Consider the following 65,019-nt stretch of genomic DNA (forward strand, 5'->3'; position numbering starts at 1 on the left):
CAGGATACGGACTGGCGAGTCCCGTTCCTTGATTACCTCATCCATGGAGAGCTCCCTATAGACAGGACCAAAGCCCAACGGCTTGCACGGTGAGCCAAGACTTACGTCCTCTGCAACGGCGAGTTGTATAGGCGTAGTCCATCTGGTATTCTCCAACGAGGCATCACCACCGAGGCTGGCCAATCCCTACTTTGGGACTTGCACGTCGGAGTCTGCGGGCACCACGCGGCGCCTCGGGCGCTCGTGGGTAACGCCTTCCGCCAAGGTTTCTATTGGCCAACAGCGGTGGCCGACGCCACGAAGCTAGTACGCTCCTGCGAGGGATGCTAGTACTACGCTCGACAGACGCACCTCCCGGCCCAAGCCCTCCAAACCATCCCCATCACATGGCCATTCGCTGTGTGGGGGCTGGACATGGTTGGGCCTCTGTAGAAGGCACCCGGGGGCTATACCCATCGGCTGGTAGCCATCAACAAATTCTCCAAATGGATCGAGGCTCGTTAGATCACTCAGATCAAATCTGAGCAAGCGGTGCTGTTCTTTACGGATATCATCCACAGGTTCGGAATCCCAAATACCATCATCACCGACAATGGGACGCAATTCACCGGCCACAAGTTCCTGACATTCTGCGACGACCGCCACATCCGTGTGGCCTGGTCGGCCGTAGGACATCCCAGGACAAACGGCCAAGTAGAACGTGCAAACGGCATGATCCTACAAGGTCTCAAACCTAGGATACACAACCGGTTGAAGAAATTCGGCAAGAAATGGCTTGTCGAACTCCCATCGGTCATTTGGAGCCTAAGGAATACGCCGAGCTGAGCCACGGGATTTACACCGTTCTTCCTGGTCTATGGGGCCGAGGCCGTCCTCCCCACTGACCTAGAGTACGGTTCCCTGAGACTACAGGCCTACAACGAGCAAAGCAACCGCACTGCCCGCGAAGATGCCCTCGACCAACTGGAGGAAGCCCGAGACGTCGCGCTACTACACTCGGCAAAATACCAACAAGCCCTACGACGCTACCAAGCCTGGCACATTCGGAGCCGAGACCTGAAGGTGGGCGACCTGGTGTTGAGGCTGAGGTAGAGCAGTAAGGGCCGTCACAAGCTAACCCCGCCATGGGAAGGGCCGTACATCGTTGCCCAAGTACTGAAGCCCGAAACCTACAAGCTGGCCAACGAGAAGGGCGAAATCTTCACCAACGCTTGGAACATAGAACAGCTACGTCGCTTCTACCCTTAAATTTCCAAACGTTGTTTACATTGTTTCTCGAAATACAATAAAAAAGCGTTCTTAGTTGTTATAATCTTTCGAGGAGCCCCCTTATAGACAAGTCGATTGTATAGAACCTAAGGACCGTACGATCGTCTCAAAGGCAAAAAGGCCGGCCAAGCCGTGAGAGCGGCCTATGCCTCCGGGCTACGGCAGCTCCCTCACCACCTTTTTACCCAAAGGACAGCTTAGGCTCCAAGGAAGTTCTATGCAGAGAGCTTGTCTATCAATAGGGGCTCGACGTCACAATAGCGCTGTAAGGGAGACTCGGCTCTGCCTCTGCAAAGCCGAGCCTCCCTCGGGGGCTAAAAAGGGGGAACCCCCTAAGCCCCGATCACCGTTTGTTAATGGTCTTTCAAAAAATTTCTACGCCAAACTCTCTCACGCTCCGATGGGACCTTCACAAGAAACCCAAAGACCAAAAGCTTGTCTCGAGGCCAAAGGGCCGGTCGAGTCGTGAGAACGGCCTACGCCTCTGGGCTACGGTAGCTCCCTCACCACCCTTCGCCAAAGGACGGCTTAGGTTCCGAGGAATTTCTTTGCGGGTTCCCAAGATCGAGACAGAGGGCACAGGCTCGGAAGTAGAATAGAAAACGGTTAAAAGACGCGCATACGCAAAAACTTTAAAGGCCTCGGCGGCCACGAAAACGTCACGGTATGGCAACTAACTCAATCCGGTTACATGGCCCCTTTTGGTCCAGGTCAAAGCTCAAGGATCGGCGGCCGGCGCGGGAGGGACTACCTCTTCCTCAAATAGACCGGCCAGCGCTGTGCCAGGTGCCTCGGCCGCCTCCAACAGCTTCACGACCTCTGCATCAGCCTCCTCGTCATCTTCTGGCAACACGTAGCCGTCGCTGACAGCCTCGAGGTTGATGGCGTAGTGCGAGGAGACGACGGCCAGGGCGCGCTTGACACCCGTGTGCAACGCCCCCCGGAGCCTCTCGTGGACGCGGCCGCTCAACGCAATCAGGCGGCTCCCAAGGGAACTAGCTGATTGGACCCCCTCGACGTCCAGGGCCTCGCAGGCGGTACGGACAGCGCTGCACAGCGCCTCATGCTCCCGGACCTCAACATCCAGCGCCGCTTGCGCTGCGGCGGAGGCCTCAGCCACCTGGGAGGCCTCTTTCTCCAGATCTACGTCGCGACGAGGGGTCAGGAGTCAAACGCGAACCAGAACAAATGGAACAAGGAGCACGGTTCGGCGGAACTTACCCTCGGCCTTGCTCTTCGAGGCTAAGGCGTCGACCCGAGAGGCCTCGGCCGCCTTGGTAGCCTCTGCCAAGGCAACTTTCATCAGCCGATGCTCGCTCTGCTCCGCACCCAGCTGCCTGGCTATGGCCTTGGCAGAGGCCGTCGCTTCTTGGGCCCGAAACCTGAAGGAGTCTCGCTCCTCCTCCAGTTCCTTGATCTTCGCCACCAGAGGGGCAGACTGTTCCTTGGCCGTGGCCAACTCGGCCTGAAGGTCCGCACAACGAAGGCGGAGGTCCTCCACTTCCGCACTCCGCGCCGACAAAAGCCCCTAGGCATCGGCAAGCAGGCCCTTCTGCCACCGGAGCTAGTCCCAGATATCCCTCTCCCTTCGTAGGAATACTGATTTCCCGAGGGACCGGGTCTCGAGCTCCTAAAGAGGCAAGAAACGCACGTCAAACACTGCAAGGGGGCTCAGAGAGAAAACAACATGGCACGAGAGAGGAAAGTACTTACCTGAGTGACACCAGGCAAGTCCCCATCCATAATAGTCATCGATGTCTGCAGCGACTGCACTGCTAGTTGGCGGTACTGCTCGAGGGTATCCCATTGCCCCCCTCTATGATATCTTCGAGGGCGAACACGGGCTCCCCCTCAGGGTCAGCCCGGTTCCGCCAGAAAACACGCGGGAAGTTCCACCCACGGGGCTCGGGCCGTAGCCGGACAAGGGCCGAACTCCCCTCGATGGGATCTGGGACTGGCTGCTCCACAGTGCTGGCCGCCTCGATGTCCGCCGCCTCCTTCTCATGGGAGGAATCATCAGACGAGATTGTCTGAACTAGGGGCGGCGCCAAAACTTGCTCCGTCTCCATCTCCATCGCCTCGGCCTCGACGGACCCGGGGCTCTGGCCTCCGCCATCTCTACCTCGGTGGCCCCGGCGTCCACCACCCTGACTTCGAAGGTCTTGGGGGCTCTGGCCTCACCCTCAATGGCCTCGGCAATGGTGGACGCCCCAGCCTCATTCGCCCCAAGACCCACGACATCACGGGGCGTGGGCTCCTCCTCCTCCACTCACTCCACAGCCGCCTCGGCCCCCTTTTCCTGGGCAGCCTCCTCCTCCGAAACGGCCCCGCCCGATGCCGCGCCACGCTGCACGCCAGCCTGCGCCTCCGCTGCCTGATGGGCGGAGGAGCTAACGTTCACCTTAAGCGCCTTACGGGGCGCCAAGACAGGATCTTTCACCAGATGCTTCTGGCTGGAAGCAAAGACACTCCCAAGGTCAGCATGTGACCAAGGGGCAAACAAGAAGTACTACGGACTCCACCAAAAAAGACGCTTACCGCGAACGGGGATGCAGCCGCTTCAGCACCGCCAGCCTCCTCTGCAACGGCGGCGGTGGCGGTAGCAGCACGGCCTCTGTGTCCACCGGTGCCAGCTGGCCTCCCCCGGACCCCGGCACCTCCTCGACCCTTCGCGGAGACAATGGGGTCGCCCCCACCGTCGCTCGCTCCACCTCCACCGTCGAGCCCATCGGGCTAACGGCACGCTCCTCCGACATCCGCGCCTCGGGCGTGTCGGCCTCGGCCCCGGGATAGGCCGCCACCGGCCCCGGGATACCTCCTCCTCCTAGCGGCGTCAGGCTCCTTGCCGGCGCCCCGGGCACCATCTCCCTAGTGTCGGGAAGGTGTTCCAGGCAGGCCGTCCCCACCTCGCGCCCGCCGCCGCCATCGCCCGAAGAATCCGACACCGACGACGAGGGAGACGGCTCCAACGGGAGACCGTCGAGCTTCTGACGCCGGCGACGGGCGTCCAGCTTTTCGCGTGTGAGGAGCTTCTTCGTGCGCTTCGCCTCCTTAGCATCTTTCTTCTTCTGCTGCTCCTCGGTGTGCGCCCTATTCACGCCTCGCCGCCGGGCGTCCTCAGGAACGGGCGGCGGGGAGTCTCGCACATCTCTTATCCCCTGTGGAAACGACGAAGTAAGACAACGGACAAAAAAGGCGAAAAACAAGAAAGCCGCGAAAGCCTCGGCGACATCCAACGTACCAGTGAAATGTACCCCCACGATGGGCGCATCGGGAACGGTATCAAATCGCCAATCCTCGGCTTCCCGTCTACCGCCTCTCTCACCCGACGCAGGGTCTCGTTGTCGGTAAGGGTGAAGGCGGACATCTTGATACCGGCGATCGGATCGCTCGGGGTCATCTCGAACAGCCGCCGCTGCCGAGCCATCAGTGGCAGCACCCTCCGATGGTGAAAAGCCGCCACGACCATGGCCGCCGAAAGGCCGCGGTCACGCAGCTTCCCCAAGGCCCTCAAGAGTGGTTCCAGCCTAGGCTGATCGACCTTGATGACGCCGTATCCCCATTTCTCTGGCTGACTCTCTACAACCCGCCCGGTATAAGGGGGAAGTCCTCCGTCGTCATTGCGGAGGTTGAACCAGCTGTCATACCAACGACGGTTGGACGATGACAGCTGGGCCGGGACGTAGAGGGACTGTCGGTCTTGGCGCACGTGAAGAGTGCAGCCGCCGGCCCTCAGTAGCTTCCGAGCCCCCTTCGTTCCCCCCGGCTTAGTGGTGAACGTCGCTCGGAACAAGTGGAGCCACAGCTCCCAGTGGGGAGCGATCCCTAAGTACCCCTCACAGACGGCGATGAAGATGGCCGCCTGCGCGATGGAGTTGGGGCTGAAGTTGTGAAGCTCCATGCCATAGTAGTGTGGGAGCGCCCGCATGAACTGATCCACCGGCGACCCGAGGCCTCGCTTGTGGAAGACGACGAAGCTCACCACGTAGCCGTCACACGGCCTCGGCTCCGACTCGTTCCCCGGAGCGATCCACTCCGGCTCGTCGGGGTCAGTGATCGGGCGAAGGAGACCGGCCTCCACGAGCGACTGCAGCTTCTCCTCGGTGACGTCAGACCGCTCCCAGGGATCCGCCGGGAGGATGACAGGACCACCAGCCATTGCGCGGTGGAGGACGCTGCTACGGCGGTAATCTCTCTCTCTCTTTCTTTCAGTCTCTCTCTCTCGCCCTTCTCCTCCCCGGCGCTTTATGCTCTCAGCAATGGCACGGAGGCAGCGAAAGCGAATGCGGAAAAGGTGAGGGGGAGGGCGAGGCTCTTTGCGTATTTATGCAGGGACGAGGCGAAACCACCGGGCGACGAAATCGGGGAAGTTTCCCTCAGATCCGGTGCATATAATCCAGATCCGATTTCTCCGCCCACGCGCCCATCCCTCCTCATTAATTGTGCGTCCCGTCGGCTGACACCACATCACGTCCAACCACAGCAGCAGCAGGCACCGTTTCGCCTCCCCGAAAAAGCCGCCTCAAAAGACGCGCCTACCGTTGTTAGCCGTAGGGAGAAAAATAATCCCCACCCGATTCCTTTCAGGCAAAGAAACTGGGCACCGAGCCCACTACGGTCCAGGGGTTCGAAGGCTGGGCCCTTAGGGGTTTCGATAGCCGTCCCAGGGCAACAGAGTCAGGGGCGACTACGGGCGAGCCTGTACGAGGCCGAGGCCCAAGCAAGCGAAACGCTTGGGAAGCCCTGTGTCGTGTCCAAGACCGGCAGGGAGGTCTCCGAATGGGATCCCACCGTAGGGAGGCACCGAGCCACCGAGGCCTAGCGAACAGCCTCGGCACCCACTAGAGAAACCCTCCGGTACTCTTGGAGCATGTCTCCAGACCGCTAGCCGACCCCCAGCGAACGGGGTATGGGCCTCCACTCGGACTTACCCGATAACAGCTCACCGGAAATGCCATCGCTCGCGCCCACCGAGGGTAGCGTGGCACATTCCACCCCTCCTTCCGAGCGAAAAGGAAGCGCGAGGGTCGAACAAAAAGTCAGGAGAGCCCATGACGGTCCTCTTGCTCCGTGCAGAGGCTAAGGGACTCTTCCTGCAAAACATTGCCGAGGCCCAGTGACTTAAGTTCGCACACGAGGGGGCTCGGCAAAACAAACCCTCCTTCCGAGCGAAAAGGAAGCGTGAGGGTCGTTCAAAAAGCCAGAAGAACTCCTGATGGCCCTCTTGCTCCGTGCAGAGGCTAGGGACCTCCTTCTGCAAAGACGTCGAGACCCCGCGACCTAGGCTCGCACCTGAGGGGGGCTCGGCAGACAGACCCTCACGTGCGGGGGGCGAACCAAAAGCCAGGGGACCTCTGACCGCTCTCTCGCTCCGTGCGAGAGACTCGGGGGCTCCTCCTGCAACTTTGCCGAGACCCAGCGGCTTAGGCTCGCACACGAGTGGGCTCGGCAAACAACCCCCCGTCCAAGCGAAAAGGACGTGCGGGGGACGGACAAAAAAGTCAGGAGGACCCCTGACCGCCCTCTCGCTCCGTGCGGAGGCTCGGGGGCTCTTCCTGCACCCAAGATAAAGACAAGCGACCCAAGCCCGTTACGGTCCAGGGGTTCGAAGGCTGGGCCCTTAGGGGTTTCGACAGCCGCCTCAGGGCAACAGAGTCAGGGGCAACTACGGGCGAGCCTGTACGAGGCCAAGGCCCAAGCAAGCGAAACGCTTGGGACGCCCTGTGTCGTGTCCGAGACCGACAGGGAGGTCTCCGAATGGGATCCCACCGTAGGGAGGCACCGAGCCACCGAGGCCCAGCGAACGGCCTCGGCACCCACTAGAGAAACCCTCCGGTACTCTTGGAGCGCGTCCCCGAACCGCTAGCCGACCCCCAGCGAACAGGGTGCGGGTCTCCACTCAGACTTACCCAATAACAGCTCACAGGAAATGCCATCGCTCGCGCCCACCGAGGGTAGCATGGCATCTTTCACCCCTCCTTCCGAGCGAAAAGGAAGCGCGAGGGTCGTACAAAAAGCCGGGGGAACCCTCCACGGGCTCAGCAAACACAATGAAAACCCCTCACTCGAAAGAGAAAAAAGCCCCTGAAGAAGTGAAATCCCTCCTCTAGGGCCTCGGGGGCTACACCCGGCGGGTGCGCTCGCGCGCACCCACCGAAACCTTGAGTATGGAACACCATCCCGATAGGAACTATCAAGAGCCAATTCTCGTCAGAACCTCAGAGGGAGTGCCTCCACTCCCCCAAGGCTCGGGGGCTACTGTCGGATACCGTGAGAAGGGGTACCCTAAGCAAAAACCAAAAAACGACTGCTTAGACTTCGTAAAGACCAAAACCAGCTAACAACCGCTGGCCTCGGCCAATTCTCTGTATCGCTCGAGGCCCCCTCACCGCTGGCCTCGGGCGATCCCCCACCGAAGGCTTCGGCCGACCCCCTCTCGTCGCAGGCCTCGGCCGGGTCGTCGACCCTCCGCCTCATGCGAGGCAGGCTCGGCAACACTCCGCTGCCTCTTCCTTCACCTGTCCCTCTGACAAAACGTCGCGTCGCATTAACTCAGCCAACTGCTGCCACTGACATGGACCGCATGCTTGGCATAGTACAGCGGAATGACCGACGGGACAGGAGGCAGGACTGGGCAGGGGTTACCCGCCACTGTGCCCACCGCTGTGCACATGGTTGGCGCCCATGCCTCACTGTGCTGCCAACTCCTGCTCCGAGAACAACGCGGCGTGGGGAGCCACGTCCGGGATACTGTAGCCTCGGAATCAGTACCTAGGACCAATAATTCCCTCCAAAGCCTCGGCAGTTTGCTTCAAGGGCTCGGCAGCCTGAGGCTCCATGTCCGCCGAGCCCCCCACGATGGCTCGGCCTCGGCATCTGCAGAGCCTCGGCTCCCTACGACGTCATCGCACGATGACCGGCACGTCACCCGCCATGTCCTGCCTCAAGCTGTACTGGAGCCCCACGACGCACAAGATCAAGTATGATCGGCGCGTCACTTCTGCACGACAGGGACGGAGCCACTCCATCGACCATACCGCAACAGTGGCTGGCTGCAGGGCTCGGATACGCCGTCCCCATTCATAGAACGCTATGTAGCAACATATGTACGTTCCTGGCTCTCCCTTGGAGTATAAAAGGGAGGGACCGGGCCATTTCTAGGGGGAGAAGAACAAACAGAAAGAGGAACTCACCCATAGAACCACACACTTCCGCGCTGCTTGAGAACAACGCCTCAAGCAGCCCGCACCGCCCCCGCCGAGACCTGGGGCTAGCTCCCTCTCTCGCCTAGCTTGTAACCTCCTACTACGAGCACTTCGGTGCAAGGAATACAAGATCGATCTCTCAGACTGGACGTAGGGCGTCGATTGCCTGAACCAGTATAAACCTTGTGTCTCTTTGTATCACCATCGAGAATTAGGGGCACGCAGCACAAATTCACTCGTCGGTTGAGGGACCCCCGGTTCCAAAACACCGACAGTATGAAAGATACAAGTGCAATGTCTGATGATGTCAGAGTTGAGCACTTGGCATTTATGAGATGTGTGAGGGAGAGTATATTTAGCAAAACTGAATCAGGTAAACTGATAAATTGAATCAGAGTTGAGCACTTGGCATTTATTAATTCTGTAAACTGATATTTTGTAACATAATTTTGTTGTACTTTGCTGATGTCATGTTTTTCCTTTTACAGATGCAAATGGTGGCTCTTAAAAAGAATCAGGTATGAATTCTGTGGAGTTATTAGTATCACTATTGCAATTAGTACTCCTGGTAATCGTGGAGTTATTACTGTTGATAATCATGCAGTCAACAGTAGTAAATCAGCTTCCTATTTCAATGCATACAAATTAGTACTGCTGATAATCACGCAGTCAACGGTGGTAAATCAACTTCCTATTCCAATGCATACAAATTAGTACTGCTGATAATCATGCAGTCAACGTTAATAAACCACGTAACTCTCTTCTATGCTCCATCTTTATATATTGCTCTTTTCTCTCCTCTCCTCTCAAACTCTTTTTCTTTCTATCTCAAACAACTCTCCCAACTACGTCTGACTCATCTTCTTCTTGTTCTTATGGTTGCTGAAAGGTCAAGCACCTCAAGTTCAGTTTTCTGTTAATGGGAGGCAATATAACACAGGCTACTACCTTGCTGATGGAATATACCCAGAATGGGCAGTCTTTGTGAAGTCGATAAAAGCACCTCAGATGGAGAAACACAAGCTGTATGCATTGAACCAAGAAGGGTGCAGGAAAGATATTGAGCGTGCTTTTGGAGTTTTGCAGTCACGTTTTAATATCGTGCATCGTCCATCACGTCTGTGGAAAAGGAGGAGTATTGGGAGAATAATGAAAGCTTGTGTCATACTCCACAATATGATAGTCGAAGATGAGAAAGAGATGGTGAAATTTCCTATTGACTTGAATGAGCAAGGTGGATCATCAATTGCTCTACCTCCAGAAGTACAAAAGGGTGGAGGCCCAATTTTCTCTGAAATTTTACGTAGAAGAGCAAATATCCATCATCAACCAACACATAAACAATTGAAACCCGACTTAATTGAGCATATTTGGCAAAAGTTTGCCAATAGGAGAAATAATTAGTTGTGCATGCAGTATCCTCTTTCTTTTATATGTAAGATATAACAGTTCACTAGGTTTATTATTGTTTGTCGTACAGTCCATTAATATACTTGTCAATTTTTTATAGGTTCATGTTGGGGGTTCTTCCTGAAGGCCTGAGTATCATCGACGACTGCTGGTCATCAAGAGATATGGCTAAATAAATTGATAAACAGTGGATGCTAGATTTATTTTCAGGTCATTAGTGTAATAGCTGCTCATGGTAGTAGCCTTCTTTTGTTGATCAAGTTTCAGTTGCACTGCAGACCATGTTTTGTTCCTTAAACTTTTAAGTTTGTGTCGTCCTTGGTCTGATGCCGCGAATTTGGTTGTAAGAGCCATTATATTTTCCAGTGAACAATATTATTGCTTACTCAACCTGTTTGATTTACTTGTGAATATGTCCATGCAACACAAGTGGCTACATAGATGTGTTTAATGTTGATCCCCTGGTCCAGATGAACTGCAGTGACTTAAATATATAGTATAGCCAAACTAATAGCTAAGCTGTTGTATCACTTGTCTCTTGTGTTGTCTCAAGATAATATGGACTTGGCTTATAGCCAAGCTTATTGGCCTTGCTCTAACCGTAGCACAATCTGCAATTGTTTGGAGATTCTTTTCAGGGTTTTCGGCATCCCCAACCCGCGTCCATGTGTCTACGACTGGAGCTACACGGTCCTTGAGGGAGGCCCTGCCGCGATTTCGATTATAAAAATAAAAAACAGCAAAGCCTGCGACCGCGCTGCTAAACTGGTCTGCTCCCCAGAGGCAGAAGAAAGCAAGGTCCTCAAAAACTAGGGCTCAAGTGACAGGGCCAGCAGGAATAAACAAAGTGGTGGCACCGGCGTCCGCGCGAGCAGCAATAAGTTAAGCGCACGGATGATCATCACGATGCCCGGCTCCGGGCAGATGCTAATCCAAAGCTCCAAGCCCGGCTCGAGACGGCGCTTTATTGATCAGTCAGCTAGCACTTTAATTAATTATTAATCAGTCAGCTGAGCGTGATTAAAGAACGCGTCCTAAATCCGGATCGGCGGCAGGAGCGGCGGTGCGGGGCTCACGAGACGGGGAGGAGGGACTGGGAGCGGCCCGGAGAGAAGAGGGCGCGCACCGGCACCGCATCCGCATCGCATGCACGTGGGCAGCGTGCTTGCCCGCGTGGCCCGGGGTCTGACCGGTCAATGTCGTCCACGGGGGTGCCCCAGCGCCAGCGCCATGCCAATGTGCCGGTGACGGGCCGGGGGGGGGGGGGGGGGGGGGGGGGGGGGGGTTGGGGGCAAGCGGCCAAGCCAGTAGCCAGTAGCCAGTAGCGAGAGGCAGGCAAGGCAGGGACCGAGGAGGAGGGGAGGAGGGCATTTCTTGATGCTGCCAACCACCTTTGCAGCCTGCCGCTTGCGCGGGGCGGCTCGCTTTGACCGTGACCTCACCAGCCGGCGGGCCGGCCGAATTTTTTACTTTTTAGCTTTTTTTAAAAAAAAGTTTTTCACAGATAGACTCGCGGCGGAAAGATTTTAAAATCTGGACCCTTAGCTCAGCACTATCGATGCTGACGCTGAGCTAACACGTCTCGGCACCAGCGTCCCTGGCGCCGAGATCTTAGACTCGACATTGACGTGGCGCTGATTTGGCAGGTAGTTTGGCGCCATAGACGCTGGCGCCGAGCTCGGCACCGTAGATGCTGGCACCGAGCTTGACGCCGTAGACGCCGGCGGCGAGCTCTGGTCACTTGCTCATCACGCGCACTGCACGTTGTCTTTGGCAGCTCCCATGTTGCCGCACCAGAAAACTGACTGCCCAGTAGTGGCGTGTACTAAAACCCGACGGTGACTACAGCGACGTGGGAGCGCAGCACAGCGCAGACAGCGACGTGAAGTGACAGTACAACGTTTGCCTACGCTCTGGATGTGCCTGCAACTCTACGCCAGTGCGTTGCTTTTAGCATCGCGTCTCAAACTCTGAGCTACACAACGGAACGGGGCACCAAAGTATGATTGCTCAGCTTGTTCGTTTCGTCGTAAACGATCGTGGATTATTTACTGCTGGCTGGTTTGGTGTGAGAGAAAAATATTGTTCCAGCTTATAATCCACGATCGTATACGAGCAAGCGAACATGTTATTTATCCGTCCAGGAGAAGAAAAGCTGAAAACGTAAACGTGTCACGAGTACAACGTTTGAACGTGAACTCTGGTCCTGACAGCAATGCTAATGAGCCGGGGTTCTCCCTGAAACTCTTAAACAAACAAGAAGAAAGGGCAAACATACTCTGAAACAAAGAAGAAGAAGAAAGGGCAAACGTACACGAAAGAATGAAATCTGGCTTGTCTAGAAGTAACAATTTTAAGTTTAATTAAACATTTTTAAAAAGTAATAATAATATTTGTATGAGTAGAGTAATTGCGACCGCAGATTCCCAGATGCACATGCCAATCCGATCGAGAGCTAAGAGCAAAGAGAAAGCACTGCGAAACATTTGCTTGCCGAAGCCGCAAACTGCAACAATGGCCATGGACTGGCCAGGCTTCTGGCATTGGCCGCTGGGCACACGCTGCGAGAACAGATTGTGCTGTGGGTGCGACTGTGAGGAGGGTGTCGGCGACACGGCGTGGGTGTGATCCCTGCTCCTACCGATGCAGACCGCCGGCACTGTTGGCCCATGGCAACGAGGTATTAGTTCGTTGCTGATGAACAATATAATGCCAGCTATACTAATACTGGTATCAGTATATCTAAATTATAATGCCAGCAATGAGGGAGAGAAAAAAAGCCCAAAAATATAATGCCAGCTATACTAATATTGGTATCAGTATATACTAGTATCAGTATACTAATCGCTAGTGTTACTCGCTCTTGCACTGTATATACTGGTATCAGTATACTAAAAGCCCAAAATATAATGCACCTGCACTGTTTTTTTTCTCTCTCGAATACTTGGCGCTAGTGTTACACACGTAGGAGTACGTTTTGGCGTATAGTAGCGGAGTAAGAATACAACAGTCCGACATGACACAAGGACACAGTGTGTACAAACGCCACGGCTGCTCGGTGAATCACTGTTGCCACTTGCTCCTGCATTCTTGCGGCCCCTGCATGATGCGTCTCTTCGATGGAACACTCTCAGGGCCCCTGGCTTCATTTCGTTCGTACGACACCTTCTGGTGATGCATCATGGCTCACGCCGGTAATCGACATGATCAGCGGGAGCACACTCAATTGCTACTTGTATAACTGAGTATGTTTGCCTTTTCTTCTTGTTTGTTTCAGAGTTTCAGGGAGAACCCCGGCTCATTAGCATTGCTGTCAGGACCAGAGTTCACGTTCAAACGTTGTACTCGCGACACGTTTGTGTTTTCAGCTTTTCTTCTCATGGACGGATAAAGCAATCATACTTTGGTGCCCCGTTCCGTTGTGCAGCTCAGAGTTTGAGACGCGATGCTAAAAGCAACGCACTAGCGCAGAGTTGCAGGCACATACAGAGCGCAGGCAAACTTTGTAATGTCACTTCACGTCGCTGTCTGCGCTGCGCTGCGCTCCCACGTCGCTGTAGTCACCGTCAGGGTTTAGTACACGCCACTACTGGTCAGTCAATTTTCTGGTGCGGCAGCGTGGGAGCTGCCAAAGGCAACGTGCGGTGCGCGTGATGAGCCAGTGACCAGAGCTCGACGCCGGCGTCTATGGCGTCAAGCTCGGCACCAGCGTCTATGGCGCCGAACTGCCTACGAAATCAGCGCCACGTCAATGTCGAGTCCAAGATCTCGGCGCCAGGGACGCTGGCGTCGAGACGTGTTAGCTCGGCGCCAGCATCGATGGCGCCGAGCTAAGGATCTAGATTCTCTATTTATGAAAAACTTAAAAAAAAAGCTAAAAAGTAAAAAATTCGGCCCGCCGGCACTCGGTCGCTTCGGTTTCTGGGACGGCCTGTCCGGTTCCTCGGTCTGCCTCTGCCCTCTGGCGTTGCCGCCTGCAACTGTATCTATCCCGCCCGTCTCTTCTCACCTTTTCCTTTTTCTTCAATGGCGTGAGGTGAATCATGAGATGAGACGGGAGGACGGAGGCGCTGGCCGCTGGGCGAGATAATAGTGACACCACGAGAGGTGGGTGAAGAAGGGATGAAGGGGATCGGCAGCCTGATTGGTTCCTTTGCCGTGCCGGTAGGAGACTCGTTGGGCTGGGATGGATCCCACGGTCCTGGGGCTACGCTACACGAAATCCCCAGCTCGGCTGGGGTGTGGACCACGGAAAAAGACTACAGACACGTCTACACCGCACGGTGGCGCGCATCAGCATCGGCATCGGCATCGGCATCGGACCCAAGACTGATTGGCGTATTTAGCGAAACACCATACTACTCCGGCGTGATTAAAGACCCTCCTAGCCAACCGCCTCCGAAACGAGTACGAGACGGTGCGTAATCCTGACTTCCTCCAACTAATAAAGGGCTATAAATAGTCTGGGACATGAAATTCAAATTTTGGGAATCAATTTAGAACAAAAATATGGTGATAGAAATTACCAGTAATAACCCTAAACAATCAACTTAATTTAATGAGAATTTGATGTGTGTTCTAAATTGAGATGATTTGTTACTGAAACCAGAACTTCATTTTTTATGAGAATTCCTTCGTCAGAAAGATCCGGTTGGCTGCAAGTGCTGGAAGTGGAGGCAAACCAAACCCGAATACTTGGAGCCACACATGTAGCAGGGCCCATTTTGTCGCTCATCGGTTGGACCTGACGGCCTAGTGTAGTGCCATCAACTTCAATGTGTACTGAGACAGCACAATGGGCCCGGAATATGCCAATCCGAATGGCCCCACATGATGACAGCCTGAGCGAGAATGATGGCGCGTCGCTTTGCTGCCCCTGCCCTGCTCTAGGCATGTCGTCGTTGTGAACTCCCTCGGCTGTGGAAGCAGATACGTATGCGCCAGCCCTCAGAAAATAAGAAATTAAGAAGTACTCTAAAATAAGTGGAGGCATGAGAAAAGAGTTAATATTTTTTCGTTCTAGAAAATAGTTATTTAAATAACAGATGGAGTTGTTTCGAGTGCATTCAGAACGGCCATGTTCTTACCCTTGAACAATGTGTGTGCCCCAAACAAACTTCTCATGCCCATGTGCACTAACAATGGCCCGAGCATGCCTAGCCCAAAAGACCCTGTTCAGCAGCCCATTTCTAGAAGTGTGCACATAAATTATGGCTGAACCTCGGCTCTGGCATAAATTATGGCTGAACCTCGGATGGCTGAACCTCGGCTCTGGCATAAATTATGGCTGAACCTCGGCTCTGGCTCTGATTGTGGGGGTCTGACCCCAGGTACCCACGGCGAAGGATATGGGCTGGACCGAAGATATGGGCCACACCGTTAGGGACGGTCCAGTCTACGATCGACATCAAGACTTGCGACACACGGTACTGCTCAACGTACACCGCAAGGTATGATTTATTATGACTCTCATAGATATTGTAATCCTACCATATAACCGACTAGGATACTTTTATTATAACTCTACCCCTCTAGAGTATATAAAGAGGGGCAGGAGTCCCCTAGTCGACATGCGGATACAGATCTTAGGCTTCGCATAAGGTTCTCTCATCAATACAAACCAACAGAGCACATGACGTAGGGTTTTACGTCATCTTGACAGCTTCAACCTGTATAAATCTTGTTTCTTGTTTCTCTATTACTATTTAGTTCCTGATCACAGCGACGAAGCCAGGGGGGGGGGGGGCTACCCGTGCTCCAGCCCCCCCTATGGCCATGATTTACATGGAGCCCGGGCTTAGCCTGGGCTACCGCCATGAGGAGGAAGAAGAAGGCAAGGAGGGGCTGGAGGAAGAAGAAGAGGAAGTCAGCCCTGGCTTCGTCGATTCCTGGCTTCGTCGCTGCCTGATCACACGCACCTCTATCAATCAATCTACCATCGTGGGCATACCTCTCGGTGGACTGTCGAACATCTTTTATCTACAGTTGGCGCGTCAGGTAGAGGTGCGTGCTGATCCTATGAAGAACCAGATGGACCTCAAGATCATCAGCATTGTTCTTGGTAACTCGGATTATCAGAGCAATGACAGCCTGCGAGAGGACTTCTCGTCTCAAGCATCTGGCTACGACTCAAAGCCGGCGAATTCAGCCGCAGCAGATTTATCGGATCCAATCTTAAACCTCACGTCGACTCGCCCGCACCGTGCCGTCGCCGGACGCTCGCACTGCGTCATCACGGCTCGCCGCACCACCCTCGGCTCTGCGCTCTGCCCTCGGCCAGTTACGGCGTTGCGCCTCGGGTCTCTAGCGATTCTCGCACCGCCGCCACCGCAACAGAGTTCGACTCCGACTCCAACACGCATGCATGACGTGGCCTCGAACGGACGCGTGCGTCCAGTACGAAAGAAGCGAGCAGCAAGGCCAAGTATGCCTGCACTTCCGCGTGCTATACGTGTGCCAGGCAGTTTCGTATCAATCTACAGAGCCAAGATCAGCAACAGCTAGGAGGTGCACATGTACGTACGGATCTTGCATGCTCAAGAGGCGTGTACGAATATGACTCCGACACCGATCTCAACCTCGCCATGCATCTACAGGCCCCTTCGCCATCTCACCGACCCTTCGCCAACTCGCCGAGGACTCGGCGCCGCGACTGTGTGGCGTTCCCACGCCAAGCTGCATCCGCCCACTCACCATCGATGATCCAATCTACATGCAAGCAAGCAAAGCCAAGGCGTATGGGTATATGCATGCACGAACAGGTCATGCAAACCACGTATCACCAGACATGCAAGCTAATTAAAGCATGGACCAAACTCGCATCTACATGGGACGCACCCGTGATGTTCCTCCGACTACTCGGAGTACTAGTTCGACTAGAAGTGACGTAGACTGGTTCGATTTTTCGAAAGGTATAATAGCGTCGATGAGTGGAAACTCGACGTTCACGATCTAGGCTTCGAACCAAGATTGATTCGGACCTCCACAACTGTTACACTACTGCGCCGTTGGTTATCAACCACGCGAACACGATTGACCTCGCCGAGAAGGCTTTCCTGCAAGCGAATCGAGAACACAAGCAAGAACGAGATAAACGCAATCTGAAATTGCAAATAAATATGAGGCTTATGAAGATAAGAAAGAGTTCAAGTCTTTATTCGAAAGGACTAATCACCACAGGTGAACAAGATCAAGAACTGGGGCCCTGGTTCACAGCAAGCGGCCTTGACAGCGACAGTTGCAGCAAAACGACGTCTGTTTCACGAGGAAATCAAGATGTCGGTGTTTCGGACCGGGGGTCCTCAACCGACTAGTGAATTTGTTCTGCGTGCTCCCGATTCCCGATGGTGGTGCAAAGAGACACAAGATTTATACTGGTTCGGGCAATCGGTGCCCTACGTCCAGTCTGAGAGATCGAACTTGTATTCCTTGCACCAAAGTGCTCGTAGTAGGGGGTTACAAGCTAAGGGAGAGAAGGGACTAGTCCCAGATCTCAGCAGGGTGTCGTGTGGGCCGTCTGAGACGTTGCTCTCCAGCGGCTGGAATCTGTGCGCGTGTGTTACCCAGTCTCCTCCCTCTAAGTGGCCCAAGTCCTCTCCTTTTATAGTTGAAGGGAGGACAAGGACCGTACATGTATTACTATGCGGCGTCGTGCCAATAGGGGTGGCACGTCCGAGCCCTGTGGCCTGTTCCTGTGGCGGCGTGGTCGTAGGAGTGGTCCGTCCTTGGAGTACTGGGGCGGCGTGGTTGTCCCATCAGATCCTGTGCGTCGTGGGAGCCCCGGGAATGCCTCGGAGTGGACGCGGCGGCGAACGTGCAAGCCACTGTGGACGGACTGTGCGCGAAACCAAGACTTAGTTGGTGCCGAGGCTTGCACTGCGGTGGGGAGGTCTCGGCAGGCACGAACCCCAAGATCGCCGAGGCCCTGGTGTACAGTGCCGAGGCCTTGAGCGGGCGGCTGATCGTGGGTACAGCGTTAGGACACAGTGGCCGGTAATCCCCGTCGTACCCTGTCCCAGCCGGTATGGCGCGGATCGTGGACACAGTGTTAGGACACAGTGGCCGGTAATCCCCGCCGTGCCCTGTCCCGGCCGGTATGGCGCTGATGCGACCTCGGGTCGCGTCGGCCATTCTGTGGCGTTGAGCCACCGTCCGGCTGAGATTGCGGGAGTGGTTGAAGTATTAATGAGACGTGACGTGCTGTCGGGAGGTTGACCGAGGCGGGGGGCGACGGGCTGCGGACGAGCCGGCCTCGAGCGACACGGAGAATGAGGCCTCGCGCGAGACGGAGATCAGGCTCCTTACCGAGGCCTCGCGCGAGAGGCCTCGCGCGATACGGAGAATGCACCTCCTGCCGAGGCCTTCTGTGGAGAGCCTCGGGCGAGGCGGAGACGGCGTTTCCTGCCGAGGCCTTCCCTGGGAGCCTCGCACGAAGCGGAGTTTGCGTGAGGATGCTGAGACCTCCTGCTCGAGGCTCGAGGCGAGGAGGTGGAGGACCCAGTGGGCTCGGTCGTGGCGGATGAGGGACCCACGACTTACCTTCTAGTTTTTTATTTTATTTTTTAGATGGGACTTTAGCGACCCTTTCGATGTTTGCTTGGGGTACCCCGTTCTGAGGTACCCGACAGTAGCCCCCGAGCCTCGGGGGGAGTGCGTGCACTCCCCCTGAGGGCTTGCCGAGGCTTGTTTTATACCTGCCCTGTAGGAATTGGGGTTTGTTTTTTGAGGTTCCGGTGGGTGCGCGCGAGCGCACCCGCCGGGTGTAGCCCCCGAGCCCCTGGAGGAGTGGAGTTACTCCTCCAGGGGCTTTCTTCATTTTTGCGTCTGAACGAGTGGTTCTTGTTGCATTTGCCGAGCCCCCAAGCGCAAGTTCGGGTTGCGGGGGTCTCGGCGAGGCTGCAGGAAAAAGCCCTCTAGCCTCCGCACGGAGCGAGAGGTTTGTCAGGGGTCCCCTGACTTTGGGTATGATCCTCACGCTTCCTTTCGCTCGGAAGGAGGGGTGGAATGTGCCAGGCTACCCTCGATGGGCACGAGCGTGGACACTTCCGGTGAGCTGTTAGCGGGTAGTCCGAGTGGAGGCCCGAGCCCCGTTCGCTGGGGGACGGCTAGTGGTCCAGAGACGCACTCCAAGAGTACCAGGGGGTTTCTCTAGTGGGTGCCGAGGCCGTTCGCGGGCCTCGGTGGCTCGGTGCCTCCCTACGGTGGGATCCCATTCGGATACTTCCCCGCCGGTCTCGGACACGACTTAGGACGCCCCGAGCGACCGTTCGCTCGGGCCTGGGCCATTCGTAGGCTCGCCCCGATGTCGTCCCTGACTCTGTTGCCCTGGGGCGGCTGTCGAAACCTTTTGGAGGCCCAGCCTTCGAACCCCTGGACCGTAACGGGCTCGGTGCCCTTTATCGTGTTTGTAGCGAAACCTCTAGCGCGGTTTTGGACTGTTTGTCTTTGTCTTGGGTGTTCTGGCCCTTTCATCTGATCTTCACATGTCCTTTTCGTTCGGACGGAGGGTTAGTTTGCCGAGCCCATTCTGGTCTCGGCAAGGTTGCAGGAAGAGCCCCTAGCCTCTGCGTGAGAGGGCCGTCGGGAGTTCTCCTGACTTTTTATACGCCCCTCGCGCGTGAGGGTTTGTTTGCCGAGGCCCCTTTGGGCGCGAGCCCGGGTCGTGGGGTCTCGGCATATTTGCAGGAGGAGCCCCCTAGCCTCTGCATAGGGCGAGAAGGCCGTCAGGGGGTTCCCCTGACTTTTTATGCGACCCTCGCGCTTCCTTTTCGCTCGGAAGGAGGGGTGGAATGTGCCTCGCTACCCTCGATGGGCACGAGCGGTGGCACTTCCGGTGAGCTGTTATCGGGTAGTCCGAGTGGAGGCCCGAACCCCGTTCGTTAGGGGACGGCTAGCGGTCCAGAGACACACTCCAAGAGTACCAGAGGATTTCTCTAGTGGGTGCCGAGGCCGTTCGTTGGGCCTCGGTGGCTCGGTGCCTCCCTACGGTGGGATCCCATTCGGATACTTTCCTGCCGGTCTCGGACACGACTTTGGGCGTCCCAAGCGTTTCGCTCGCTTGGGCCTCGGCCCCGTATAGGCTCGCCCGCAGTCGCCCCTGACTCTGTTATCCTGGGGCGGCTGTCGAAACCCTTTGGGGTCCAGCCTTCGAACCCCTGGATCGTAATAGGCTCAGAGCCCGGTTCCTTCCTATGAAAGGAACAGGCCGCGGGGAATATCTTCCCTATTGGCTCGGCAACGGGTGGCGCGCCTTTTGAGGCGGTTTCATGGGGAGGCGAAACGACGCCTGCTGACGTAGTGGCCGAGCGTGACGTGATGGACGGGACGTAACTGTCCTCGCATTTAATGCGGGAGACGTGGGCGCGTGGGCCGCCGAAATTGGCTCGTGGTTAACCGCGCCGGACGGGGGAAAACCTCCCCGATTTCATCGCCCGTTCGTTTCGCCTCCTCCCTGCATAAATACCCGAGGAATCTCGTCCCTCCTCGTCTTACCTTGCCCGTATTAGCACCGCCTCCGTCGAGCCGTCGCCAGAGCAGCGAGTGCCGGGAAGAAGAGGAGAGAAGAGCGAGCCTAGGGAGAAAGCGAGAAAAAAGCGAGAGCGTAGGAGGGAGAGAGAAAAAACTCACCGCCGCACCCGATTCCTCCGTCGCACCCATGGCCAGCAACGTCGTTGTTGTCGAGGCAGACCCTTGGGATCCGTCGGACGTCACCGAGGAGATGCTCCAGTCGCTTGTCGACGGTGGACTCCTCCGCCCGGTGACAGACCCTAGTAGGCCGGAGTGGATTGCTCCGTATGGCGAGCTGGAGCCGAGGCCCCGCGACGGCTACGTCGTGAGCTTCGTCTCCTTCCACGAGCGCGGCCTCGGTGTCCCGGCGGACCGGTTCATGCGGGCGCTCCCGCACTACTACGGCGTGGAGCTCCACAATTTTAATCCCAACTCCATCGCTCAGGCGGCTATCTTCGTTGCCGTCTGCGAGGGGTATTTGGGGATCGCTCCCCATTGGGAGTTGTGGCTCCACCTGTTCCGGGCGGGGCATACTACCAAGCCGACGGGCACGTCGGGTAAGAGGAAGGCATCGAGGGCCGGAGGCTGCACTCTCCAAGTGCGTCAGGACCGCCTGCACCTCTACATCCTGGCCCAACTCGCGTCCTCCAACCGCCGGTGGTACACGAGTTGGTTTTACCTCCGCAACGACGACGGAGGACTTCCCCCTTATACTGGGCGGATTGTGGGGAGTTCCCGGAGAAATGAAAGTGGGGTGTCCCGAAGGTCGACCAGCCCAAGCTGGAGCCGCTCCTGGAGGGGCTGGCGAGGCTGCGGGGCCATGGCCTCACCGTCGCTGTGGTCGTGGCCGCCTTCCACCGCCGGAGGGTGCTGCCGCTGATGGCTCGGCGGCGGCGGCTGTTCGAGATGAGGCCGGGTGAGCCCGTTGAAGGCACCCGGATGTCTTCCTCCGCCCTCTCCGATGAGGAAATTCTCCAGTCGGGTGGGGGAGACGGTAGATGCGAAGTTGAGGGGCGGCAACCTGACCCCCTTCGCGATGCGACCATCGCGGGGGTTCCTTTCGCTGGTAAGTCGAGTGCCGCTGTAGCCTCTGAGCCTCCTCAATCTCCCCTTATCCCTTGTTTCCTTATGCGCGTTTGTCGTTCCTTCAGGGGATGAGGGACGTGCGCTCCTCCCCGCCGCCCGTTCCCGAGGACGCGGGGCGGCGGGCGATCAACCGCGCTCACGCCGACGCGCAGAAGAAGCGAAAGGATGCTAAGGCGGCGAAGCGCACGAAGCACATCCTTGCGCGCGAGGCATTGGATAAGCGCCGCCGTCAGCAACGGAAGGATGGTCTCCCGCTGGAGGAATCCCCGTCGACGTCGTTGTCGACGGAGGCCTCGGACGGGAACGACAAGGGCGAGGGAGGGCGAGGTCCCCTAGACCACCTTCCTGACGTCGTGGAGGTGGCACCCGGGGCGTCGGCAAGCAGCCCGGCACCCCCGGGAAGGGGAGGAGAAGCGGACCCGGGGCCGGCGGTTGCCCGCTCCGGGGCCGAGGCCGACACGCCCGAGGCGCGGGCGTTAGGCAAACGCGCCGTCAGCCCGGTACGCTCGGCGGCCACGGCGGAGCAGGTGGCGGTGGAGGCGACGCCACCGCCCCCGCAGAGGACCGAAGGGGCGCCGGGGTCCGCTGAGGACCGACCGGCGCCGATGGATACGGATGCGACGCCACTGCCGCCGCCTCCGCCGTTGCGGATGAGGTTTGCTGTGGCGAAGCGGGGGCCGCCCCGTTCTAAGTAAGTGTATTTTTGGCAGGGTCATAGTGTCTTCCGTTCGCTTTTTTGGTCTCGCGCTGACCCTGATAGGTTAATTTTCTTTAGTCGGAAGCGGCCTGCAGGACGACCTCCCCTTGGCGCCCCTCAAGGCGCTTAAGGCGAGCCCCGGCTCTTCCGCCCACTGGGTGGCGGAGGCACAAGCCGCTATCCAACGCGGCGCGGCGTCGGCGAGGGTCGACCCAAAGGGACCGGCCGCCCAAGAAGGGGTTGCCGAGGCGGCCCCTACACAGTCGGATGGGGCCGTCGTGCCCTTTGTTGCCGAGGCTCCCGGGGCCTCCGAGGGTGGGGCGATGGAGGCCACGGCGCCCTCGACCGCCGAGACCGCAGTGGCCGCGGTCGGCGTCTCTGCGTCTGCCGAGGCCACGATGGCGGAGGTCGGGGCCCCCGAGACCGCCGAGGCCGTGATTGCAGAGGCCGAAGCTTCCGAGGTCACCAAGGCCGTCGTGATGGCGGCGAGGCCATCTGCGCACGAGGCGGGGATGCAGGTGGCAGAGGCCTCGGTCGTGCCCTTGGTTCAGGGCCCACCGTTGTTGCGGGAGGGCACCCGGGAGACAGAGGTCTATCCGATTTCCTCCGACGATACTTCCCGGGCACGGGAGGTGGTCGACGCCGAGGAGACCGATGCCGTGGAGCGGCCGGCGCCGCTCTTGGACAAGGGAAGCTCGGCCCTCGTGCGGGTGCGACCCGAGCCCCGCGGGTGGGATCACTCGAGGGTACTGTGGTGGAGCCAGGACGACCCTAAGGGGGAGCCTTTGTTCGCCCTTGAGGACGTGGCCAAGGGCGGGCACTGGAGCACCTTCGAGCAGTACCGCGAGCTGGCAGAGTGGCCGCTACGGACAGCGCTGTCCGTGGTGGCCGATGAACTACCCGGAGTCACCCAGGTTTGTGTTTTCCTTTCTCTCGTGACGTTGTTCTTTTCTCGGTTTTTGTCGCAATCGACGACCTTTGTTCTGCCTCCTCAGGAGCTCGAGACCCGGTCCCTCGGGAAGTCGGTCTTCCTCCGGCGGGAGAGGGGAATCTGGGACCAGCTTCAGCGATAGAGGGGCCTTCTTGCCGATGCTAACGAGCTTCTGTCGGCACGAAGCGCGGAGGTGGTGGACCTCTGCCTTCGCTGTGCCGACGCGAAGGTTGAGGTGGCCACAGCCCAGACGCAGCTCGCCCCCTTGGCGGCGCGGATCAAGGAGCTGGAGGAGGAGCTTACCCACGCCGTCAGCGATCGGGATGCCTTTAGATCTCGGGCTAAAGAAGCGATGGCCTCGGGCAAGGCCCTCGCCAGGCAGCTAGGGGCAGAGGAGAGTGTGCACCGGCTGACCAAAGGCGCTCTGAATGAGGCCCTTGCTTCGGTTGAGGCCTCGCAAATCGAGGCTATGGTTTTGAGGAGGACGGTCGAGGGTGAGTTCCAGTCCCCTTGTTTCGTTTCCTTCTCCTTATGTTCGCTCCCTAACTTCTTTGTATGACGCAGAGCTAGGGAGTGAAGCTTCCAGGGCGGCCGAGGCCTCTCGGGTCGAGGCCCAGCGGTTGAAGGAGAAAGCCGAGGCCTGTCAGGCCGAGACCCGATGCTGGGAGCAGAAGGCCAAGGGTGAGTTCCGTGGGCTTCCGTCCCTAACTTGGGTTGTTTTTTCTCTGGCTCGACCTCATTCCATTTTCCGCGGTGCAGAGTCAGAGGCGGAGTTCGCTCGGGCCGCCGAGGCTTCTAGCGCGGTGCAGACAGTGCTCGACACCGAGATCGAGGAGCACGAGGCGCTGAAACAGTGCCGCCCTTTCCGCCTGCGAGGCCTTGGAGGTCGAGGGGGTTCAGTCAGGCAGCTCCCTTGGGAGTCGCTTGATTGCGCTGAGCAGCCAGATGCGCGAGCGACTCCGAGGGGCGCTGCACACGGGTGTCAAGCGGGCGATGGCCGTCATCTCCTCTCACTACCTTGGCGTCGACCTCCCGGCCATCAGTGATGGCTATGTTCTGCCTGATGATGATGAGGAGGCCAACGCGGCGGTCGCGAAGCTGATGGAGGTAGCGGAAGGCCCTGGCACGGCGCTGGCGATGCTCTTCGAAGAGGAGGTGGTTCCTCCCCTACCATCTGCCGGTGCTGAAGGCCCCGAGCCTTAATCTGGGCCCTGGGGGCTATGTAAAGATAGAACAGGGGTTATTTTTGTATCATAACGTTTGTGGCCGTCGAGGCCCCTATTTCTGAAGTATTTGTGTTTCTTAGTTGTTTTTCTCATGCTTCCGAGCCTTTGTCCTCTGTTGCTTCTGATCAGATTTCGTTTGCAAAACACCCCTTTGGGGCCTAAGCCAGTCCCTTGAGCGAGAGGTAGTGAGGGAGTGCCGTAGCCCGGGGGCGTAGGCCGTCTCGCGACTCTACCGGCCTCTTGCTTAGGAAACAGACCTTGGTCCGAGGAGTCTTTACAAATGATTCGTCAGAGCCTGCTAGAGTCTTGGCGTAGGAATTTTTGCGAAAAACAACTAAAGAATGGTGCGTGGGACCTAGGGGGAGTCCCCCATCTAGCCCCCGAGGGAGGCTTGGTTCTGCCGAGGCAGAGCCGAGTCTCCCTTGTCGTGTTTATTGTACTGCCGAGACCTACGATGGGCTCGAGGGGTTTCTCGAAAAATAAGACCAACTAAAGAACGCTTTTTAATTGTATTTCGGGAAACGACATATACAATGCTTGGAAATTTAGGGATAAAAGCGACGTAGCTGTTCTATGTTCCAAGCGTTGGTGAAGATTTCGCCCTTCTCGTTGGCCAGCTTGTAGGTCCCGGGCTTCAGTACTTGGGCGATGATGTACGGTCCTTCCCATGGCGGGGTCAGCTTGTGGCGACCCTTGTTGCTTTGTGCTAGCCTCAACACCAGGTCGCCTACCTTCAAGTCTCGGCCTCGGACGTGTCGGGCCTGATAGCGCCGCAGGCTCTGCTGGTATTTGGCCGAGTGTAGTAGCGCGACGTCTCGGGCTTCCTCCAGCTGATCAAGGGCGTCCTCTCGGGTGGTGCGGTTACTTTGTTCGTTATAGGCTTGCAGCCTCGGGGAACCATATTCCAGGTTGGTGGGGAGGATGGCCTCGGCCCCATAGACTAGGAAGAAAGGCGTGAATCCCGTGGCTCGGCTTGGAGTGTTCCTCAGGCTCCAGATGACCGACGGGAGTTCGGCGAGCCATTTCTTGCCAAACTTTTTCAACCGGTTGTGAATCCTTGGCTTGAGGCCTTGTAGGATCATGCCGTTGGCACGCTCCACTTGGCCGTTGGTCCTTGGGTGTCCTACGGCCGACCAGGCCACTCGAATGTGGTGGTCGTCGCAAAACGTCAGGAACTTTTTGCCGGTGAACTGCGTCCCGTTGTCGGTGATGATCGTGTTGGGGACCCCAAACCTGTGGATAATGTCAGTGAAGAACAGCACCGCCTGCTCAGATTTGATTCGATTGATCGGACGAGCCTCGATCCATTTGGAGAACTTGTCGATTGATACCAGTAGATGGGTGTAGCCCCCGGGGGCCTTTTGCAGAGGCCCGACCATGTCGAGCCCCCACACGGCAAACGGCCATGTGATGGGGATGGTTTGCAGGGCCAAGGCCAGGAGATGTGTCTACCGAGCGTAATACTGGCATCCTTCGCAGGAGCGTACTAGCTTGGTAGCGTTGGCGACCGTCGTCGGCCAGTAGAACCCTTGGCGGAAAGCGTTCCCTACGAGCGTCCGAGGCGCCGCATGGTGTCCGCAGGCGCCTGCGTGTAAGTCCCAAAGCAGGGCTTGGCCCGCCTCGGCACTGATACAACGTTGGAGGACACCTGAGGGACTTCGCCTGTACAATTCGCCATTGTAGAGGGCGTAGGTCTTGGCTCGGCGCGCGAGCCGTCGTGCTTCGGTTCTGTCGTCAGGAAGCTCCCCCCGATCAAGCCAATCGAGGAACGAGACTCACCAATCCACGTCCTGATCAGTCTGCGGAGGCTCGGCGTTGACTTCCATGACCTCGGGCTCGGTCGAGGGGGTTTCGGCAGCAGAGGGGGCATCGGGCTTTGCCATGGGTTCCATAGGTGGGCCCTCCTCTGTTGTCGAGATGTAGCCAATGGAAGGTTTGTGGAGGTCTCTGGCGAAGACGTTCGGGGGGACCGGGGCTCGTGCCAAGGCCATCTTTGCCAGCTCGTCAATGGCCTCGTTGTACTTCCACGCGACGTGATTTAGTTCGAGACCGTCGAACTTATCTTCTAGGCGTTGTACCATCTTGCAGTAAGCCTCCATTTTGGGGTCGAGGCAGTTTGACTCCTTCATCACTTGATCTATGATGAGCCGCGAGTTGCCTCAAACGTCGAGGCGTCGTGCCCCAAGCTCGATGGTGACTTGCAAGCCATTGATGAGGGCCTCGTATTCGGCCACGTTGTTGGAGGCGGTGAAGTGGAGCCGCACCATGTAGCGCATGTGTACTCCGAGGGGTGAAATGAAGAGCAGGCCCGCGCCTGCCCCGGTCTTCATCAGGGATCCGTCGAAGTACAGGGACCAGCACTCCGTCTGAATTTGAGCAGGTGGTAGTTGGGTATCTGTCCATTCAGCCACGAAATCGGCCAAGACCTGAGACTTGATCGCTTTTCGAGGCGCAAAGGTCAAGGTTTCCCCCATAAGCTCGATAGCCCACTTGGCTATCCTGCCCGAGGCCTCCCGGTTATGAACTATCTCGCCTAGGGGAAGGATGATACCACAGTCACTGGGTGCGACTCGAAGTAGTGGCGTAGTTTGCGCCGGGCCAGGACCACGGCGTAGACCAGCTTCTGGATGTGGGGGTAGCGTGCTTTGGTCTCGGAGAGCACCTCGCTGATGAAATAAACAGGTCGTTGGGTGGGCAGAGTATGCCCTTCTTCCTGCCTCTCTACCACTACGGCGGCGCTGACCACTTGGGTCGTTGCGGCGACGTAGAGTAAGAGGGCCTCGTCCATGGCCGGGGGTATCAGGATGGGAGGATTGGTGAGCAGCCTCTTGAGTCTGTCGAGGGCTTCCTCGGCCTCGGGGGTCCAAGAAAAACGCTCGGACTTTCTCAAGAGTCGGTACAGAGGCAACCCTTTTTCGCCGAGGCGCGAGATGAAGCGGCTCAGGGCCGCAAGGCATCCCATGACCCTCTGCACTCCCTTGAGGTCTCTGATTGGTCCCATGCTGGTTATGGCCGAGACCTTCTCTGGGTTGGCTTCAATGCCGCGTTCCGAGACTATGAATCCCAAGAGCATGCCTCGGGGGACCCCGAACACACACTTCTCGGGATTGAGCTTGATGCCCTTCTCTCTAAGGCATTTGAAGGTTATCCTTAAGTCATCGACGAGACCCTCGGCTTTTCTGGTCTTGACCACGATGTCGTCTACGTAGGCCTCGACGGTCCGCCCAATGTTGTCGCCAAAGACCTGGGTCATGCATCGTTGGTACGTGGCACCTGCGTTTCTGAGGCCGAAGGGCATCGTCACGTAGCAGTACATGCCGAATGGTGTGATGAAAGAAGTCATGAGCTGGTCGGACTCTTTCATCTTGATCTGATGGTAACCAGAATACGCATCGAGGAAAGACAAGGTCTCGCACCCTGCGGTGGAATCAACGATTTGATCGATTCGAGGTAATGGGAAGGGGACCTTTGGATAGGCTTTGTTCAAACCGGTGTAGTCTACGCACATCCTCCATTTCCCATTTTTCTTCTTGACCAACATGGGGTTAGCCAACCACTCTGGGTGGGACACTTCCTTGATGAACCCGGCCGCCAAGAGTTTCTGTATCTCCTCACCGATGGCCCTACGCTTTTCCTCGTCGAAGCGGCGCAGGCGTTGCCTCGCCGGTCTAGATCCAGCCCGGATGTCCAGGGCATGCTCGGCGACCTCCCTTGGTATGCCCGGCATGTCCGAGGGACTCCATGCGAATATGTCGGCGTTCGCACGGAGAAAGTCGACTGAGCACGGCTTCCTATTTGATGTCGAGGGTGGTGCTGACCCTCAGCGCTCGGTCGTCGGGGCAGGCAGGGTCGACCGGGATGAGTTTAATGGTTTCAGCGGGCTCGAACGCCCCCACGCGACGCTTGGAGTCAGGCACCTCGCCACTGAGTTGGTCGAGGTGGGCGATGAGGGTCTCGGCCTCTGCAAGAGCCTCGGCGTACTCGATGCATTCGACATTCGCTAGTCGTATGCATGTTCGTACGTGGACTCAATCGTGATGACACCGCTAGGGCCTAGGCATCTTGAGCTTGAGGTAGGTATAGTTGGGCACTGCCATGAACTTGGCATAGCACGGCCGCCCCTAGAATGGCGTGGTAGGCTCCCCCGAACCCGACTACCTCGAAGGTGAGGACTTCCTTGCGGTAGTTGGAGGGGGTGCCGAAGCAGACAGGAAGGTCGATGCGCCCGAGGGGTCGCAGTGCGCTTCCCTAGCACGATGCCGTGGAAGGGTGCGACTGTCAGCCTCGGAGCCTCGACCAGTCGATCTCCAAGAGCTCCAGGGTGTTGGCGTAGAGGATGTTGAGGCCGCTGCCTCCGTCCATCAACACCTTGGAGAGTCGGGTGTTGCCGATGATCGGGTCGACGACCAGTGGGTACTGCCCGGGATTCAGAATATGGTCAGGGTGGTCATCTCGATCGAAGGTGATCGCCTCTCGAGACCAGTCGAGGTACTGGGGGGTGGCCACCTTGACCGAGAAGACCTCTCGGTGTTCCCTCTTACGCTGTCGTGCCGTAAGGCATGCCGAGGGCCCACCGAAGATCATGAAGGCGTTGCGTACCTCGGGGAACCCGTCGTCCTTGCCTTCGTCCCGGTCGCCGGCGCCCTTCTGCTTGGCGTCGTCATCGGGGAGCCCGAGCCTGGTGTAGTAACGCCGTAGCATGGAGCAATCCTCGAGGGCGTGCTTGACCGGGCTTTGGTGGTAAGGGCAGGGTTTCTTGAGCATGTCGTCGAAGGGCCTAGGGCCTTTGAAGCCTCGAGGGTTCTGGCGTTCCGTGGCTGCGACCAGGTCAGCCTCTAGGACCTCCTGCTTCCCCAAGCGCCCCTTTTTCTTTCTCTTAGGGAGGTGGGAGGCTGAGGCCTCGGGGGCCTCGTCCCTCCGCTTACCCTTGGTGTCGGTGTCAGGGAAGATGGCTCTGATAGCCTCTTCACCCGAGGCGAAGCTGGTGGCGATGTCGAGAAGCGCGGCAGCAGAGCGCGGCACGTTCCGACCTAACTCTCGACCAAGTCCCGACAAGTGGTGCCGGAGAGGAAAGCTTGGACGATCTCCGAATCGCCAATGCTGGGCAACTCGGTGCACTGTTTGGAGAAGCGCCGGATGAAGTCTCGGAGAGACTCGTCCGGCTTCTGGCGACAGCTCTTAAGATCCCAGGAGTTCCTAGGGCGCACGTAAGTGCCCTGGAAGTTCCCAACGAAGATCCTAACCAAGTCGCGCCAGTCGTGGATTTGCGAGGGAGGAAGGTGCTCGAGCCAGGCTCGCACCGAGTCCGACAGGAGCAATGGGAGATTGCGGATGATGAGTAGGTCATCGTCCACGCCACCTAGCTGGCAGGCTAGGCGGTAATCGGCAAGCCAGAGCTCCGGGTTGGTCTCACTGCTGTACTTCGCGAGATTGGCCGGCTGTCGGAACCAGGCGGGGAAAGGAGCAGCGTGGATGGCCCTGCTGAAGACCCGAGGGCCTGGCGGTTCAGGGGAAGGATTGCGGTCCTCCCCGCTGTCGTAGCGACCACCTCGGTGTGGGTGGTAGCCCCGAGCGGGCCCCTCGTTGTCGTGGCATCGTCGCCTGCTGACCACCTCGTGGTCTCCCTGCACCTCGCGTCGATTGCCGAGGCGGTCCAGAAGCACGGGGACCCTGTGGACTATTGGCGCTCGGTCGGGCTCGGGACGAGCTGGGGCTTCCCTGTCCTGCCGAGGCGGTGCCGTGGGAAGGTTCGAGGCGCCCCCGTGCCATCGGGAGGTGGAACTTTCGGCCTGCTGAACCGCAGCGGTTTCTAGGAGATCGCGGAGCTCGCCGCGGACCCGTCGCCCCTCCGTGGTAGAAGGCTCGGGCATTGCGCGGACCAGCATTGCCGCAGCCGCGATGTTCTAGCTGGCGCGATTGAAGACTGGGGGTTGCTCACTCCCTTCGTCGTCATGGATGCGGTGATGCACATCGCGGGCCCTCCGTCGGGCTCCTCCGCCTTCACCGCGGCCTCGCTGTTCTTGTTCGAGAGAGTCTCGAAGCTACTACAGAAGGAGTTGGTCTCATTCGACCTTGGCCTGGAGCTCACGGAGCTGCTCTAGGTCTGGGCGCTGAGGTCGTGCAAGAGCGACGTTCTCATTTCGTGCGGTCGGCAGGACATTGCGTGGGGGCGTGGTGGCGCTTGCCCCTGGATGAAGCGGGGACCGGCTACCTGCCCCCTCATCTTCTTCGCCGGCCCTCGGCATCCCGAGCCCGACGTGAAAACACTCGCGAGTGGGGTCGTAAGTGCCTTCATCGTCGGAGTCGAAGTAGCCGAGGCAGTAGTCGCTTGCGGCCAAGAACTGGTGCAAAGCCCTAGGTTCGTGGAGTCCGGAGAAATCCACTCCGAGCCATGCCTCGTCCTCATCCGAGGGGTCAGCGTGGGTGCCCAGGTCGAGAGCGAAGCGCTGGCGATGTTCTGAGGGATCCTCGTGAGCGGCAGTGTAAGCGTAGGCGTAAGAGGCGGCGGCATTTCTCAACCCAAAGGGGTATGGGGATGGTGCCGTCACCAGATTCTGCTCCACCGGGGTCGGTTCTTCAGGGAGTGGTGGAGCGGAGCTTGATGACTGGGCATCGCCGCGTGTCACCGGCGATTTTCCTTTGTCCAAGCTCAGACTAGACAGGTCCCCAGCCAGGGACTCTGTGCCAACAGCTGGTCGTAGGATATCGGCGGGGAGTGGCGCGCTGCCCCGGGCTCGCGTAGCACCGGGGTGGCCTTGCTCGTGTCGTGCCTGGTGAGCGCGGCGAGAGCGGCCGCCCGGGAGCCACCTGCGCATGGGCTGCCGGTGCGTGACTTCATCGTCGGACGGTGGGGCTCAAAGTGTGAGGAGTACCATGTCGTACTCATGCCCTAGAGACATGAACTCTAGGCTCCCGAACCAAACTACGGTGCTGAGACGTAATGGTCGTACGGAGTCTGCCATCCAGAACCTGCTGGGATGACGAAACTGACGCGCAGAGGCCCCTACCTGGCGCGCTAACTGTCGGTCTTTCGGACTGGGGGGTCCTCAACCGACTAGTGAATTTGTTCTGCGTGCTCCCGATCCCCGATGGTGGTGCAAAGAGACACAAGATTTATACTGGTTCGGGCAATCGGTGCCCTACGTCTAGTCTGAGAGATTGAACTTGTATTCCTTGCACCGAAGTGCTCGTAGTAGGGGGTTACAAGCTAAGGGAGAGAAGGAACTAGTCCCAGGTCTTAGCAGGGTGTCGTGTGGGCCATCTGAGACGTTGTTCTCCAGTGGCTGGAATCTGTGCGCGTGTGTTACCCAGTCTCCTCCCTCTAAGTGGCCCAAGTCCTCTCCTTTTATAGTTGAAGGGAGGACAAGGACCGTACATGTATTACTATGCGGCATCATGCCAATAGGGGTGGCACGTCCGAGCCCTGTGGCCTGTTCCTGTGGCGGCGTGGTCGTAGGAGTGGTCCGTCCTTGGAGTACTGGGGCGGCGTGGTTGTCCCATCAGATCCTGTGTGTCGTGGGAGCCCCGGGAATGCCTCGGAGTGGACGCGGCGGCAAGCGTGCAAGCCACTGTAGACGGACTGTGCGCGAGATCGGGACTTAGTTGGTGCCGAGGCTTGCACTGCGGTGGGGAGGTCTCGGTAGGCACGAACCCCAAGATCACCGAGGCCCTGGTGTACAGTGCCGAGGCCTTAAGTGGGCGGCTGATCGTGGGTACAGCGTTAGGACATAGTGGCTGGTAATCCCCGTCGTACCCCGTCCCAGCCGGTATGGCGCGGATCGTGGACACAGTGTTAGGACACAGTGGCCGGTAATCCCCGCCGTGCCCTGTCCCGGCCGATATGGCGCTGACGCGACCTCGGGTCGCGTCGACCATTCTGTGGCGTTGAGCCACCGTCCGGCTGAGATTGCGGGAGTGGTTGAAGTATTAATGAGACGTGACATGCTGTCGGGAGGTTGACCGAGGCGGGGGGCGACGGGCTGTGGACGAGCCGGCCTCGAGCGACACGGAGAATGAGGCCTCGCACGAGACGGAGGTCGGGCTCCTTACCGAGGCCTCGCGCGAGAAGCCTCGCGTGATACGGAGAATGCACCTCCTACCGAGGCCTTCTGTGGAGAGCCTCAGGCGAGGCGGAGACGGCATTTCCTGCCGAGGCCTTCCCTGGGGAGCCTCGCACGAAGCGGAGTTTGTGTGAGGATGCTGAGACCTCCTGCTCGAGGCTCGAGGTGAGGAGGTGGAGGACCCAGTGGGCTCGGTCGTGGCGGATGAGGGACCCACGACTTACCTTCTAGTTTTTTATTTTATTTTTTAGATGGGACTTTAGCGACCCTTTCGATGTTTGCTTGGGGTACCCCGTTCTGAGGTACCTGACATAAGAACTAAACAAAACCCAAACCCTGAGGAGAGCGACGGCTGTTATTTATAGAGTCTTGGGCGTCACCCCCTGGACACGCCCCTAATGGGTCCAAACACGATACACGGTCCAACGGACCAAAAGACGGTGTCACAGCACCCTGGCAGATTCTGGACGCTGACTTGTTTCGACGATTCCTGTTGATTACGAAGGTATTTTGACATGAAACCAATTGGGTTGGCTTCCTTATCCAATTAGCTTTCCATCCATATGTGGATCATCAAAAACGGAGTCCGAATGCATCATGGGTGACCAATTTAAGCCAGACTGGTCCTGGAACCCGAGACAGACTCGAACTTGAGTTGCTTTGGGCCTCCACCTCGGGGACTCGAACTGAATTAGCCTCGGACCTTCTTCTTGACTTGGACACCCTCACTGATCTCCTTGGTCTCCATATGGTTCTCCGAGCATGGTCATATGTATGGAGGTCATGTCCTCATCATTCTCCCTTTCTTGACGAAAAGCCGTCCTCGACGTCGATTTTGCTTGAAGTCAATCCTGCACAACATGAGGACAAACGAGGTTTTCAAAATAATAGGAATGGATAATGTTGTGAAAAAGAATATGACCATATGTCTAGATTTGTAGCATGTCTTGCCCTACAGACATGTAGTCTGCTTGATTGAAATACACACGATCTTTGCCAATACTATCCTGCAAACGATTAGTACTAACAAGAAATATATGCTCACTTTCTTTGGATTCCACTTGTGTTCGAAAAGCAAAACTAGAGGAATATGGCACAACAACAGTGTTGATTTTACTATTCTCTAGTTGATCATTAATTTGTACAACAAAAGGAGAATTCGGATTTGTACAAATGTAAACTCGTTGTATCAAATATTGCCCTTGGTTGTTATATTTGCCAAAAACATGATATGTATGTCTAGAGAACCATGGCAAATCAGCATATGCATAAAGTTTCTCCTCTGAAGAACTAAGATTACACGGAACATCAAATTCAATATAACCAAAAGTATTTAAAGAAGATAACAATTTCAGTTCATCAACTTCACTAGCATTGTGAATAACAAGTCTATTTTCAGCACACATATATCATGATCATTCTTCAATGATTGCATAGGTATAACATAAATATCATCATGCAAGTTATCTTCATCACAAGAAACATCAAGCAAATCATCTTGTGACAAAGGTAAATCAAGCGAAGGCTCCACTAAAATTTGCTCTATCATAGCATGATTGGTGAAAAAATTCAGCATATCAAGAGAACTCTCACCTTCTATGAGTTTAGCATCATGGGCATTACCTTTGCTCTCATATTCAACAGAGGTAATAGTTGATAGTTCTGAATTTTCACATGAGGCTGTGAGCTTCTCATTTTTTGTCACGTCATCCTTGCTCTTTTCTATATTGTCCTGCAAAAGGTTAGGCATAGCAGGAGGAATAACAACAGACTCTTCCTCTAAATGGTGCACCTCATCATATGAAGTCAAAATAGGAGGTGGATTAACAAATATTTCTCGCATAAGAAGTTTCATATCATTCCAAGTTTGAGGCTTATCAGAAGGATCTAAAGACTCCCACCAAGATAAAAGCAGAATGTCGCAAAACACTAACTGCATTTTTTACCTTCCTCTTTGGACACATAAAGAGAGTAGCAAATATGTTATCAATGGCAATTTCTCACTCCATATACTCATCAGCACCTATACCATCATAAGTCGGTGGATACGAACAACCTGTCATTGTTAGAAGACAGCAAAAGACAACACAAAAGTATTATCCCTATCAACTACTTAGGTTGTGGACAAGGAAAAAAAACAAGGCACTCAACTCTCAAGCGTCTTACCACGGTCTTACAAGTGTTCTTACCAAAGCAACAGGCGGTGTAATCGGTCGGTGACTGTGATACCATTGTAGCTTGAGTGTAACAGTTGCAAGGCGAACCTGTACTTGGTTAGAAGAAAGTAGAGCTTGGACAGGCACAATATAGTAGCAAGGAATAGCAATAATTTAATTCAGAAATTGCAAGATTGAAAAGTAGTCCCAAGCTAGTCTATGTCGCTGGCCCAAACTGGTCCTGAACCTAGTTCAAGTAAGCAATACAATACAACTCAACACAAGGACTCAAAAGGATGCAAGCACTTCTGAACTTTTTTTTCACTTTCTTTTTCTTTCCTTCTTTATTTTTTTCTCTCTTTTTTTAGGTGCGGCTTTTTTTTCCTTCTTTTGGTTTTTGCACCTCTTTGCCTTTTTCTTTGTTTTGTGTTTTTTTATCTCACAAAAGTGCCGCACATAAGAGATTAGACTTTAGATATTTCTACCGTGGAAGAAAAATACTTAACCGAGGAAGCCGTAGAAGGAATTGCTAGACAAAATAAACTCAATCACGCAACCCACTCCGTGACTATTTCAGATCCAAAGAAAAACTGGAGATCAATCTGATGCAAGCCACACTAGGAAATAAGACTTGACACTAGACCAAGAATAAGATCAGAACACAACGAACACTAAGACGCGGCGAGGGACAACAGTTCAATAAAGTAAACTGAAATTAAAAAAATCGCAAAGGCACAGCAGGGCTATTGGACTAGAGATATGTGATAGTGTATATTTTTTGGCTTTTTATGGACTATAGGTAAAACAAAAACAGTAGCAATCTAAAGGAAAAAACAAAGTTATATCTAACGGGCAACAAGGTCTCTGATACCACTTGATGTAGACTAGGCCCGATCTTCCGAAAGGTATGATAGCGTCGATTGGTGGAGACTTGATGTTCACGATCTAGGCTTCGAACCAAGACTGATTCGGACCCCCACAACCGTTACACCACTGCTCCATTGATTATCAACCACGCGAACGCGATTGACCTCGCCGAGAAGGCTTTCCTGCAAGCGAATCGAGAACACAAGCAAGAACGAGATAAACGCAATCTGAAATTATAAATAAATAAGAGGCTTATGAAGATAAGAAAGAGTTCAAGTCTTTATTCGAAAGGACTAATCGCCACAGGCGAACAAGATCAAGAACTGGGGCCCTGGTTCACAGCAAGCGGCCTTGGCAGCGACAGTTGCAGCAAAACAACGTCTGTTTCACGAGGAAATCAAGAACTAAACAAAACCCAAACCCTAAAGAGAGCGACGGCTGCTATTTATAGAGTCTTGGGCGTCACCCCCCTGGACGCACCCCTAATGGGCCCAAACACGATACACGGTCCAATGGACCAAAAGACGGTGTCGCAGCATCCTGGTAGATTCTGGAGGCTGACTTGTTTCGATGATTCCCGTTGATTACGAAGGTCTTTTGACATGAAACCAATTGGGTTGACTTCCTTATCCAATTAGCTTTCCATCCATATGTGGATCATTGAAAACGGAGTCCGGATGCATCCTGGGTGACCAATTTAAGGCAGACTGGTCCTAGAACCCGAGACAGACTCGAACTTGAGTTGCTTTGGGCCTCCACCTCGGGGACTCAAACCGAATTAGCCTCGGACCTCCTTCTTGACTTGGACACCCTCGCTGATCTCCTTGGTCTCCATATGGTTCTCCAAGCATGGTCATATGTACGGAGGTCATGTCCTCATCACGAAAGATCTGAGAGGTAACACGATGTTCGTCGGCATGAACGAAGCAGCGGTGGTGCGCGCCGAGGGTGTGAGCGCCAACAGCGTTTACTACTGGGACGGCCCGCGCGGGGGAGACTACGAGGCTATGGTCTACAGCTTGGCAACCAGAGCCTCCGTCCGGTGGCCAGCGGCGACGATCGGAGGCGTCTCGAGCCCCATGTGGTACTTCTTGCCGGCCAGCGAGACCCAGCGTGAGGAACCAGAAGCAACTGAGGTCAAAGCCACGTCTGGGGAAGCAACTACACCCGAACTTGATGAGGAGTTGGATCATAGTGCACATTGTCTCAAGAAAACCATGAGCTTGCTCGGTAGGTTAGATTATTCTCTCGTTTATTGTTCTACTCTCTCTGCATGCGGCGCTGGGCAAGGGGCAGTGGGGCTGCGCGGCCACGGTACGAGGGAGAGGGCCGAGGTGGCGTGGCTGCTGTTCTCAGGCGCAGAAACAGCGCGGCTGCCACGCTGGGAAAACGAAGAACGAAATTGCCGGTCATGGAAGACCTCGCCGGAGAAGAAAGGGTGCGAACGGTAACAGCCGGAGGTTGAAGATGAGGGCAAAACTGTTATTTCTCCCACCTTCTTTCTCCACAATTACGAGAAAATGAATTAAATAATGGCCGCAGTGTGTTACAGCAAAGAATCTCAATTTCATAATGGTACTGGGCCAATTTTCGAGTTGGCGGTGTTCAACGGCAAATTGCACGTTTGTGCAGTGTCTCGGAGCAAAATTTCCCATTTGATTGAGAACACGGACAGGTGACCGGGCCAGAAGTAGCTCTTCATAGAGTTAAATTTGGTCGATGATTTATGCGGCTGGTAAATCGGCTAAAGCTAATTTGTTGAAGAGAAAAACACTATTTTATGGTTGATAAGCGCAAATGAACAGTAACTCAAGGAGTCAAAGGTGTTGTTCTATCATGTCGATGACATCAGAGTCTAGTCTAGTACCGTGGATAAAATCCTGGATGTCAAGTTGCTAGATTCTCTCAAATGTTCCCACTCCTAGGATATACAACCTGTACTATACTAGACTCATCACTCGGGATTATTATTTGTTACACGGTAGACGACAAGGCATAGAGGGTGCACGGTTCCCATGGAGGGGCTCCTCCCGATGAGCCAATGGCTCTGGCTCCTTCATTTTGTACCGAAAAACGGTTCTCAAAAAATTGTTTGGCAGGGCTCCTCCATAGGAGAAAACTTTGTTGAATGTAGACATAAGAGAGGTACTTCTTTTTAGACGGAACGTCTGGTCGGCGTTGACGAAATTGCCCGGCCCTCGAGCTTTCTGAGCTGATGTTATGGCGGCAGTCACGTCGTCTGCCGTTCTTCGCGACGATCATCATTACGACACGACAGGCGATCAGATCGAGAAGTCCGGTGATGTTGTCCCTGTGGTGCTGGTCGGCCTTAGGCAGATCATATTCGGAGAGAATATTGATGTAGCCATATTTGATCTGGTCGACAGTCGAGTGAAGTAGTCGGCGTGTCGTAAAGGCATAGTCGGACTGCATTAGCCGTGCAAGGACCAGAGCCCTAGGGACGTGCGGAGTCGCGATGGAGCCTGACGGAGTTTACTTGTAGACTTCTTGATGAGGACATGACCTCCATACATATGACCATGCTTAGAGAACCATATGGAGACCAAGGAGATCAACGAGGGTGTCCAAGTCAAGAAGGAGGTCCGAGACTAATTCGGTTCGAGTCCCTGAGGTGGAGGCCCAAAGCAACTCAAGTTCGAGTCTGTCTCGGGTTCCAGGACTAGTCTGCCTTAAATTGGTCACCCAGGATGCATCCGGACTCCGTTTTCGATGATCCACATATGGATGGAAAGCTAATTGGATAAGGAAGCCAACTCAATTGGTTTCATATCAAAAGACCTTCGTAATCAATAGGAATCGTCGAAACAAGTCAGCGTCCAGAATCTGCCAGGGTGCTACGACACCGTCTTTTGGTCTGTTGGACCGTGTATCGTGTTTGGGCCCATTAGGGGCGCGTCCAGGGGGGTGACGCCCAAGACTCTATAAATAGGAGCCGTCGCTCTCCTTAGGGTTTGGGTTTTGTTTAGTTCTTGATTTTCTCGTAAAATAGACGTCGTTTTGCTGCAACTGTCGCTGCCAAGGCCGCTTGCTGTGAACCAGGGCCCCAGTTCTTGATCTTGTTCGCCTGTGGCGATTAGTCCTTTCGAATAAAGACTTGAACTCTTTCTTATCTTCATAAGCCTCATATTTATTTGCAATTTCAGATTGCGTTTATCTCGTTCTTGCTTGTGTTCTCGATTCGCTTGCAGGAAAGCCTTCTCGGCGAGGTCAATCGTGTTCGCGTGGTTGATAACCAACGGAGCAGTAGTGTAACGGTTGTGGGGGTCCGAATCAGTCTTGGTTCGAAGCCTAGATCGTGAATGTCAAGTCTCCACCAATCGACGCTATCATACCTTTCGGAAGATCGGGCCTAGTCTACATCATTTTGCCTCGACCACGCTCCAGCACGGGCTGCTCGCCCAGTTCTCGAGATCAAACACGACGCTAGCACGGCCCACGCCGACTCGTCCATGGACCCAGCGTCCTCGAACACGAGCAGCGACAGCCCCCGCCCTGCTGCGGCCGCGAACCGCGGCTCGGCGAGGATGCGGCGCACGCCGGCGAGGTACTCCGGCCCGCCGCTCTCCCACAGGTACTGCATCGGCAGGCCGCCCGCCCGCACCACGTCGGGCGTCTCGAACCACTCGATGCGCGCGAAGTGACCGTCGGAGCCGCCCCTTCATGGATCGAAGACGAGTGACGCCTCCCTGTGGCCTAGCGTCGTCGCCGTGGGCTCCTACCGCCGGTCGGTGAGCCCAGCTGTCCCTATCCCCCATCCATGGCCAGAGCATGCCCCGCCCCCTTTGCAAGTGGCCATCCATGGCCGCCCATCTGAAGGTGGAAGACGACCACGGTGAACAGCTATAGGTTGAAGAAGGGCAAAAATGTCATTTTTCTCACCACCTCTCTCTGCGAATACAAGAAATGAATTAAATAATGGTCGTAGTGTGTTACAGCAAAGAATCTCAATTTCATAATAGTACTGGACCTATTTTCGAGTTGGCGATGTTCAACAGCAAATTGCACATTTGTGGTTAAATGCCTGCATGCTGTTCAGTCTGTTCACCCATGTATCCCTGATGATGTCATCGACATCGCCGTACCTAATGCCGGTGTGGACACGGGGCATCCAAGCCATCATCAGCCATGCTCCCAGTTCTAGTAGAACTGTAGAAGTCTTTGCGAAAATCGCAAGCTCGAGTTCACTGAACAGCCGGGCCGGTTCTGACGTTCCGAAGTCGTTGAGGACAAGGCCCTAGGCGGTAGCGGACTAGCGGATAGTATGTTGTACTGAACACTTCGGGACTCGGTCATAGTTACACTGGGCCCAATTGAACTCAGCCCGAAGAGGAGAGAAAAATCTCTCTCTCTCTTTTACAAAACTAGTATAATACTAACAGCATGGCTTTATCTTAAGGATCCACATGAAACAATCTAACAATGAACTTTTTCCATAGTTCAACTTTTCCACAATAGTATATTGCTGCACGCTATGGTGGCGTCTACAAAGAATAAATCATAAAACTAAAATAAATCATAAAACAAAAAATAAATCAACTAATGAAAGAAACACGAATTCACAGTCTCACAGAGATTAGTCGTTTCACACACATAAAAAATAAACAAGCCCACATAGCACTACTAAGACGGGTCTTAAAGTTCATAAACCATCAGTCTATATATTATTCTATAAACAATAGTTTATGGCCGGAACGGGGCTTTCTCCGCGGCGTGCTGCCACTCCACTCTGCCAGGCGTCCTTCAAATAGAAACCCCTACCACCAGACACATTGGCCCCTGCAAAACTGTAAATAGGCAAAAGGTTGTGAGAGACAAACTTGACAACCTGTTCCACAAATGTTCTTATTCACAGCAAGAACACAAACAGAGAACACAAGCACATCGAAATTAGTTGAAGCAGGGTGATTGTTAGAAGCATGTTGAATGTATAAAATGCATCTCTAGTTTGCAACAGTAACTGTGGAGGACTACCCATGGTTCTGATCAGGTGTAAGATCTGTTTCAGCTGGAAGTTGTATCTGAAATGACCGCAAAGAAAATCTCCATATAGGTTTCCCTAGGATTCTACCACCACTTAGGTTGGATCACTATTTTTATTACATGATACTATTAATGTTGTGTAATAGAAGACATGAATATTTTCCTGTTATTACAGAAAGGTTGGTGACAAATAATTTACTGATTCATCCTAGGACTCCAGCAGACTAGTTTGAAGAAGTCCACAATCAAATAGTAGTAATATATACTTTACCTATTTCATATTTAAGGACACCATGTGTAGCTGTCTTTGTTTCATCTTATCGAAAAGCTCATACGGGCCCAAAAACATATAGATCCTTGCTGTGGACCTTTGAACATCATGAACCTATGTTCCCATCACATGTTTGAGAACAATAGAGATTTTCATCAGTTGTACAGATGTCACTTACCAATTGAAGAAAAGTTTGTCCAACACCGGTTGAGATGGTTTGGACATGTTCAACGGAGACCTCCAGAGGCACCGGTGCGTAGTAGAATCCTAAGCTAGGATAGTAATGTAAAGAGAGGCAGAGAAAGACCGAAGTTGACTTGGGTAGAGGCAATAAAAGGAGACTTAAAAGGATGGAATATAGCCAAAGATTTAGCCTTAGATAACCTGCTATACTGTAGAAACACTACAGAAGCTAATTCCATATTTCGTTACAGCCAAGACAACCTGCTAATACGTGGTTAACATGAGCAGACTTTATTTCCGTACCAATTTTAGCCAATTGGCTACCTAGAAATGGCTGCAGCAAAATGAGGGAAGGTGGTCTAACGACAGACTGTGACGAAATTATTACTGCAGCATGCAGGTGCAGGGCATCATCCACATAGCCCTACCCCTACACAAATGGCCGCATCCCCTTCCCATTTTATTACCCTATCGAAACATATATATTATTATATATTATGTAGCAAGATAAAAGAGGGCAATTGGTCTACAACAGTATATGGTTGTACTGAAAGCAAAGAACAAAAGCTATAGTAATCTACTGTAAGCAACTCTTAATAGCCAAAAGAACTACGGTTGGTCCCAAATTCATGCCTAGCAAGGAGAAAAGCAACTACGATTGTTTATCTAGCATGATTTCTCATGTACCCAAATGAGGAGTGATGGATATGCCCAGTTTGATAGATTGGAACCATGACACCTATTTTTTGATTTAGCATGTTGCACAGTAGGATAAACTAACACGCAAGAAATGATCTTGTAATTAAGTAGTGATGCAACACTGCTTGTTGAGAATCCTCCGATGGAAAGTGTTTCCCATCTATGCACCTGCAGATTGTAGTGCAAAAGATTAATGGCTCACAAAATAAAACATGAAAATTAGAATAGGACATTATTATTATGATGGTTCCATGAACTGACCTCCTATGTCCTCAGACGGTGACGATGCACTCATCGACATAGACATAACTGCTGAGAAAGGTTCCCAAGACAAGGCAAGAATTTATTTCAGCAGGTTAAGAACTATGAATTATACAATTTGAAAGAACTTACTTTAGCAAGGTTGTGAAGTTTATCAGGTTCGTGAGACTGCACAGACTGAGATCGAAAAAGAATGGATTTAGTGAGGTTTCCAAAAAAACGGTGATAACACTAACCTGTATTTCAAGTTCAGGCTAATACCACCCCTGGGCAGTATAGAATCAGGTAGTGCATCCCTCCTATTCCACTTCAGTTCTGCCGCTCCTATTCTCCTCAGATGGACGCGGTGCTCTTCCTCTGTCTCAAAGCCATCTTCTCTGATGCCATGGCTCCCATTCCTCTATAAATATGGGAAACCACAGAGGCATCAAATTTAAGTGGCAAAGCACAAAATTAAAGGAAACTGTAATGTAATTTTTTTTTCAGAATACATCACATGGCCTGAAACTCTGAAGCATTTGCTATTGGTCTGTCTCAAAGCTACCTTCTCTCATGCGATGGCTCCATCCCTCTCTAAATATGTGAAACCATAAAGACATCAAGTTTAAGTGTAAAGCGCAAAATAAAAGGAAATTGTAATGTAAAAGATATTCATAATACATCACAAGGTCTGAAACTCTGAAGTAGCAACTGATCAAATGGACAAAATTGTTTAACCCATACGCCATTGCGGGTGGTTAGATCATAAAAATCAACTCATGTGGTGCTATAGTTTTTTTAGAATTTGCATACATGGCATATGATGAATGTCAGGCCATAGGCAGATTAAGCATCTGTGACTCAAGTGACTATATCATTATGGTGTGATGAATTTCACTGCTTGTCACATATGTTTTTAATCAAACTACAAATCCAACAAAATCAGCGGCTATTTAGAAGCGGTGAGCCAGCACAAACTCTTGATAACCAATAGGAGGTGCTGAAATCTCAAAATGGGCTTGTCTTTGACAGTATTTTTTCTGCATTTTTAGTCCCCAATTTATTGAACAAGTAAGAATGGAGTAATTGAGGAAAAATGAAGAGACACTTTCAGTCACAGCAGTTAGCTAGGTGGGTACCTTGTCTTCTTGTCACTTACACTCGAGGCATGACCAAATTGGGAAGGCGAAAATTTCGAAGAAAATCAACCTTAGCCTAGAATAGATCAAATTAAAACAGAGTATCAGACGCAGTCATCGCGGATTGGAACTAAAAATACATAATAAACAAGATGACATATGAACTTGATAGGTCAAATATAGCACATACAACAAATCAGGAGGAAGCGTACGCCGTCACCGCCACCAGCCGCACGCGCAGATGGAAGCCCTGGCGCCATCCCTATGAACCGTGCCGAAGACATGGGGACGATAGCTAGGGTTTCGTGGAGCACGGGAGGAGATGCAGACCGGCGAGAGGAAGCCACGTCGTGAAGCACCCGCGGCAGCAGCCACCGGAGGGGCCTGCTCCCGTGGCGCCATGGCCGGTGACGGGCGGCGCCGCGCCGTAGCCCAGGGGGCGCCGTCGCGCCCTGCCAACGCCTCGCGTCATGAGCCAGTGGCGGTGGACCGACCGGCACGCCGCGACGCGAGGGGGAGAGGAGGAGGAGGAGGAGGAGGAGGAGGAGGGCTCGATCTGAATCTAGATAGCAAACCCCAGCATAAATCTATCGTATTGAAATTGATTAGAACAAACACAAATCAATCTCTAATGAGCAAAAGTATTGTGGCGAAAACCTTGGGCATCAAACACAGGCTCGATCTGGACCTAGACAGCAAACCCCAACATAGATCTATCGAATCCAGAGCATCATCGTTTCCACAAAAAAAATCCAGAGCATCATGGTTTTACTACTACTACGGTACTACCACAAGAGCAACGAGCTAGCAACTACGCTACGCTAACAACAACACGCAAAGGCGAGGATGAACATCGATTGATGCACGTAACGATGTACGATCAGTCGAAGAGGTTGAAGAGGCCAACGTCCTCCTCCTCCTCTTCCTTCTTCTTCTTGGCCTCCTCCTCGGCTTCGGTAGCGGCGGCGGCAGGAGCGGCGACCACGACGGTGGCAGCACGAGTCATCCTCGGTCAGGAGCGCGGGGACCGGGGTCAGGAGCACGAAGCCCCCCTCCTCGGTAGCCGCGGCAGCCTCCGCGAGTTTTGTTTTTTCGTTAAAATGCATGGGCGGAAGTAGGAATCGAACTCGAGCGTGAGGGATGCGGGGAGGAGCGAGGGCGCGGCGTCGGCGTGCGGGGTGTGGATGCATGAGAAGCCTGGCATCCACATCGAAACGTTGCCATCAGATTTAATTTAGGTGTTTTATTAGCCCTTGATTTTAATGGAGATGAATTCCTGTGTGTATTTTTTGGATGCGTAATGATTGGAAGCTCTCAGCGGCGACGTTTTTCGGAGGGACCTAGTATAATTTTGATTGGTCTATTATAGTAGAGATACACGAACGCAGGCACTCATATATGAGTTTTTTTATTACAAAATACACATATACAGACACTCATATACGAGGCGGCAGATCTTGTTATCCACATGTAGGTCATGTACCAATCAAAGAACACCAACATTAAATCTTGAAATAAATCTAATAAAATATGAGCATCTGCGTCAAATTGCGTACTTGAACCCAGATGAGTAGGGTTGACCACAAAAGAACCCAACTACCTGAGCTACGCTTAGTTTGTACTCCCATTGTCCCTAAATAAGTGTCACTATTGGTGTGCGTGTCGCAAGTTTGACTCAATTTATAAAAAATACGTGTAACATTTGTATCTCTAGATAAATTTATTAAAAAACTAGATTCAAAGATCTTTCCTAGGATACTAATTGTGTACCATAAATATTAACATTTTTAATATATATTTAGTCAAAGTTATTTTTTACGAAGCGAAAACAACAAGTATCTAAGGATGGAGGGAGTATCTCTTTTATTTTTGGATTAATTGGAACCATACCATTACAACTTTCACGGATTGAAAAGACATCATTACTATTCATCATATTGGAACGATGCCATTACTATTTGTAGTTCATTTAAAATACGCCACTTTATAAGCTCTGACGTTGGGTCCACGCGCAAGCATATGTATTTTCGTGTGGCCCAAAAGGCCCCTGCTGTTGCCCCTGTCTCCAGCACAATGACACGCGGGGTCGACACGTCATCTCCTTCCTCCGTCTCCTGCAGCTAACCTCCACAGGCCAACGGACGGGTTGCACGCGGGCGGGCGAGCTCTACCCCGGCGTGCAGACGGGCGAGCGAGCTCGGCCCCACCGCGGGCTAACAGGGTGGTCGGAGCTGAGGACAGCGGCGGATGTGGTGGCCGGGGGCAGGAAACTCCGCCTCGTGCGCCGCCCACACAGGTCCACGCGAGCTCCTGCCTCCCACCCTAAATCTCCCATTCCGGAGCGCCGCGGCCATCCCGTGGTAGTAGGGCCACGCAGCTCGCTGCTGCTAGGCGAGGGCAGGGCAGCGGTGAATGCGTGGAGTCGCCATTTTCTGAGAAAAGCTTAGGCCAGAAGATGAGGTGTTGAAGGAGGTGGCCGCGGTGGCATAGCGCCACAGGATCTCCTACAGCCATGACGCGAAAGGTGGCATCTAGGATATGAACGGAGCGGCGCACGTGCAGGAATGAGGTGCATGGCTAGGTATCGCCTACGGTGGTGGTCGGAGACGACACCATGGGGGCTCGGCGGAGGCGGTTCTTCGTTCTGTCCATGGAAAAAGACTAGACAGCAGGGCCAAGTGCCAACGAAGAAGATGAGGACATTTTGGTCATTACGAAAATACAATGATCCGTGAGTGGGTCCAACATCATCCAAGTCGTATAAAATGACATGGTCCTGATACATGATGAATTCTAATGGCACTGCTCCAATATGACAAATATTAATAGTAGTTTTTCAATCCGCAAAAGTTGTAATGGTACGGTTCCAATTAACCCTTTATTTTTTCTAAACTGTCGTGGTATGATTTTTCTACTTGTAACTTTAGAATCAAACGTCTTACCTATCGACTTTCAAAATAGTTTAAATTACCTTTTGCCCCGGTTATAAGTGGTCGACGGTGGTTTCATCCTTTTTGTTAGAACCCCAATAAAGTATATGATAAAATTCTGAAACTAGAAAAATGTCCCTAAACTTCTACAAATTAGAGGATAATATTCTAGATATATAGATTGGTACATGACAAATAAAAAATTTATGTAGAACTCTTGAAAATATCTATAGAAACTTCCAAAAATAGATTTAGCTCTAGAAAAATACAAAAAATACATAAGAAAATCCAAACAATTCCTAAAATATTTCAATCAATGTCTAAGCACGTTTTCAAAAGTTTCCACAACAATAAAATCAGATGCAACCACTATTAATGCATTCATCATTGCATTCAAGCTAGTTGCATCTCATATTTTTGTTGGACAAGTTATGAAAATACATTAGACATTGATTAGATTGTTTTAGGAATTTTTGAGATTATTATGTTGTTCATATTTTTTAGAGCTAAATCTGATTTGTTAAGGTTCTAAATATATTTTCATGTGCTCTAAATATTTTATTTCATTTCATGTCCTAGTCTATCTCTAGGATTTTCCTTAGATTTTTAAGGGCTTAGAGGCATTTTTCATCATTTAAAAAATATTATCATGTTTTTACACGTGGTTATTAAATATGAAAGTTGAAACCGCCTCCAAAAACACATCTAACCTAGAGGTAATTTAAATGGTCTTGAGAGTTGAGAGGTAAGAGCATCTCCTAGAGTCTTTCTAAAATTTACGATATAAATCATCATTTAGAGAGTAATTTGAGTAAAATCGCTTTCTATATCTTTGTATTCTCCAACAACTTTTCTATATCTTCTGTTCACTCTAGAGAGCCATCATCGCTCTTCATCTTTGGCTAGCGAGAAATTCAGAATACATGATGTCTATATTTGGAGATCCAATTAAAAATGTCGTTAGAGAATATTTTTCGCTAAAATTTATATTTCTATAAATTAGGAAGGATATAGAAAGTCTTTTAGAATTGTTCTAAGTTATCTGGTTTTAGATTTGAGAGGAAAATCATACCACTATAGTTGAAGTTGGTAAAAGAGACTTTTTTCATCTAATGACCAGCTCAGACCCTACAAACAAGTCCTCTCCTGAAATTGAAATGTGTATGTGTGTGGAAATGATTTAGAAAACTGGTTGAAGGAAAATTTTGATTTGGACCAAATTAAGCTCCGGGCTAGGACATTTTTTTCTTCTTTTTGTAAGTCCGTCTCAACATAGACAAGCACAAGTACATGCAATGTAACGCATGTAAATCTTCACACGTGACTAACACAGTTCACACTAGTACTCCTATAATTTCATCTCAAATTCTCAATCCTCAGGCGCGACAAGTTTTAGGATCCGACCACCTATTTTCAGTAATCACTACATTTTTGCTCACACGATACAACGCCGATCTGTTCTATACTCTCTCCTGCCTCCGATATCTCAGCAATTATGCTCTTCACAGCGAAATCGGTACTGAAGAAACCTTCGTGATGGACACCGGGCAACCTAACGACCTTCAAGACCTGGCCTTCCACCTCCGACCATTTCTCGACAGCCGCCAGGCTTACCATGTTGATGTCCCCGTCGCCGTCGCCGTAAAGCACCTCGGCTTCCCCCTCGAGCCCATCGGTCCCGAACACGTACGTCTCGGGCGTCCTGACACCGAACCCGATGACGCTGGTCACCGGCACCATCGGCGCCGGCAGCGCCTCCCACATCGGCAGCACCCGCGTCAAGTACGGCCGCACTCCTTCAGCGAAGCCGATGGCCTCGAGGAACTCCGACATGTTGCGCGCCGAGTAGGTCGCGGTCCTGGTCACCGCCATTGGCCGGTCCCCGAACACCAGCGGCGTGGGCAGGCGCCACAGCGCGCTCTGCTGGCTCCGCGCCAGCCGGAGCATCGTCGGCCGCGTGACGTTCGGGAGGCCGTAGTCCATGCCGGCGCTAAGGACGTACATCCCCGCGGCAAAGCCGCCGAGCGCGGGACCCAGGAGGACGACGCGCTTCACGTAGCGGCGGCGCCAGGCGAGCGGGCGGGAGAGGAGCAGCTGGTAGGTGAGCGCGCACCCGAAGCTGTGCGCGACCACGATGGCCGGGCGGCCCTGGTTGAGGCGGCTCGCCTGGATGAGGCGCCCGAGGTCGCGGAAGTAGCGGTCCCCCACCGCGGACGGGTGGCCGGGAGGCGCGACGGCGTAGCGGAAGTCGTACGGCGCGGCGTAGAGCGTCTCGCCGTCGCGGTAGCCCATGCCTTCCAGCTGCTGCACCAGCCTGTCCCACCTGGCAGTGGGATACAAAGCGACCGTGCATATGCGTCAGTCCTGTCACACGCATCGAGTGGGACCAGCACGGCAGCCCCAGGCTGCCGGTGAAAACGTGACAGTGTATGCTAGGACGGAAAGTGACGCGAGACAGGTGTGCGGTGGGTGGAACGTAGGGCTCAGGCTCACCCGATGAGGGCGCGCGCGGAGCCGAAGTACGGGGTCCTGGTAGCGACGCCGACGGCGTCGCGGTAGTCGTCGGCGCCGGCGTCGTAGACGAGGCTCATCTGGTCGGCGAAGCAGGGGACCTGGCTAGCATCGCGCATCGCCGTGTGGTTTGGCCAGAGCGGGAACCAGCCGTGGTCCGCGGCGCCGGCACAGGCAGGCGCCGGGGGCTCGTACGCCGCCGTCAGCATCGCCTCCAGCTGGTTGGAGCCGTACCCCGGCACGAGCACGACCGGGTGCAGGTCCCCGGCCCCGGCCAGGAGCGCCGCCACGACGAGGAGCGCAGGAGCGAGAACCATTGGTCTGACCCGTGGTGGTAGCATGTTCTTCTGAGATATTTTTTCGTCTGTCGTCTGGGCCACAGGCGACAATTATAGAGCTCGTCTCGATGTAGCACATGCCTATTTTCACCGTGGATCTTGTGTTTCTGAAAAATTGAGCAGGCAAATTAATTCACCGATACTGCTTCAGGAAAGCGATTCTGTTGAGCAACTGTGCCTTGCAAGCTCACCAGCAATGCAGCATCTGCCCTGTTGGGTCTTGTCTGCTCTTTGCCTCTTTCCCCATGAAATAGACGTTGTGAACGTTGAGTTTAAACAGGTAGGCCGCCATCCCTTGCTCTATTCCACATTTCTGGAAACACGGTGACAACAGGGAGGACGTCAGAGTGGACACTCGGATGCATTTCCTGTACTCCTGTGTCACTTGCTAATGTGTCAGCCTAAGACAGCGTCACGGATGATGGACGAACCCAAGTTGCGAGATCATAAGCGTTCACTGTTACTACTTTCTTGTAATGGATGGAATTTGGACAGGGAGCGCCGGCGTCCGGACGTCTGATGGATACTGATGCATCGGACGGTTCTGTGGACGCAAGTCTAGCACACAGCTTGTGTACTGAATGGTCCAGAAATCTCGCTTCCCTTTCTTCTGTTCGCATGCTGCTCCGGTCGACCGTGTTTCTTCCCCGCCGCGCGCGCCGCTTGAGCGCGGCTTCTTCCATGCCGCACACGCCGCTTCTTCCGCGCCGCGTGCCGATCGACAATCGTTGCAACAATCGATCCCCAATGTCTCACCTACCGCAACAAATTGAGTTTCCCCTAGAGAATCATCCCTATGCACATCACCCACCCCCAATCGTTGCAAACGATTCGACGAATTTGTTCAAGCAAACTCATGGAGGAGGTGCTTCGAGCAGCAGATTACTAGTTCGCCGATTAGATGGAGATCTCACAGCTGCCAATTCCAAGAGCGTTCCCATATCTGTTCATGGCGTGGCTGAGGTAAGATCTACGATTTCTAGCTTCTTCCGACCTATGCCTGCAATAGTGGATAGTTCCTTGTTCTTATCTGTAGCAGACTGTATGCAAATTATTATTTGCAACAGAGTATTATAGAACGTAAAACATCGACTTATGTAGTTTGCAACAATGGGTGTAAAGCAGGATGACCTCGAATTTATGATGTATTTATCGTGTTTATTTGATCTAATCCATGGTTGCTTGTCTTCATGTTTGTACCAAGGAAACATAGAATTATAGCACGTGAAACATCTACTTATGCAGTTTGCAACATGGGGTATATGCAGGATGTAAATAGTGCTAGCATGCAACAACAAACATTTGTTGGACTGCCACAAAATACCGTAAGCTCGAGCAATAACAATTGCAGTCACACAATTGTTCATACATCACGTGGAATTGTTGCTGAAGTAAGATTTTTTTACTACATCAAGCATTGTTTCATTAGTTTCCTTTACGGATGTTGCATATGTGTGTCATGCTTAAAACTTTTGCAACATTGTTTTGCAGGACCAAGGTAAAATTGATATCAATCAGAGTGTCTCCACAATGCCACTGATGTGCAAGGCTATATTGATGTGGATGTGTCATATGAAGAAGAAGTTTACCATGAATAAGATGTTGTGTGTTCACAGCCTGTTGTGCCATTTGTGGGGATGGAATTTGACAGTGTTGAAGAAGCGAGGAGAGTTTACAATGCTTATGCATTTAAAATGGGTTTCAGTATCCGGGTTGCATCATCAAAGAACGGTACTATTACTAAGGAGCTTATTAGGAAGGAATTTAAGTGCACACATGCCAGAAGGCCAGATAGTGAGCAGGATGACAACACTTTAACTAGCACGGCAACCAATAATGTATCAAAAGCTAAGGCCTCAAAGAGGAAAAGCTCGACCAAAGATGTAGCACAAGCTAAGGCCTCAAAGAAGAAGAGTTCTTCGGCTGTACTGACCACAACTTCAAAGAAGTGCAGCACTGTCAAGAAATACGACTGCAAGGCACATATGGTAGTTGGTCTTCGAGAGGGTAAATGGAGAGTGGTTGTGATGAAAGCAGAACACACACATCCCTTGGTGAAGCAGATTGGAAGAAGGAAACAACTAAGGTCCCACCGGCGCATTTCGTTTGTAGATTATGAGCTTCTGAAGACACTCCACCATAGGAACATTAGCACCATGCAAATCATGGCTGTGCTTTCTGATTTCCATGGTGGGATTGGGAACTTGTCGTACAACAGCAAGGATGTTTCAAACTTGAGGAGTCACCTGAGGAAGGGAGTTCATTTAAGAGATATGGAAGCAACATTGGAGTATTTCCAGAAGCAGCCGTCTGAGAGTCCAACCTTTTTTATGCGGTGAAGATTGATAGTGACAATCTTGTTACGGGCCTATTTTGGGTGGATGGAAGGACAAGGGAGATGTACAAGACTTTCAGGGATTATATCTTTTTTGACACAACCTTTTGTGTTAATAGGTACAACATGCCATTTGCACCGATAGTTGGTGTGAACAACCATATGCAGAGCATATTGCTTGGTTGTGCCTTGCTTCCGGACAAAACGATTGAATCATTTGTCTGGGTATTCTGAACTTTAAAAGAAGCAATGGGTGGGCTCGAACCAAGGAATATAATGACTGACCAAGATAAGGCCATGAAGGCTGCAATAGCGCTGGTGTTCCATGATGCTGTACATAGATGCTGTAAATTTTATGTAGTGAACAAGGCTTGTGAGAAACTTGGTTGGCTGATCAACTCTAGTGAAGAATTTTCTAATGAGTTCGATTCTTGCATTAATCATACTGAAATGCCAGAAGAATTTGAACTCATGTGGCATAGCTTGGAGAAGTAAAACCTGCATAATAATGTGGCATTTCAGAACATGTCAATTGCTAGGACAATGTGGGTGCCAGCATACTTCAGGAAATCATTCTGCCCTTTCACAAGCACTACAAAAAGGTTGGAAAGTATGAATTCACTCTTCAAGAAGCTAGTGCATCCATAAGATTTGGTGCTACAATTTGTAACACAATATGAGTACATCATGGACACAAGGAATGAGAAAGAGAATCTTGAAGGTTGCAAGGTTGAGATTTCAGAACCACCGCTTTGGGGGAGATATGCATTTGAGAAGCAAGCTGCTCGCTTCTACACTAGGAGTGTTTTCTTCAGATTCTAGGAGTTGTTACGTGACTCAGCATCATGCAAGAAGGGGCAGGTCACTATAGAGGGTGAAGGTGTTTCCATAGAGATATTGAAACAAGTGCGCAGATGTGGTCAGCTAACATGGAAAACCTACAACGTTTCAGCCCAAGATAATGCAACAACATATTCATGCACCTGCAATATGTTTGAGCAAGATGGACTTTTATGTCCCCACATTCTAAAAGTATTCACCAGCTGCGATGTAGAATAAATTCTAGAGAAATACTTGCTTAGAAGATGGTTAGAGGAAGCAACCATTAAGATCAGTGAAAACCTCTTGTCACCTAAAGCTTGTTTTGGTGTTCTGCAACCAACAAGCTCAGATATAATGCATTGTGTAGAAAAATAAGTGGGCTAGCAGCAGATGCTTGTTTTGCTCCTAACAAGTATAAAATTGCTTCACAAGGGACATACAATGTTTGGGAAGATGTTAAGGCAATCGAAAGTGCAACAAGTATGGAAGTAGATGAATGACAAGAACAAAGGACGGTCAACATAACCATGGAGAACAACCCTCCTGCTAATGATCCACCAGGAAGGCCAAAGGATAAAGTGGAAAGGAAGAAGAGCATTGTGCAACAAGTGAGGGAGAAAGCTATAAAGAAGAGAAAATCAAAGAAGAAGAAGGAAAGTAAGAAACCTCCCCCATGCTCCAATTGCCATGAAGACGGGCATAGCGTTCAAACATGCAAATAACACAAGAGATACTAAAAGCAATGAAAGAAACGGAGTTGAAGCTCTAGTTTGAGTTCTTTTTCATAATTAGGTCATAGCACTAGATCATTTTTAATTTAATTTATATCATTTTACAATACAATTAATTGCTGCTCTTGCAAGTGGCATTCTCAAATGTGATGTATCAAAGTTTGAGTGGATGTACCCTAAAGACTACCCGTGGCAAAAGACAACTGCATGTGGTGAAGTATGGCAAAAAGCACATTGATGTTCTGTTATGCCATTTTCTGAGACTCTAATCGACCATGTTGAATTGGTAGTAGCGGTCTGTTACAAGTACCTAAATTATATGTTGCAAGTAACTAAATCATATGTTACATTTGAAAAAATGTGGTCATGAAACAGCATAATTTCACTACTGTTACATCTGAAATGCTCTAATGAAATTGTAGAGTCTCACTACTGTTACATCTGAAAAATGTGGTCATGAAAACAACAAAAATTCACTACTGTTACATCTGAAATGCTTTGATGAAACAACCGAGTCTGACTACTGTTACATCTGAAAATCCTCTAATGAAACAACATAAATTCACTACTGTTACATCTAAAATGCTCTAATGAAATAACCAAGTCTCACTACTGTTACATCTGAAAAATGTGGCCATGCAACAACAAAGGTTGACTACTGTTACATCTAAAATGCTCTAATGAAACAGCCGAGTCTCACTACTGTTACATATGAAATTGTGGCAATACAAAAGCAAAGGTTGACTACCAGATCGTGCAAATGGTCAATATTGTTGCAAAAGTGGCCAAACATTGACAAGCATGGACCAATAGAAAAAGAAATGTTGCAACACAAGCTAAAGAACTAACCAATATTTTTAGAAAGATGTTCACAGTACACAACATTGCAACACTAGCAGACTTTATTTGCTACCAAAAGTAGATCAACATCATGCTAGGATGTTTCCAGGGTACGATGACCTAAGATTACAGGCATTCACATATTGCCACATAGCATAACAGGACTCCATATTTACAAGAATTCTGGTGTTTTAATGCACATTGTTCTCCTGACACCTCCAAAGGTACATAGCATCAACTTGATTAGGTCTTTTTGGCATCATACTTCTTCACAAAGTCATCTAGCTTAACCACATTTCATTATGATAGAAGGAGTAGTGCAGCAGCATGCTTCCTATACTCTAGCACCGACCCCTGGGCAAAGAGATAATGAAAAAAAGAAAGAATAGCAAAACCGAGCAAGCATATTTAGAGAAAAACATAGGAGTTGCAAAAATAAGAAATTTTAGAATGGAAACCCATACTTTCTCAAGTGATGAAGCTACAATCTTCTTGCCATCCCATGTGTCCATATAATCCATTGTGTACAACCCACATTCAAACCTTTTAAGAAAAAGGAACAATAAAACATGCGAACATCCAATCATTAGGCGATAATGACAAGGAGGGACATGCTAAATTAGAAATATACAAATTCTTTTGTTTAGGATATCCTATAGGGTAGATCCAGTCAAAACAAGACACATCAGTTTTGAGGACCCCATGTTTTAGTGTTGTGGTTGCAAAATTCTGAATCTGAAAAACAATGAAACAATTCAGGAATACACATGCAACAGATAATCAAGAGCTACTTCAACAACTAAAAAATGAATGTGCAACATGTACAAGAGGCAGGGACAAATTAAAAAAAGGTGACACTAGATTTTCATAATCCTCTTATTTGGTATTTTTTAGCTTGCTAGCTAAATTATATGCGCATCATATGTCATCACATGTGTTGAAATTTACACCAAGAACGACAATTATGTTGCAACAGGTAATCGAGAGCTATTTCAACAAAGGTGGAATGAATGTGCAACAACTAAAAGTAAAAGTTACTTGAAACACCCAAGAAAACACGGGATAGAGCAAGTGAAAGGATCAAGATGCCTAAGAGGGGGGGTGAATTGGGCTAATTCAAAATTTTCTTGCAATAATCAAATCCTACGGTTAGCCCAATTAACCCCTTGTGCCTAGAAAAGTGTTTCTATTAATCTAACGCACAACGGACTTACAACCTATGTTCCAAACTTACTCTAGCATGGCAATTCTATGAATGTAAGAACAAGTATTGAATTGCTCAAAGTAAATGCTCAAAGTAAATAGAGAGAGAGAGAGAGGAACACGGCGATGTTTTGCCGAGGTATCGGAGAGTCGCCACTCCCCACTAGTCCTCGTTGGAGCACCCACGCAAGGGTGTAGCTCCCCCTTGATCCACGCAAGGATCAAGTGCTCTCTACGGGTTGATTCTTCGACACTCTGTCGTGGCGAATCACCCAAAGCCGCTCACAACTTGAGTTGGGTCACCCACAAGCTCCACCGGGTGATCACCAAGCTCCCAATCACCACCAAGCCATCTAGGTGATGGCGATCACCAATAGTAACAAGCATAAACTCTCACTTGACCATACGAAGCCTAATGAGAAGATGGATGCACACTTGGCTACTCTTGATTCACTAATGAGGCTACTCTCTTGGATTCTTGAATCTCAATCACCTCACTAGGACCTTGCTCTTCTTAGCAGTCACAAACATGTTTCTCAGCTGTTGTAATGAGCAAAAGTAACTCCACACACGAGTGGAGCTTCTATTTATAAGGCAGCCTGAAAAACGAACCGTTATAAGCTTCTGCGGGGTGACCGGATGCTCTGGTCGTGTTGACCGGACGCTCCAGTCAGTTCAACCCACGAACCAGTGAAAATGTGTTGACCAGATGCTGGTAGGGTCCGGTCACTACTGACCGGATGTGTCCGATCGCATTAAACCCTTACTGGAACCTTACTGTAGTCGACCGGACGCTGCCTTTCAGCGTCTGGTCACTTGACCTCTCCAGCGTCCGGTCGCATCGAACACAATCTGCTTGATCAAATGAACCGACTAGACCCTGCGGCCAGTGTCCGGTCACACCGGGGCCAGCGTCCGGTTAGCATTTGACCCTCCATTCACTTCTAACTCTCGATCATATGTGAATGAAGTTTGCTCCAAAGGATCTTAGGCATTCATAGGAGCTACCTAGAGCTAGTTTTAATAAGTGTGCACCACACCTAACTCACTAGACTCACCTAGGTCAAGCTACCCATCCATACCCCCTTTATAGTATGGCCAAAGGAAAAAACAAAGTCCTAAACTACTCTAAGTGTCACTCCAACTCCAATCGACACTTAGAACTAGTCATCCTTAACCTTGTCGTCCATCCTTTGAAAACTGAAATGATTTCCATCGTAGGGGCATGACAACCTTGATTGCCCAATTGATCTCCATTACCATGACCTAACTTACTTATCTCTGTAAAACACACGTTAGTCATAGTAATCTTGTATTGTCATTAATCACCGAAACCCAACTAGGGGCCTAGATGCTTTCAATCTCCTCCTTTTTGGTGATTGATGACAATACCACCTCGAGTATGTAAAAGAGTGAGGTTTTTGACAAGCTTGGTTCATATAAGCTTTTGTCGATAAGAACAAAAGTGTTAGTCAAGCTTATATGACCCAAGTCAACACAATGTACTCAAAGAATATGAATTAAACAAGAGTACAAGTAACAAAGCTCAGTTGCATCAGAGTAAAAAAGCGGAAGCAAAGGCATATGAGCATAACACAAGTGATATGACATATAAATAGTGTAAAGTAGAGAGCACACATGTCATATATCACAATCATGTAGATATCACTATCACATAGATATAATAATATGCATGAAAGTAACACATGAATGCATAGAAGTAATAGTATATCACACAGATAAAACTACAAATGTATATAGTAAGCTAATAATAGATAACTAGCTCCCCCTAAAAGTCGCTCCCCCTGAGTCTACATACTTGAACCCTCTCCCCCTTTGGCGTCAAACACTAAAACCTAAGGGTCAGATGGTGGGGCTGCAGCGGACGAGTCGAGCGCTAAAGTACGTGGAGCAAGATGAAACTGAGAGCCATCATCATCTGACCCTAAGCTTTGTACTGACTGACCCTCTATAGCAGGAAGTGTTGCTGAAGCGGTCTAGGTCTAAGCTAGGGCAGATGCTGCCTATGAAGCTGCTGGTATGTCTGTCGTAGGATCTAAAGAGATGACAGACGAGGGGAGCCGTTGAGTAGTCATGACAACTAGAACTGCTGTAGAAGGACCGGCGGCATGCATATGTGGAGGTGTAGGCATGCCGGTCAACTCACTGAAGGATGCTCCAAGACTCCTAGAGACTGACGTGTTAGGCACAAAAAGTGAGGAAGACTGATCCGGTGAGAAGCCCGTATGATATGGAGTGAACTATGGGGCAACCACTGGTGAGGACAACCACTGAGACACCTGAACTGTGGGTGAAGCAAAAGAAGCTAGAGGCTTTCCCTGACTCTAAAGCCCACTGGGCTGTACTGCTGGAGTCATCGTGGTGGTAGCAGGCTGAGCAAGCTAGGGTGAAGGCTGTGGTTGTAGGGCCCCAAGTGCTGTTACTACATGTTGCATGAATCCCATAAGCTATTGTTGCATGAGTAACTGCTGCTGATGCATCTGCTGCTGCTGCTGCTGAAGAAGCTGCTGCTACTGGAACTCATCCTAACGAGCCTGAAACTGTGCGAAGTTGGCAGTAGTCTCCTAAGCCTATCATGCCTGATCCTGCTGCATCCGCTCAAGAATAGAAATCAGAGCGGGGTCAGTCTGTGGTGCAGGAGGAGCTGAGCTGGAACTGCCGGCCTCTACATCATGTCTGCATGGAGGCATCTTAGGAATCGGCTGATAGTCATCATCCGAGCTGTCATTGGACTCAGTCATCTCCTGCTGTGCCTCAAGCTGCTCCTCCTCAGTAGCGGCTATGCCTCTGATGATCTCATCCTACTGAGCTGCTGACTCTAGAACATCTGGACGACGACTAGGACGAGTGGGTGCCTATGGTGTGCTGTGCCGGATCCTCTGTGCCATGTTATAAGCAGGAAACTCTATGGTGGCACCTCTGTACTTGGCAACCATCTCTAGGGTCCGAACCTACACAGACTAGAGCATCAGGAATATAATCCAATGTGCATATGGAAGCTGTCTGTGACCCTTGAAGCCCTCAGCTATAGTATCCTCCATCTCTGATAGAAGGAGGTCCCAAATGTCAAATACGGTCTGCTACATCAGGGCGTTGAGGAGCTAGAGCTATAAGCAAATCAGACCCTCTCTATATCCCAACCTGGGAAGTAGCGTCCTCCTGATAATAGCCTCTAGTACTCGAGCTGTATGAGTCAGGTCACTGGGGTTCCTCCTCGACCCCTCACCAAAGGGCTCCTTGAAGCAATGGCACACAAGATCAGTAGGGGGCACCAACCCTCCATGAGGACGCCTAGGAGGCTCCTGCTGTCCATAACATACTTCATGCAATCTGACAGGCTGATCCTGTAGCCTTAGTATCTCCCGGGCCCTGAAACTCATCACCCTATAATCTCTGCCGTTGAATGCAAAGTGAATGAAGTTATGATGTGGGTTAACGTAGAGCGATGTGTAGAACTGCTGAACCCAAGATGGTACATATACTCCTGTCAGGCCAATCAGATCTGTGAGCCCTGACAAATATGACAAGTAGGGGCGGATATGCTCTCCGGCTGCTGCCACAATAGACTCTATACTGCAGACTCTCTAAGATCTAAACACTGCCCCACTGTTAAGATAAGCATTATAGAAATCCTCCTGGAGCGGTATATAGAAACCCTCTACTACTCTCTCATCCCTCCTCGGAGGGAACTACACGTCAAACTCAACAAACCTTAGCTGGCGAACCTGTCTGGCTGTGGCGACCCTCAAGTCAAGGTGTACCACTGGAGGTGGACCCTGTGGTCTGAGCGGTGGGTGTGAACCCCTACGCTGTGTAGCTGGCCTCGGTGGAACTGTAGCACTGGTATGACCAGAGCGGCGTAGCTAGGGTGCCGGCTTGGTCTCCTCAGCCTGCTGGCCCTCCTGAGTCTCCTGAGCTGGCTGAGGCTCTGCTGGTGGGGGCTGCTGCTGTGGCTCTTACTAGGACTCCCCCTAACGCTGAGGCTCCTCAATAGCCAGACAATGTAATGTAGATGGGGATCCCAATCTTCCGTCAGGTTCAAGATAAATAATGATTTATTCAGAGAGCGACACACCGATCCAGTTTTAGATCACAAAGACCCAAACCCAGCAACCTTAGCACCACGTCTCCTCTGGTTATCAACCGTGTCACAATCCAGTTGACCTCGCCAAGAAGGCTAATCCCTGCTGGGAATTGAAGAACACAAGCAAGAACAAGATAAAAAGCAACTCAATTAAAGTGACAATTGCAGATGAATGATTAAGCACTCGAAGTTGGGGTCTTGCAAACCGATAACGACGACTGTTCAATGACAGATTAATCTAAAACAAAACCCCAAAACCTAATGTAGGTGATGGCTACTGATTATATAGCCTAAGGGACTTCCAAGGATCCCTCTTCACGTCCTAAAGGTGTCCCAACACGTTTCAAGGCCCAACGGCCCAAAAGACGACGACGCAGCGCCGTGATAGATTCTGGATGTCAACTTGTTTCGATGATTCCCATTGATTCTGATGGAATTTTAATGTGGGACTACTTCCATTAGTTTCCTTATGAAATTATCTTTCCATCCATATGTGGATCATCAAAAATAGAGTCTGAATGCGTCCTAGGTGTCCGTTTTATTGCAGACTGGTCCTGACGGCCGAGGCAGACTCGAACTCGGATTGGACTAGGCCTCTGGCTTGGCTTGGACGTCTTTGCTGGCCTCCTAAGGTGGTGGCCAAGGAGGAGGACATCCAAGGCCATCTCTTAGGCATTCTCCATCTTCTTGGGGTGTGCTCTAACTTGGGCCTGGGTCCTAAGAATGTCTAACAAGCCCATGACGATAGTGTAGCTCCCGCCAAAAATAGCGACGGAATATATTGGTGATTTGGAGGCCTTGCCAATGTGATATTGAGATGGAACCAGATCTATTTGAAAGCTTATCAAACAAGCTTTCCATCAAATGCTCATTGACCTCGATCGCACTTCGGATGGATGCGTTATAGCCTTTCCAATGAGGCACTGTCGGGCTGCCGACGAACTGAAAGTTCAACTTTGATGAACTTCCATTATGAAACACATTTGAGCCTACAATCAAATAGTGACATGTACATGTGGAACCAAGTGAATTATAACCAAAGCCACTATGCAAATGTAGGAACAAGCGCACCTTATAATCATTGTTCGTATCCGAAGGTGCCATGTCCTCATCATCCTCCCCTTCTTGACAACAAACCGTCCTCGGTTTGAGCTTAGCTGGTGGACAAGTTGTCGGTAGTAGCCAACATTGCTCCCCTTCTTGAAATTTAACCTGTTGCCTCATTACAAAACTTGGGGATTTCGACATGACAACATTATCGCTATTGGTGCCCTCTAGTTGATCATATTTTTGCACAATGAAAGGAGATTTCAGAGTTGAACCAATATAGACACGATGCACCATATACTCTCCTTTACAATTATATTTGCCAATAAAGTGACATGTACATCTAGATAACCATGGCAATCCTGCACAATTAAATTTCTCCTCCAAACTACTCAGAGCACATAGTGTCTCAAACTCAATATACCCCAAAGTATTTAGAGAAGACAACAATTTTAGTTCATCTTGTTCAGTGGCAATTGGAAGCAATTGTTTATTTTTAGCACAAGTATTTGGTTCCAAAACAAAAGAATCATTCTCATTCACTGGTTGCGGCACATTAATAATCATATCACTATCACACAACTCTTCTCTATCGCAAAGATCAGTAGAACATTCGCCATGTGTCCAAGGTAAATCAATAGAAGATTTTAGTATAGAATTATTAGCATCATTGGTGGAAAAAATCAGCACATGAAGAGAGCTCTTACCTGATACATTTACCTGTTCTTTCTCAGTTACCTTGTCCTCTTTTTGGGATACATGCTGCAAAATATTAGTTCCAACAAGAGGCAAAGCACTATCTACATTTTGTAAAAATTCAGATTTAGATGACGGTATTGTAACATCTGAAATAGCCCATTCTTTTCTAAAAGGCTCATTTTTTCTTATCTCTGCTCTCATGAGATCTTCTCTTAAAATTTTAGTAGCAGTCATAGGTATAAAAGTAATTTTTCTACCATTATATCTGAGCAAATATCTATTAGTAGTTGTGTTGTGCAAAACATTATTTTCAGATATCCATGGCTTGCCTAGCAATAATTGACATGCTTGCATAGGTACTATGTCAAATTCTGCGCTGTCCTTATAAAGACCAATTGAAAACTCAACACGAGCAATTTCAGTTACCTTTATCTTATCCCAAGAATTTATTCATTGCATGTAATATGGATGTGGATGTGGCTGTGTGGTCAGACCAAGCTTCTCAACCATCTCTAAGCTTGCAAGGTTGTTGCAAGTCTCACCATCAATCATAACACGACAACATCGTTCCTTCACAACAAAGTATGTTTGGAACAAGTTGTTGAACTGGTTTTGCTCTGCCTTCTCCATTTGAGAACTGAGCATGCGCTGTGCAAACTCTGTAGTACATGCGGGAGGTGACGGTGATGACGTTGTTGTAGCAGCAGAGGAGGAAGGTTGTGTGCACGCTCTAGTGACCGCTTTTACAATTATTTCATCCATCCTTGTAGTCAGTCGGTCCATGATGTCCTGCATTTCACACTTAAAAAGAGACTCGTTGTTTGGCATTGTTAGCAATCAAAATAAATGCCCTATCAACTATTTATTGGTCAGTGGAATCACACTCTCACATGTCTTACCAAGTTCTTACAAGGTTCTTACCAACGTAAAGCAGTGAACGGCACAACTGGTGGCTGGTTCGAGATACCTGTGAGGGTGTGACACCAAGATTGCAAGGGTCTTTTTCTATACCGATCTGAAGTATATGTGGAGCGTGGGAGGCACGCAAAAGAATAAATATGTATATGTGGCACATAAGTCAGTGACAGACAACAATATTGAATAAATGTCCAGAGCACTTGTCCTAGTTGCTGGCCTATACGTGTTTCTATCACCCATTATAATAAACAAGAGAGAAAACAAGGATGAGAGGAAACAAGTATTAAAGGTAGCAACGGATATAAACAAGGCAAAAGATACCACAAACAATAGAGCTATTGAGTGTTCCTTATGTGCTCCTTTTCGATATCTTCTATTCTCTTTTACTATTTTTTTCTTTTATTTTTTTGTCCAATCTTTTTTTTCTTGCTTTTGCTTTTTTGATATTTTTTCTCAGAAAGGAGCACACAAGAATAAACCACAAAAAATTTGAGCTCAATTGAATAAAAGATGTGGCCTATAGAAAATTAGGACTGTGCTCTAAAAAGCATACCAAAACTTGTGGGCCTAGAAACTCAATTTTTCTAATCGAATTTCGCAAATCTAATTTTTGCAAACCCAGCAACGCTGGGATGAAATAGATCTAAATTTTTTTGGCGTTCTCCGTAGATATAAAATTTGTCCCGTTTTGAGTTCGGATGCAAAAGTTATGACTGTTTTAAGAAAGCTGCTTGAATCGGGGATTTAGTGGACACAAGATGCAAACCGATGGTGATATGGAATAGCGGCGGGTGGAGGTATCAACACAAACTAGAAAAGAACACAATCTAAACCAGCAACAAGACTTTGACCTAGGACACAAACTCAACAAAGCGGACTCTAAAACTGAATCATGCAAAGGCTATGGCGCGGATGGTTATAGGATAGGAAATAAATATGGCATTGGACTATAGGATAAAAGCAAAAACACTCGAACTAAGGGTAAGATGCGAACTTGACGGTATACCTGAAGCTCTGATTACCACTTAATGTAGACGGGGATCCCGATCTTCCGTTAGGTTCAAGATAAACAACGATTTGTTCGGAGAGCGACACACCGATCCGGTTTCAGATCACAAAGACCCAAACCCTGCAACCTTAGCACCACGTCTCCTCTGGTTATCAACCGTGTCACAATCCCAGTTGACCTCGCCAAGAAGGCTAATCCCTGCTGGGAATTGAAGAACACAAGCAAGAACAAGATAAAAAGCAACTCAATTAAAGTGACAATTGCAGATGAATGATTAAGCACTCGAAGTTGGGGTCTTGCAAACCGATAACGGCGACTGTTCAATGACAGATTAATCTAAAACAAAACCCCAAAACCTAATGTAGGTGATGGCTACTGATTATATAGCCTAAGGGACGTCCAAGGATCCCTCTTCACGTCCTAAAGGTGTCCCAACATGTTACAAGGCCCAACGGCCCAAAAGACGACGACGCAGCGCCATAATAGATTCTAGACGTCAACTTGTTTCGACGATTCCCATTGATTCTGATGGAATTTTGATGTGGGACTACTTCCATTGGTTTCCTTATGAAATTATCTTTCCATCCATATGTGGATCATCAAAAACAGAGTCTGGATGCGTTCTGGGCGTCCATTTTATTGCAGACTGGTCCTGACGGCCGAGGCAGACTCGAACTCGGATTGGACTGGGCCTCTGGCTTGGCTTGGACGTCCTTGCTAGCCTCCTAAGGTGGTGGCCAAGGAGGAGGACGTCCAAGACCATCTCTTAGGCATTCTCTATCTTCTTAGGGTGTGCTTCAACTTGGGCCTGGGTCCCAAGGATGTCTAACAAGCCCATGACGATAGTGTAGCTCCCATCAAAAATAGCGACAGAATATATTGATGATTTGGAGGCCTTGCTGATGTGATATTGAGATGGAACCAGATCTATTTGAAATCTTATCAAACAAGCTTTCCATCAAGTGCTCATTGACCTTGATCGCACTCCGGATGGATGAGTTATGGCCTTCCTAATGAGGCACTGTCGGGCTGCCGACGAACCGAAAGTTCAACTTTGATGAACTTCCATTATGAAACACATTTGAACCTACAATCAAATAGTGACATGTACATGTGGAACCAAGTGAATTATAACCAAAGCCACTATGCAAATATAGGAACGAGTGCACCTTATAATCATTGTTCGTATCCAAAGGTGCCATGTCCTCATTACCACTTAATGTAGACGAGGATCCCGATCTTCCGTCAGGTTCAACATAAACAACGATTTGTTCAGAGAGCGACACATCGATCCAGTTTTAGATCACAAACACCCAAACCCTGCAACCTTAGCACCACGTCTCCTCTGGTTATCAACGTGTCACAATCCGGTTGACCTCACCAAGAAGGCTAATCCCTGCTGCGAATCGAAGAACACAAGCAGGAACAAGATAAAACGCAACTCAATTGAAAGTGACAATTGTAGATGAATGATTAAGCACTCGAAGTTGGGGTCTTGCAAACCGATAACGGCGACTATTCAATGATAGATTGATCTAAAACAAAACCCCAAAACCTAATGTAGGTGGTGGGCTACTGATTATATAGCCTAAGGGACATCCAAGGATCCCTCTTCACGTCCTAAAGGTGTCCCAACACGTTACAAGGCCCAACGGCCCAAAAGACGACGACCTCAGCGCCATGATAGATTCTGGATGTCAACTTGTTTCAACGATTCCCATTGATTTGATAGAATTTTGATTGTGGATACCCCCTTCCATTGGTTTCCTTATAAAATTATCTTTCCCTATCCATATGTAGATCATCAAAAACGGAGTCCGGATGCGTCCTGGGCGTCCGTTTTATTGCAGACTGGTCCTGACGGCCGAGGCAGACTCAAACTCGGATTAGGACTAGGCCTATGGCTTGGCTTGGACGTCCTTGCTGGCCTCCTAAGGTGGTGGCCAAGGAGGAGGACCGTCCAAGGCCATCTCTTAGGCGTTCTCCAGTCTTCTTGGGGTTGTGCTTCAACTTGAAGCCTGGGTCCCAAGGATGTCTAACAACCCATGACGACAGTGTAGCTCCCGCCAAAATAGCAACAGGAATATATTGGTGATTTGGAGGCCTTGCCGATGGATATTGAGATGAACTAGATCTATTTGAAATCTTATAAACCAAGCTTTCCATCAAGTGCTCATTGACCTCGATCGCACTCCGGATGATGAGTTATGGCCTTCCCAATGAGGCACTGTCGGGCTGCCGACGAACCAAAAGTTCAACTTTGATGAACTTCCATTATGAAACACATTTGAACCTACAATCAAATAGTGACATGTACAAGTGGAACCAAGTGAATTATAACCAAAGCCACTATGCAAATGTAGGAACGAGCGCACCTTATAATCATTGTTTGTATCCGAAGGTGCCATGTCCTCATCACGACGTCTTGCCATCATGACAGTCCTAGGTGGACTACCATGAAGTCACTCAATCTCCCTCAGTCTGCCCTATGCGTCTGGTGCCAGATGATCTGCTATGGCAACTCCACTATGGGCACCTCCTCTCTTGGCACGCTCTGCGGCCTTAGCAACTATTGCTGCTCTCGC

At 51.3% G+C, this 65,019-nt stretch overlaps 1 protein-coding gene and 1 pseudogene across 1 annotated transcript; one reads left to right on the forward strand and one right to left on the reverse strand.

Annotated features, from left to right (window-relative positions):
* Positions 1 to 47,209: 47,209 nt before the first annotated feature.
* On the reverse strand, positions 47,210 to 48,832 carry LOC136503465 (lecithin-cholesterol acyltransferase-like 1). Its single transcript, XM_066498540.1, has 2 exons — positions 48,370 to 48,832; positions 47,210 to 48,199 (listed from the first exon to the last, which is right to left on the reverse strand). Exons 1-2 carry the CDS (start codon positions 48,726 to 48,728, stop codon positions 47,290 to 47,292), a joined length of 1,269 nt encoding a protein of 422 aa, XP_066354637.1. The 5' UTR covers positions 48,729 to 48,832; the 3' UTR covers positions 47,210 to 47,289.
* A 1,530-nt stretch (positions 48,833 to 50,362) lies between these two features.
* LOC136467564 (protein FAR1-RELATED SEQUENCE 5-like) lies at positions 50,363 to 57,493 on the forward strand (annotated as a pseudogene).
* The last annotated feature ends 7,526 nt before the right edge of the window (positions 57,494 to 65,019 follow it).

Source organism: Miscanthus floridulus, chromosome 1 (genome assembly GCF_019320115.1).
Source record: "Miscanthus floridulus cultivar M001 chromosome 1, ASM1932011v1, whole genome shotgun sequence".
NCBI lineage: Eukaryota > Viridiplantae > Streptophyta > Magnoliopsida > Poales > Poaceae > Miscanthus > Miscanthus floridulus.

Excerpts from the sequence above, each read along its gene's own strand:
- LOC136503465 (XM_066498540.1), bottom strand. The coding sequence starts at position 48,728 with ATGCTACCACCACGGGTCAGACCAATGGTTCTCGCTCCTGCGCTCCTC. Across the intron at positions 48,200-48,369 it reads TCCGCGCGCGCCCTCATCGG|GTGGGACAGGCTGGTGCAGC; the intron begins GTGAGCCTGAGC and ends TCCCACTGCCAG.